The sequence below is a fragment of the Nicotiana tabacum genome, chromosome 7 (genome assembly GCF_000715075.1).
Source record: "Nicotiana tabacum cultivar K326 chromosome 7, ASM71507v2, whole genome shotgun sequence".
NCBI lineage: Eukaryota > Viridiplantae > Streptophyta > Magnoliopsida > Solanales > Solanaceae > Nicotiana > Nicotiana tabacum.
This window is the reverse complement of record NC_134086.1, coordinates 27,479,473-27,551,561: the sequence shown is the minus strand read 5'-3', so window position 1 is coordinate 27,551,561 and position 72,089 is coordinate 27,479,473. Positions and strand designations below refer to the sequence as shown.

The 72,089-nt window shown below is 35.2% G+C and overlaps 4 protein-coding genes across 4 annotated transcripts; 2 read left to right on the top strand and 2 right to left on the bottom strand.

Annotated features, from left to right (window-relative positions):
- Positions 1–18,931: 18,931 nt before the first annotated feature.
- On the bottom strand, positions 18,932–20,534 carry LOC107823076 (pathogenesis-related protein STH-2). Its single transcript, XM_016649673.2, has 2 exons — positions 20,116–20,534; positions 18,932–19,492 (listed from the first exon to the last, which is right to left on the bottom strand). The coding sequence occupies exons 1-2, from the start codon at positions 20,297–20,299 to the stop codon at positions 19,194–19,196; spliced, it is 483 nt and encodes a 160-aa protein (XP_016505159.1). The 5' UTR covers positions 20,300–20,534; the 3' UTR covers positions 18,932–19,193.
- A 7,900-nt stretch (positions 20,535–28,434) lies between these two features.
- On the top strand, positions 28,435–30,129 carry LOC107823075 (pathogenesis-related protein STH-2). The gene is made up of 2 exons (XM_016649672.2): positions 28,435–28,709; positions 29,549–30,129. Exons 1-2 carry the CDS (start codon positions 28,526–28,528, stop codon positions 29,845–29,847), a joined length of 483 nt encoding a protein of 160 aa, XP_016505158.2. The 5' UTR covers positions 28,435–28,525; the 3' UTR covers positions 29,848–30,129.
- Positions 30,130–36,985: 6,856 nt separating this feature from the next.
- Positions 36,986–40,774, bottom strand: LOC107823074 (uncharacterized). Its single transcript, XM_016649671.2, has 6 exons — positions 40,527–40,774; positions 40,301–40,377; positions 40,087–40,203; positions 38,582–38,662; positions 38,405–38,503; positions 36,986–37,652 (listed from the first exon to the last, which is right to left on the bottom strand). Coding segments are annotated over exons 2-6 (543 nt in total). The 5' UTR covers positions 40,302–40,377; positions 40,527–40,774; the 3' UTR covers positions 36,986–37,407.
- Positions 40,775–46,339: 5,565 nt separating this feature from the next.
- On the top strand, positions 46,340–46,735 carry LOC107823073 (uncharacterized). Its single transcript, XM_016649670.2, has one exon. The coding sequence runs from the start codon at positions 46,340–46,342 to the stop codon at positions 46,733–46,735; it is 396 nt and encodes a 131-aa protein (XP_016505156.2).
- Positions 46,736–72,089: the final 25,354 nt, after the last annotated feature.

Genomic DNA, 72,089 nt, shown 5'->3' with positions numbered 1-72,089 from the left:
TAACTCATTATCATAAACTGTTACATATGTTCTAATTACCAAGACAAAGACGAACTCATGTATCTACTCAGGTTTATAAATTATAAATTACCTCTCTCTGGTAACCTATATTGATCACATAACATGGCCTTTTTGCAAGAGACCCATTTTGTAGAACTTAGAATTAAAACATTTTAAAAAATAATTTCCTTAATAATATAATCTTGCCATATGGCTGTTATACTTTTCACAACTTAGGTGTGATTTTAGTGTTCTACCAGGATAGTGGAATTAGAATAATTTACTTAAATAGCCGTTCAGCCAATCACTTAAACTAAAAATAGTCGATGAATATATAATATATGTATAAATCATGTGTAATATGTGTATAACCATATATAATCGGTGATATGCATATCAGCTAAGAAAGTAAATAGTGGATCCGGCAGTGTAAAGATCCCGTGGATTTATCTTCTTTTGTGGCTTTAATTACTAGAAAGAGGAAATATATTTGGGGAATGTGTTTGTACAATAGTTTTGTTTCAGAAAAATAACATCAGTGTTCCAATTTCTTAATTGTTATTGTCCAGGTTTCAATGATCAACCCCCGGCACACTTAGGTTTTGAACTTCGGCCATCCTGGTCCGATGAACTCAACACTATATATATTATTCTACCTATATTTCTTTTAAAATGAAAATAATTTTGTTCCAGAAAAATAATGTTCCCCAATTTTATTGTGTCCTTTTGCTTTTACTGAACACAGAGAACAGCTAGATTCACTAGCTTTAGATGGATACCCCTTCTTACCGAGGCTCCTACTGCAAAAATGCATAAAAGATATCCCAAATTACCAATTTTTCTCTCTAATTGTATGGGTCACACGGAATCCTTTACTCCAAGGTTCTGCTTCCAAAAAATACCATACACTAACGATATAAAAAATATTTGCACAATCAAAATGCTTAACAGGTACTCCCTCCATTCCAATTTATGTGAACATGTTTGATTGAGCACGAAGATTAAAAAAAATAATTTTTTTTGGAATTTGTGATCCATAACAAGCCAAAAAGGGGCACAGAGTATTTGTGTGGTATAAAAGCTTCTTATTAAAGGTTGAATTGTAAGTTTAAGCTAAATTGTTACTAAATTTAGAAAGGGGTCAATCTTTTTGGAACGAACCAAAAAGGAAATAAATTCACATAAACTGGAACAGAGGGAGTAACTGTTGGTAAATCTATTTAAAAATATTAATTGGCAACTTAAAATAAATTAATAGTAAGTAGTAATCTATATATTAGGTCAAAATACATTAATGGTGTAAAAAATTATCACACTGTTAGTATATATAATTTAAATTCAAATAAAAATATTAAAAGGAAGGAAAAAAGGGTAAATCAAAAATACTTTTTCCACTCCGGTTCCTACCTCTTACATTTGGAGTTCGAGCTTTTGTGAATGGAGAAATTTCTGGAAGCGTCTATCCTTAGTGAGTTTACACGATACGAATCGAAATTAGTCGTCAAATCAGTGGTACCGGACTACCAGTTATCAGTTGGTTATACAAAAAAAAAAAAAATCCTTTTCCACTTAATCAAATTAATAATCAAGCGCAATTGCAATAATAGTGTAACCTCGACAGTCTTCGCCCTCATTTATTTTGCTCATCAACCGAAATTAATCAACATAAGTATAAGCGAGATTCGTGTATGATCACTCTTAAACATATGTCAAAGAAAAGTCAAAATCAGACGGTTAACTTTTTATCAGTTACACAATCCTCCTCTATAGCTATGGCCACCGAATTAAACAGAAGAGAAAATAAATATGAATGCAAAGAATTTCCTGTTAACAACTAGATTCATGAACAAAATCTCTCGATTAAAATGAGCAGAACCCTAATTTTGGTATCTGCACACTGAAATGAAACGTAGAGAGAGAATATGTGAAAGTGGGATTTTATTAAAATTAAAATCCTCTACAATACACTCTATATATATATATACACACACACTAGTATCTATGAGCGTTCATTACACGTTAATAATGGCATGCGATGATTTAAATATTTATTTATACGAAGGAATAAGAAAATTTAATTAATGACATAAATTTTATGTATAATAATATAACAATCGTCTAAATACCGAAAATTATTATTACATTAGTATAATACATGAATTTAAAATAAAAGGACATCATCAAAACTTACACAAATGATCAATTTTGTCTTGTTAGTTGGATAATTATGTATTATAGTTTAAAAGTATTTAATGTGATGGTATCTTAACGAACCCTTCTTCGTGGACAATATTTTTTTGTGTATGTTTCCTCCTAATGCCTTGGCTACTCTATCATAACCAGAACTCTTGTTGCCGATCTTAATATCTCTCTTGCAAGTGAAACATATATACAGTTGTTAGTGCAAGAAAATATATTGCGATAAATATAATCCAATATTTAGGATGTTTGTCCTTGTGCTTTATTTATTATATTTGCAAAAGGGATAATGGATAAAACCCACCCCATTCTAATGACCCATTTACCAACTACACACCTTTTCTTTTCGGGAGTCCTATTACCCCCTGAACTTATTTTTACCATAATTAATTTAACATTATATGCTCAATTAAACCCGACTGTGACTACACCTCTTCCAAGCACGTGATGCCTAATTTTAAAAGGCTCGTATGCTATTCAATCGCCACGTGTAATGCCAAATAAGCCATAAGAAAGGGTCCCAAACGTTAAAATCAGCTATTTTAATTGAACCCATTATCTTATTCCTCTTTCTAAACTAAAAGGCTATCTACCATTGTTGAAGAAATTTTGCTGTTGTTGCAGCTGAAATTGAGGTGAGTTGAAATCAATAAAGTATAAAATACTAATCTTTAGTCAATTCGATTTCATAATCTTTATGTTAGGGTTTGAAATTTCTTCCCCAGTTTTTATATTTTAGGAATTAGGGTTATGAAATGGCAAATACCAACTTGAATAGACTTTGTATGGACGATGAAGACCCAATGCTCAATGTTCAAGTGCGATGTAAACATGGAATTTTGCTACAAATGCAGACTTCTTGGTCGAAGCGTAATCCTGGCCGAAGATTTTGGTCTTGCCCCTACTATGGTGTATGTGTTCATTTCTAACCCGTCTATTGTGGTTGATTAGATTTGTATGTTGTCATTAAATTGATTCCAATTTATAAAATTTTCAGGCCAAGAGTTGCAAATTTTTTCAATGGAGGGACAATGAAGTTGATGAAAGATCGAAGTTTATTCTTCCAAGATTGTTCGACAAAATTAAAGAGATGGAAGAAGATTTGGCACATTATGAAAGCCTCAAGATGCAGTTGGTTGAGCTTGAAAGTCTGAAAAATGCCAAGTCTAATTTGGTTGTGACTGATGAAGAAAAAGATAAGGGGGCCTGGTGTTGGCTTAATAGGAAGTTCATTTTGCGCATTGTGTTTTGTCTTTGTTGTTATGTGTTGATCAAATGAAGCTGTAATAGCAGTCTTGCTGCAGTAGTAGTTGTTTTGTGAATTAGCAATTATCTAGAAGTGTTTGGTTATGGTTGTAACAACTCTCTTTTTTTGTCACTGTGGTATGTAACTTCATTTTAGTATATGTTATGTGGAAGTTAATTATGTATTAATTGCACTTGCCATGATCGATTCCTAAATTCTTTCAACTTCTATATATAAGTCACACTGAGGTTTTATGTAAATGGCAAGACACCACTGAATTTCATAGAAATATAGTTGCCACATTTCATAAATACCACCAAAATCAGTCAACAAAACATCAAATGTACTAAGGCAACATTTAAAAACTAATAAATTATTGTTCTAATAGGATAAAAACTCCAGATTGCAGTCAACAAAAACAACCAACTGTCTGGCTTAGGATATACATTGTCTAATTTGTAGTCAACCAAAAACAATCAAATCTATTGGGGATGTACAAAACTACTATTCTGGCTTAGATTGTTTGATCCACCGGTCCTTGTTTGAATTCTATGTTGCCCTCTAATCTCTTGAAGCCTTCTTGTTGTGATTGCTGGTTTACCTTTCCATTTCAGTCCACTACTTGGCTTGAAACCAATGTCACCAGTTACATCAGCTGATCTTGTTATCATTGTTGGTCCAGTGGGCTCTATTCTGGTACTTGGCGTGACTACTATTCTACTACTTGGCATGCCAGGCTACAGAGAAAGAATAAGTAAATAAGTTATCACAAATATACAAAATATATTGAATACCACAAAGAATATACACTTACATTCAAAGTTTTGAAGCCATTTTCAGCTTGAAACACACCCATTCCCATCACTCTTGGCCTTTTAAATTGTTTTGTATTTTCCACACCCTTTCCCATTCCTCTATTTAGTGTAGCAGTAGAGGCATTAGGTGCAGCAGGTGCACTAGGTGATGATAATGTATTAGGTGCAGAACATTCAAACCAACTAGCTAGTGAATGATAAACAACAAATGTATTAGGTTCTGAGTGAGTTGCATTCCAAGATCCTCCTTTTCCCCTACCTCTACTAATTATTGTTGTTATATTTCTAGATCCTCATCTTCCCCTACCTCTACTAGCTGCAGCAGATGTTGCATTAGGTGCAGCAGATGTTGCATTAGATCCTTCTCTTCCCCTGCCTCTTCCCCTTCCTGTACTAACTATTGCAATAGGTGCAGTTGATGTTATAGAACTTGAAAATTCAGCAGCAATAGAGACATTATGTGCAGTAGATGTTGATTTTCTAGGTCTTTCTCTCCCTCTTTTCGTAGCAAGTTCATCTTTTGCATTTCTTGGTTTCTAACAAATAATAAACAGTAAGATATAGTAGTTGAATTTAAAAGAAACAGGATACACTTAGTTATACTATATTACCTTTGGTTTGCCTCTATTTCTTCATGAACCTGATGCTTCTGCAGCAGTAGAAGTTATATTTGATGGTGCAGCAGCAGTTCCTGAACCTGATGGATCTGTAGCACTCTTATGACACCCCCTCTTGTTGTAACCAACACCCTTGCAGATGTTACATCTCATGACAAGTCCAGTTTTAGGCAACTTTTCATATTTTTTTGTTTCAGTTGCCTCTTTTCTCCTAACCTTCTTGGGCCTGTCAGGCATACTTTTCACCACTAGTGGTGCAACAGGAGGGTTAGTAGATGCAGGCCACATTTTCATATTATTGAGTGGTTGAAGGAAGTGAGAATATGTCATCAAATATGTCTCCTTCATGTAGCAGTTATCAACATAGTCAGCTGGTTCATACCCTTTATTGTACATTGCAGCTATGGCATGTGGACATGGTATCCCCTTCAACATCCAAGCCCTACAACTACAAGTATTATTTCCTAAGCAAACAGTATGTTGATTTGTTCCCTCCTTAATTTGATATCCTGTATCTCCATTAAAAAAAATTGTACACCTCACTGACTTTTCAATATTTTCCTCTAAGACCTTTAGTAATCCTCTGCTCACATGTTGGAATAATATCTTGAATTGCTGCTAGAAGTCCCTACAAAAGAGGAAATTATTTAGTAATCAAACATGAAAACACAAAAAAGAATATCAAACAGGCTGTAATGATATACCTTTTGCATGTCTGTAATAAAGGTGAAACCCCTGCCATCTCCTAATCCTAAATCATCTTTAAGCAAGGATACAAACCATGTCCGGGTATTTTTGTTCTCATATTCCACTACTGCCCAAGCAAGTGGAAGTATTTGGTTGTTGGCATCCTTAGCTACAACAACTAATAACTGCCTTCCACTAACTCCCTTCAAGAAACAACCATCTAAACCTATGCATTTCCTGCACCCCATGAATGCATTCTTCAATGCAGCAAAAGAGACATAGAAATTGTGAAATACTGCCTTACCAGATTCATTAGCTTTACCAAGTTTTACCACACAAGTACTCTCAGGGTTGGTTCTTAACAATTCATCCCTATAGTCAAGAATTCTTCCAAACTCAAGTATATGGTCCCCCATAATTTCTGTCAATACTTTGGCTCTTGCTCTCCTAGTTGTGGTCTTGTCAACATGTACTTTAAATTTCTTCCTTATTAACTCTTGTAACTTGAACACTCTTATGTTTGGTTGTTCAGCTATTTTATCTTTAAACACTTTAGCCAGGTATATAGATTTGCACATGTAATTTCTGGTGGCCCTATTACACTTATGAACTGGATTATAAGTCCTAAGCACAAAATTATTGCTTGAAGTATCAAGGTTTGCATACAACAGCCATGAACAACTATCCTTGCACCTCACCCTGACTCTTGTGGGCTCATTCACATACTTTTCTACCTAAACCCTCCTTTGAACAATATACTTGGTTACTGCATCTCTAAATTCTTCAACATCTGCAAAAATCATACCCAGCTACCACACAAATTTTTTAGCTGTAGGATCATAACCACCTTCTTGGTAGAAGATCTTCTTCTTGGTAGATTTACCCTAACTTCTTCCCCATCTTCAACCCAACATTCATCTTCATCTGTTTCAAAGCTACAAACATCAGAACTTGGGTAATATGGTTCATCACCTCCTATCCTACCTTCTATACTTTTTTTTACCTATTTTAGTTTCATCAAACCCCAAATCTGGTCCAGCTACACCACATGGAACATTTTCAGGGTCAGCAGGAGCTCTTTCCTTTCTTTTTCTTCTCTGGAAAGATTTTCTCTCAGCCCTAAACTCTATGAACTCTTCATGTATATCACTACCATAATCCTCTATGTCATCACCAAAAAAATCACTGTCTTCATCACTTGAACTATCTTCACTTGAGTTATCAGATTCCTCCTCAGTTGAGGATGAATCTGGATCTGGATCTGCTGGATCAGCTGCTGGATCAGTAGGTGTAGGTGAAGTAGCTGCTGCACCATTTAAAGTCTCCTCACCAACCTCAATGTTTTGACTAGCACTTGCTTCAATGGTCTCATCCCCTTTATTAAAGGCTGAACCAGATTCCTCTACACCGATGTGCTGGACATATACTTCCAAAATGGCTCCATTTTGCAAAAACTGTGTAATTCTTGAAAGCTCCCTGTCATTATTTATATTTTCTATAATGCCACAGTTAGGTGGCCTAACACTAAATGTGCAACTGCTGTTGTACCCCAATTCTTTAATATAGTCCACCAACTCAAAATAAGATAAAGTATCCACATCAACATTCACATGTTCTGTCATTACCCCACCCATATATTTTGGTTCCCCACTTTCAACCTCTAAGACCCCATCATGAAACAATCTCAAAGTCACAAATATAAACACACCCCATACATGAATACAAGTAAAAGGGAACAAATAAATTCAGACAAATCCCCAACAACAAAATTATTCTGCCAAAAATAGGGCAGCACTAAAAAAACTTACCACCAAGAACACATAAGTGTAAAAATACGAAAAAAATCAAAGTATAAGTATCATAATCAACATGCAAACCCCTCAGTTTCAAAATCAAAATCTCATAATTTTTTTACAAAACCCTAAACTACCAAAAATCAATTGAAGACGATAAAGAACTAACCTTTAGTCTTGGTTTGTGACGAATAAATAGATAATAGTTCTGCGCTGACCTTAATTGTAACACCACAGTATCAAATTAAACCCTAGATTATAATTCCCTACTGAAATTGAACAAAACAAACCATAAAAACAGAGATTACATACTTCTTTACATTATGTTAGAGCCGATTTTGCAATAGAATAAATAAAAAATTATGATTGGAGTGATTTTATGCAAGGAATCGAAGAGGGGGATTGATAATTTGGTTTGGACCGTCGAAAATGGGAGAGTATGAAAGGAAATAATGAAATAGGGTCGAGTTTAATTAATGAATGGGTTTAATTTAGTTTAGAATAAAAAGGATCTGATAAAATAAAAGGGAATTGGGTGGGGGTCATTAGCGCGTGTATACACCGATAGTCTTATAGATGGGGGTCGGGTTTAATTGAGCATATAATGTTAAATTAATTATGGTAAAAATAAGTTCAGGGGGGGTAATAGGATCCCCGAAAAGAAAAGGTGTGTAGTTAGTAAATGGGTCATAGGATGGGGTGGATTTTATGCATTATCCCTTTGCAAAACATAATAAACATACTAAAAATTATTTTCACACAAATTTAAAAGGATATCCTTAGTTTCGGAAGACGAAAGTTAAATTCAGGGATAAGAATATAGTTAGAAGCACATTAACCAATATCATAGTTTTTGCATGTATGACGTTATTGTCAAAACTTCTATATACTATCTGTTTGTTATTACATAAGCTATTCAGCGTATCTAAGTTTTTCAGTAGCATGACGGACATATTTTTCTTTAAAATTAACCTATATAGAATGGAAGATCAATTTTAACTTAGTCTATTATATAAACGGTGACACTAACATAAGTAAGAAATAATAAACTTGACAACAAACATGTATGGTAGAAGACCATTTGGTATTAAAGTATTTAAATATCCTTCTTGGTAGTAATTATTAGTGTCATTTTCTCCTGAGTCAAAAATAGAAAAATATTTTATTTTTACTATAAAATTTGGCAATCAATTTTTTGTTTAGTTGATCAATATATTCATTTTTGCTAGCTAAGATATCTTTTTAATTCTATAATAATAACTTAATAGACAAAATTTTATTAATTTTAAAATATTAAATATTAAAAATTAGCGTATAAGGCATTATAGTCCAAAAATAGGTTTTGCAGTTATGTACTCTTCCTATGAGTTCTTCGTTTAATAATATAGGGCTATTTTGGTATATTAATATTGTATTTATGTTTTCATAATAATATAGGCTCTCCTTTTTCTAAATGAATTTGGACAATATAATACATTCTCAAATTAAATTAGTAATAGGGCATTATAATACGTTTTCAAATTAAATTAGTAATAGAAATTTTTAAGAAGTATATTCTAAAAGTATAGGATTACATGACTAAAGATATTTACTTGTTCAATTTTATATGAATTAGACAGCCCGAAAGTAATTATACTAATAGAATTTCTAAAGCTAATCATGTAGGATTCCTAACATATAGTATTATGTCCTAAAACTAATAGGATTATAAGGCTAATATCTACTTATGTCCTTTTATTATGAGTTATTATGCTTAATATTTTAAGGTTATTTTTATAAACCGATATTGTATTTATGCTTTTATAATAATATAAATATAGATATAAATATAGATAGATATAGATATACAACAAAATAGACCTTATATACAAACTAATGAACATAATTCTAATTTACCAAAAAAAAAAAAGTAAATAAAAGAGCAAAAATGAGAAGGTGGAGACAAATATGGGTTAAATAAGTGAAAAGAGCAAGACATATATAAAAGGCCTTATGGCTCCCAACGGCAGATTGCTCGAACTTCAGCTGTTTTCTTGAAAGGGATTGTTTTTATTTTTATTTTTTAATAATAACTAAAAGAGTACATATATACAAAGTTAATCCCATTTAGAAATCGAGAAAAGCTAATACTTTTCCAAAATTGTGAAATACGAATATCCCACGGGAAGCACGACGTACACTTCTGCAGTAGCTGATGCTTATACTTTGTTTCAAATACATCTTAGGCTTGTGTTTATAAATTTTCAAAATCGAAAGTAATTATACTAATAAGATTCATAAAGGTAATCATGTATGATTCCTTACGTGTAGTATTATGTCCTAAAAATAATAGGATTATAAGGCTAATATCTAGAATTCCGATTATGTCCTCTCTCTCTCTCTCTCTCTCTCTCTCTCTCTCTCTCTCTCTCTCTCTCTCTCTCTCTCTCTCTCTCTCTATATATATATATATATATATATATATATATATATATATATATATATATATATATATATATATATATATATATATATATATATATATATATATATATATACTAGTTTTAGTGTACGTGCTTTGCACGTGAATTTTACATCTATTAATAAAAGTGCATAGAATATTGAACAAAAAAAATAAATTTTGAATGTAGACTTGAACTCATAATAAATAGTTTTTTTTCACCTAATAACAAGGATTGAACATTTAGGAAAATTTATTAATTTATGCATCAATGTTACAAGATACAGTAAGTAGTCCAGATAAGTTGGACAACATACCCTATTATTCTTCAAAGTTTGCCTATTGTTTCAGTGCAGTTTATTTACATATTTTTTATAATACCAAACAAAAGTTTATTTACAGATTTACATCTTCATATCAACTATAGATTCAGAAGAAAAATTTGAAATAAAAATAAGGATTGAGCATATTAGAATTTTTTTTTTCCTAACGGCGCGATGTTCCCAAATTATTTTATGAGTAGTTTATCTACAATTGCCGAAATTCAATGAATGGAATATACCTTTCAAAATATAGCATTGTAAATTATTTTCGTGCGCAAGGTAATTATATTAATTAGCAAAATTTATATTATAGTGAGATAGAAATTTTTTTGCACCCCACCTTAAAATTAATATTTCATGAAATATTTATGATGACGAATGGGAAATAGTCCAAACAGGAATAATTATTTTTCATGAGATAATGAAAATTGTTTGCCTAACCGGATGAAATAGTAAAAAATTTGGCTAGATGCAAGGACGTCAATTGCCAATCTCTATTCTTTAAATTTATTTTGAATAACCAGTTGATACTATCAAATAATATCATAAAATTATTGATCGGGTTAAGCACGTGATATAAATTCACAAGTAAGAACAATTAAACATTGTCCTAGGCCACAAGGCCCTCAAGTTTTATCTTTCACTCTGTCTCACGCGAGTTATTCTTATTCAATATCTTGTGAAGGACAACAGAAATAGAACAAAAATTATAATGATAGTTTCGATTCTTGATTTTGTTATTTTTCCAACGATGAGTTATCCGTTGAGTATACATAGGAAGATGGTTCATGAAATATAATTATACAAATTAAGTAAATGTAAAGCTTCAATGCACTCCTATCTTTATTAAGACTTCTAATTTAAAGAGTTAGGATCCATAACAAGTTCATATAGTTGTAAAAAAAAAAATTATATTGCTGGAATGTAATATTATACGTGAATAAACACACGTTTCTTTTGAATAAAAATATTAATGACTTCAAATTCTTAATTATTAGTTATATTATATAGTTTAAATAAGGAAAAATTTATATGAGATAAATTTTAATCAATTTTAAAGTCCTAACTATTTATCTCCTACATAACTCAAATAATAAAATTTAATAATGAAAATTTTAGTAGATTTCAAAGTTCTAAATGTTAGGAAACTAATTAAATTACAACTTTGTCCAATATGAAAATTATTTTTAAAGGATAAAAAAAGCGAACAACATTTTGCTAAAAGGTTTCGTACTTTTAATATAGTATTATAGAATAGATATAGATATAGATAATTTATATAATATAAATTTTAATTGATTTTGATTAAGTTTTAATTGATATCAAAATCCTAAATATAAGGACTTAGTTCAAATAAAGAGGATAAATTTAATAAATTAGTTCAAATAAAGAAAATAAATTTAATAAACAAATATTACTTGATCTCAAAATACTAAATATTAGGAAAAACAACATTATTTTTTTTACTTAATTTTCAAAAACTTTATGCTCAAGAACTCCTATTACGTGTCTTTTTGACAAGTAGTGGTAGTTAATGTCTTGCCTAAAAGAATTCTCTAATTTTGGCACTACTAATCATAAATATGTTACGTATTTTAAGTAGGAAAATAATTTATGTAAGGCAAAATCTTAATCGATTTTAAAGTCCTAAATATTAGGATATCATAAATGTTTAAAAAAAGAAAAAAATTTATAACTAAAATTTTAATTGATCTTAAGGTCCTAAATATTAGGAAAATAATTTAAATTACAATTTTGTCCATTATGAAATCTATTTTTAAAGGGTAAAAAAGGCGAACGACATTTCGCTAAGGCCTTCGTGCTTTTAATATATATATATATATATATATATATATATATATATATATATATATTTACAGATTTTGCCTGAAAAAAGACATAAAATTAGATATACAGTTGGCCCAAGCTTAACTACTATATTACACTACTATACTTCAAGGAGGTTTAGGCTCATGTCTTGTGCAAGTAGGCTTGGCCCAGCAGAAATTAAGTGTAGCTCCAACTATTACAAGACACAACTACAGTTCCTGGTAGCCCTAGCCATTCCAAGCTTGGGAAGGAAAGCTTGTAGCTGCACAACAAGTAAAGACTTAGTGAATACATCAGCAGGTTAGTCAGCAGTAGAAATGGAATAAAGAGAAATCAGCCCAAAAGCCAAACATCTCGGACAAAGTGACAAGCAACCTCTACGTGTTTGGTACGCTCATGAAAAATGGGATTTTGAGAAATATGAACTGCTGCCTAAATGTCACAATGGAGAGCAATAGGATAAAGATAGTCGACACCAAGCTCACTCAGTAGTCTACCCAACCAAACAACCTCAGCTACCAACAGTCGCAAAGCTCTATATTCAGCCTCAACTGAAGACAAAGCAATGGTGGGTTGTTTCTTTGATTTTCAAGAAACAGGGCACCCTCCTAGGAACAGTAGAAAACCAGAAACTGGCCTTCTTGAATCAGAACAACTGGCCCAATCAGAATCAAAATACCCATGTACAGAAAAATCAGATGTATTGTTCAAAAGAAGGCCTATACAGGAAGTACCAGCTAGATATCTCAAAACATGATAAGCTGCCTCCAAGTGAGGCACTCTAAGAGCATACATGAATTGACTTAAATGTTGGATAGTGAAAGAGATATCAGGCCTAGTATGCTGCAAGAAATTCAATTTACCCACCAACTTTCTATAAATTGAGGGGTCAGAGAGCAAATCACCAGACTCAACAGAAATTTTCACATGAGGATCCAAGGGAGAGACAACAGGAGTAACCACAGAGCATTTGTACTCAGACAGTAGATCTAAAGTGAATTTGTGTTGATTAACTAAAAAACTATCAGGATGATTGACAATTTCTAACCCAAGAAGATAATGAATATCACCAAGATCTTTTATCTTAAACTTATCATCCAAGAACTATTTCAAGGCATTAATTTCACATATATCATCACCAGCCACAAAAATATCATCCACATACACTGCCACAACAGTAACATGAGACTCAACCAGTTTTTTGAACAAAGAGTAGTCATTTAAACTAGGTTGAAAACCCCTAGACTAAAGTACAGAAGATAGTTTGGAATACCACTGCCTGAAGGCCTGTCTAAGAGAATAGAGGGATTTATTGATACAAGCTAAAGAAAAGATAGAGGTGTGAGCATCAGAGGTCACTACCAGACCTTGAGGGATCTTCATAAAAACTTCTTCATCCAAATCCCCATGTAGGAAGGCATTATTAACATCAAGTTGATAGACCACCCAATTTTTCTTAATAGTAACAGATAACAGGCATTTAATGGTAGTTAACTTAAAAACAGGGAAAAATATTTCAGTGAAATCCACACCCCCTTGTTGATTATCACCCTTAATGACTAGTCTAACTTTGTATTGTTCAATAGTTCAATCAGACTATTTATAAACCTTATAAACCCATTTACAAGGGATAACTTTCTTCCCAATAGGCAAAGGAACAATGTCCCAGGTGTGATTAGCTTCTAGTGCCTAAAATTCTTTCATCATTGCCTCCTGCCAAGCAGGATGAAAGGCAACCTGAAGATAAATTGTGGTTCTTGCAAACAACACTCAGAAGACACAGAAAGCACCTTGGGAGTGGACACAGTGGGATAGATATAATCACTAAGGTAAGGGGTGGATTAGAAGTTCTAGGAGATTTTCTTGGTGCAGGAGCAGTAAGAGGAGGGGTAGGAACAGAAGGATGTTAACAACCAGATTCATGAACAAAATCTCTCGATTAAAATTGACCAGAACCCTAATTTTGGTATATGCATACTGAAATGAAATGTAGAGAGAGAATACATGAAAGTGGGGTTTTATTAAAATGAAAATCACAACAAAATGTATATCTAACTCTATATATATATATATATATATATTTACAGATTTTACTTGGGTCACAGACATAAAATTAGATTTACAGTTGGCCCAAGCTTAACTACTCTATTACACTATTATACTTCAAGGAGGTTTGAGCTCATGTCTTGTGCAAGTAGGCTTGGCCCAGCAGAAATTAAGTGTAGCTCCAACATTTCCAAAGGGGTATATTAATGGAAATTTTATCTCCTATAACAAAAGTTGATACCTTATTTATTATAAATAAATACCCTTTTAAAAAATTATCTCCTATAGCTATCTTTTATTTTTTATAACAAAATATTTATTTATGGCCACTTCCCACCTTTAAGCCATTTAATACGTTGTGTATTATTTTTCTCTCTCCTTCTCTATTCCTTTCTCTTTCCTCTTTCTTCTCTTTTTCCCCGATTTTTTCCTCCCCTGCTTTTAGAAATCCTAGCAGGGGCTGTGTTTCGCCAACGACATATCCGGCCGGCGACCACTTCCCCCCTTCCTTGTTGTGTCACCCCTAACCCCCTCCCCTGGACGGTGATTTCTTTCACACAGTTGTATTACACATTCTAAATTTTTCTTAGATTTTGCGTTGATTGTTATGTTTGCCTTGTGAGATCTAAAGAAGTTTTGCCTCTAGTTTCCGTTTGATCCTTTAAATTGGTGCTTCTTCAACAACTGTCTTCATTTAACCGGCGGCGACGCCCCATATGGCGGCGACCCGGATATCGGTGGATTGGGGACGGAGTTTGGGGCTGAGGAACTTGAAGAGTATGTTACCTTCTTTTTCATTGTATTTCAATGTATCTCGATGTATTCCCTGTATTTCATTGTATTCTTTGTCTTTTTTTTCATTGTATTTCAATGTATCTCGTTGTATTCCATGTATTTCATTATATTCACTGTCTCGCTGTATTCCCTGAATGTATTCGTATGTTTATTTAATTAATATAATTTATGTATTCAGATATATATGTATTCAAATGTATCTATAATATGTATTCATATGTTTAGATGATCTGCTATACTTCATATATTCAATGTATTTAACTGTATTCAATGTAATTATATAATTTTAATATATAAATCTATTTGTAAAGATACCACTAAAAAATATTTTAGTAAAGATACCAATAAAAAAGAAAGGATGGATTGAATCTCTGAAGATTGCTCTATTTTTGGGATGTTTTTCGGTTGAGAATCTTTTCTATAACTGAAAATACAAATTTTATGTGTTATAATTGAGTTTGTTGAGTTATATTAGGAGTCTATCGCGTTAATTGATTCACTTACCGTTTTTAAATAATTGAAGACCTTTTTTTCCGCAAATTCCGTTATTGTATTCTCGAATACAGCTCGCGAATACAACCGAATACATTCTCTGTTTAGCTGGACTTCTCTGTTTTTCGCCGAGTTTTGCTACTGTATTCATGAATACAGTAGCAAAAATACATCGAATATAGACTATAACAACTGAAAACATAGCTATACAAAGTAATTTAGTAAATGGTAGCTATAACAAGCTAATAATCACTAAAACATAGTGGTTTCTGAAAATTTATCTATATTAATTTATGGGAGGATTTAGGTGGGAATTTGCTAAGGTTTAGATAACGAGGAGTCTGCTTGTATAATTATTTTTCTGGTTACTGTTGAGTCTTAACTGTGGAAAAAGAAACTCAAAAACACATTAATTTCTTATTATTCTATTAATAACTATGTGACAAAGAAACTCATAAATATAGTACTACGCTATAAATGTAAATTTAGATCTTTTTCGCAAAAAAAAAAAGAAAAAAACTTAATTCCAGTGTAATTTTAGCATAACAAGATATTTACATAAAAAAGAAGCGCTTATAATTTGGTAACATGAATAATGAACTAAGACAAAAATATCAAATGTAAACAGAAACATCAATTAATGCAAATGAGCTTGGAATTCTCAACTTTTTCAAAGTTCTATTCAACTCAGTTTCCTTTTCTTTATCAAATTCCTATTCAATTATGAGGTCTGCATCTGAGGAGGGATTGTGGTAATATAAAACAACAGCCTCCACTCCATATTCAAAGAGTAATTTAGATGGGGAAACCTAGGAATTGGTTTTAACCTAGTATTTATAAATAAATAAAATAGAACCAAATCCTAGACCAACTTTGATTAGGAATTTGATAAAGTAAAGGGTTGGTTAATCCTGCCCTAATTAGGAAACGCACAAAATAAAATATTTAAAAAAAAATAAATAAATCGGAATACCTTTTCCCTTTAGAAGAAGGATTAATTATCACAAATTAGTTGAAAAAAATAAAGTAAATTAAAAAAAGGAATTTTATTTCAGTAAATTAAGATAGGGGTGTATATAGGTCGGGTTGGTTCGGATTTTACAATTACTAAACCAAACCAATTGTGTCGGGTTATTAAATCTAAAGACCAAACCAAACCAATAAAACTCGGTTTTTTCGGTTTTCCGGTTTTTCCGGTTTTTTCCCGGTAAAATCTTTGTAGAACAAAACATATAACTTGTGCTCAAAATATTTCCTTAATCCTAGTAAGATACAACTATATAAAGAATTTTCCAAAAAAATAATACAAAATATGAGATGTGTCATGACATTATCCTAAAATATTCAACAATAAAGACAATAACATTATATAATATAAATATTGCTAATTAAAAAGCCATAATAAAAATATACATAATCTAAAAGTACTAAGTCATGCTAAAATAAGTAGACCAATAAGGGAGTATTAATTACATGACTAAACGCTAAAGAAAAAATAAAAATAGGTTATGCATTTTTATCTAAATTATTGCAAAACAAAAAATAGATATTCAATACATTCCCCTTCGTAGTATTGAATTAAATGTCTTTTGTTAGCATTAGTACTGATTTGATTTTGGTTTGGGCTTTTGTTAGCTATCATTTAATTTACTAATATTAATGGCTATAAAACTTATTGAAACATTCAAAAATTCTATGTCCAACCTTGAAATTATACTTTAAAAGATAAAATTGTAAAATTTTTGAAGAAATATTTATAAATTACATCACAATAAGTATATTTATATATTAAATATATTTAAAATTTCTATAAATATAATGTCGGGTTGGTTTGATTTCGATTTGACTTTTTTTAGTTAAAACCAAACCAAATAATTATGGTCGGGTTTTTTTTCCAACACCAAACCAAATCAAACTAAACCATAATCGAATTTTTTTCTCGATTTGCTCGGATTATCGGATTAGTGCAGTATGTCGGTTTACTTTGTACACCCCTAATCATGACGATATGTACCCAATCAACTAGCATTGCTAGAGACCTCAGAAACATTGGATCAATTCAGGTAAGAGATCGAGTAAGCTATTAGATATGTCAAATCATTGCTGTGGCTATAAAAGTATGATATTAAGGTAAAAATAAAGTGTTTCCAAATATGAAAAGTTGATATTATTTTTTAACAAAGTAAAAATAAAAACAAACTTTGACATATAAAATGGAACAAGGGTACTACGTAATTTTTTTTAATTATATCAGGCTAGAAATTGTCATGAGAATTGCAGTCCTAAAATTTTATAAAAATTATGTCGGAAAACTGACAACAAAAGCACACATAGGTGCGCACTCATATATATATATATATAAGCCAAATACATATACAGCCGATTCAACTTGCTACCATTTTTCATTTTGGCATTTTATCTCTGTCTTGTTCCATTTTGGCCCTTCAATTCTATTTTATATGTTCTATTTTGGCCCTCCAACTCTAATTCTTATGTTCCACTTTAACACAAAAGCTGAAACCAGTGCAAAAAATATAGCGCGTGTGTGTACACAAATATGAGGTGTAATAAATATCCAATTAAATGTTGCCACATGATTTTTTTATCCATGTCAAATGGGTCAATACTAAAATACCCGAACCTGGCCGTATTTTTTCATCCACTGTTGCCCCATTCATTCTCTAAGTTCCAAACCTATCATCTGTCGATTTCAAACCTGGCCCGTTTAGATGAAATAAACCCACAAAAAATATGATTGAGTTTAGGTATTTTATTATTGACCCGTTTGATATGGATAAAAAAATAAGGTGACAACATTTAATTGGATATTTATTACACTCAGATTTGTGTATAGCGCTATATTTTTTGCACTGATTTTAGCTTTTGTGTTAAAGTGGAACATAAGAAATAGAGTTGGAGAGCCAAAATGGAACATATAAAATAGAGTTGAAGGGCCAAAATGGAACAATGCAGAGATAGAGTGCCAAAATGAAAAATGTTGCCAAGTTGAATGGGTTGGGCCGTTGGTTTAGGGCCATAGATAATTGTATATCATAACTTGTTATATAACCTTGGGAGAAATTCAAAAATAGCCAGATTTATAACTGGTCGTTCAAAAATAGTCCAGTTTCAAAAGTAATCGAAATTTAGCCACTTTTCATGTAAAGATAAATTTGAACGAAAACACTGTTCAAAACCAGTAAAATACGCCGGTATATTATGCTGGAGTTCCAACATAAGTATACTTGAACTCCAGCATATTATACTGGAGTTCTAGGATAAGTATGCTGAAACTCCAACATAATATGATGGAGTTCCATTATAAGTATACTAGAACTCCAGCATATTATGCTGGAGTTCTAACAAGTATACCGGTCCAGCATAATATACTGGAGTTTGGAGCACCGGTGCTCCAGTCTCCAGTATATTATACTGGAGACAACAAAGTATACAGGTCCAGCATAATATGCTGGAGTTCATATACAGGTGCACCGAACTCCAGTATATTATGTTGGACCGGTCTCTGTTGCAGCAAAATAGTGGCTATTTTTTATTGACTTGGTAAACACTGGCTATTTTTGAATGACCAATCCGAAAACTGGCTATACCGTGCTATTTTTACACATATATATAGTACAAGAGTAGTGGTTTGCTACAAGCATTTGATAATTGATAAGTAGATTTTTTGGGATATTCTTTATTGAAAGGAACACACACTCAACAAAACATTTTAATGAAAATTCAAGCCCTTAGGAACTCTTAGAAGAGTTTGATACAACTCCATTATCACTTAGAGTGACTGATCATCTAAAACTTAAACTTTAAATTGCACACATTTATAGTTATTTAATTTTATTATATCTCAACACGTCGTCATCTCTCACGTGCGGACCTGATTCTATTTTATGGTTTAAACATAGACCGAAGGATTGGCGAGGAGGTAATCTTCAACAGTCTTGAAAAGTTCCATAGCTTGATTTTTGCCTTCATTGTGTTCTTCTTCTTTAAATACATAGTCACCCTTTGTGTGGTACTCAGTTGAAGTTTTGCAAATACATCCTCCATTTCCAGATGCTTCGAATTTGATCTCATAAGTAACGAACTCCAGTTTGTCGCCTAAAACATCTCCTTCGATCAGTGAATATTTGGTCACCAAGTTCTTGTCGTCAATAACATGGATCTTGTGCTTCAAGTACTTGTTAGGAGAACCTGCCATTTTCAAAATAAGGCAATTATTGACCCCTTGATAATTTAAAAATCACACATTTAAATTAAATTTCCCCTATATCGTGGATGCACTTTTCTGAATAGAAATCTCTTTAGCGCTCATCTCTCCACTTTTATTTATTTAATTAAGTATCTCCTTCGGAGGGAGCCTTGGAGTAACGATAAAATTATCTCCGTACGATCTGTAGTCATGGGTTCGAGTCATGAAATCAGCCACCAATGTTTGTATTAGGGTATTCTATATCATACCTTTGATATATGACCCTTTCCTAAACGCTGCGTAAATGCAAAATGCATTTTGCACCAGGTTGCCCCTTAAGTATTTCCTCTATATTGGATAATTTAAAAGTTCACATTCAGATTGTGCCTTCAATTATCATTATTCCGGCAGTGTATAAAAGTTAAAACAGTGGCAGATATAGTACTCGGACATCAAGTTCAACTGAACCTAGTACCTTCAGTGTAGAAGGTAAATTTATATATACATAAAAATCCACTAAAATTGAAATAAATAGTAGATTTGAACCTATAATTTTAAGGTTGAACCTATAGAATAATTAGACAAATATAAGATCATATATTTCGCTAGTGATCATAAAAATTACCTTCAACAAAGTTCATCTTCTTGATGCTTCCAGCACCACCATCACCCTCAATAATCTCAATGTTCTTAACTACTTTTGGCATCAATTTTGGGACAAGGTTTTCAGAATCAAGAACAATAGCTTTGAATAACCTAGTTGGGGCAACTGATGTTGTGACCTCATGAGTATAGGTAGTGACACCCATAATATTTGTGCCTTAGAGATATTTAATTAACCAAAAAAAAAAGAAGAGATAAAGATATGAATGTGGAGAAACTTATATAAGTTTGCTTGAGAATTTTTTGAGGTGTATGATAATGAAAACTTAGATGGTATTTATAGGAGAAAAGGAGTGATTGTTCAGTGTTTTAATCAACAATCCCTTCATCTCAATTTCAACATTCAAAGTACTCCATTTTAGACATTTGTATCCATTTTTCTAGATGTTGTACATTCTCTTTATGATAAATGGTCTAACAATGAGGTTTGCTGACACGTGGGTCTATGTACGTTATTTGTTTCAAACCTACCAAGTTGTCGTTTTACATTTTAACTTAACTAGTATTAGTACCCACGCGATGCACGGACACAGTCCATGTCGGATTGTGATTTGGATTATTTGAATTATGTATAAATAACTTTAAAGTATAAACCTTCCAGATAAAATTTATAGATAATCATTAGATATTAATTAAGAAGTAAGACATGAAATCATTTTGCAAATCTCTTTGTTGATAACTTGTTTTTTTTTTATATATATATTTATATAATCCAATCGGTTAATTTTAGTACTTGAATTTCATTTTGTTATCAATATTTTAAAAAAATCTAAATATGTCATGTGGTGATTTGTCTCGTTTGAACATATTAGATCATATTATTTTAATAAAATTCTTAGTATCATTTTATTTTTTTATCTCAAGCTCCAATAAGTCTTATTCTTTTAAAATTTACACATTTTTTTGTTCTTTGCTTATAATTATTATATTATTTATTATTTAATATTATTATACTTTCATATGACTTTTTTCGGGTTACTAATTGACATACTATCTTACTTATTATCCTTTTATAATTATAGATAAATATTATTTTTTTATTCTTGAAATTTAATATATTTTACGCTTTTATCCTCTTATTCCAAAATATTTTACTATTTAAATTTATCAGTATTATTTTTGAATATTATTCAATTATTTACTTTGTTTTATTTTAAAATAATTTAAAGTATAAATATCCTCACACTATCTCTACTTTTTTCTTTATACAGTCTATTCCCTACTAAAAAAATTTTAATTAATATATTAATATTTTACCTGTAATCAAAATAATATCATATTTTACTTTAATTCATAACTTTGATTAGTCTAAAATATTAATATACAAGTTCTTTGATTATTACATTCCAAATCTATTGAGTTTTTCTTATATTTATTTTTTGTATTACATGCAATAAATTTTCTTTCCTTTTAGTTTCAAGATACAAAATTTGATTTTTTGTTTTCGTTAAAAAATTACTTATATTAGATATTTATTTTATATTTTTTAAAATTTAAATCTATATCTAGCAAGACTATAATTTTTGGTGGTCCTATCCATAGTTTGAGCATTCTCATCATAATGTTAAGAACTTTCTAACATTAAGTAAAATAGTCTTTTCCTTTCATTTCTAATATTAAATTTTTAATTTTTTTTATTTTTGCTATTATGTTATCAGATATATGGTATTATTACAGTTTCATATGGCTTTTAATTAAGTTGCCACTTTATTTAATATAATTATCCATTACTCTCCTTTAATATAATATAGATAAATCTAGAATTTTTTTAATCTTAAAATAAGTATCTATTTTATTTTAAAAACATTGCTTGAATTCTTGAGTTATTTAAATTTATCAATAGTATTTTTAAGTATTTTATTTCACTTTATTTTATTTTATAAACTAATTCTTAGCATAAATATTCTCACACTATTTCTAATTTATTCTTAATATTTTCTTTATATATTTTAAGAAGAATTTTTTTATCTTCTAAAAAGTTATATCCTTCTAATTTTTAATTGGACTGCATTTTTAAAAATTATCTTATGCATTCAATAATTGCACTCAATTTAGATATTAATATAAAAATTAATTTCTTATTTGTTGGAACACATTATATTTAATGATAATATTTCACTATCATTTTATTTCTTTATGTACTATTTTTAAAAATAATAAAATTATGAAATGAAAGAAAACATATCAAGTGGTTAGTGAATAATTATATTTGGAAAGCTATCAAAATTTATTTACTATAAGAATGTGTGTCAATTTCAATTGATTTCTACCATAAATTAAATTTGAGCAAATCTAAGTTGTTTTAATCCTTATTAAATTAAAAAATCTATTTAGATTATGTCTTTAAAATGCTAAGTGACATTTTCTCAATACGCCACTTGGCTTAATATCATGCATCACTACTCTCCTTTTAATATAATATAATATAGATAGAAGATATAGATATTTAATTTTTTTCTTATCTTATAAGTAATTGTATACTTTATGTAAGATCTTATTTTACCGCCTGATTTTTTTTTTAATTTTTGAAGTCAATAAATCTTTAATACCTTAAGTAAATTTTAATTTTATTTCATATTTTAACTTGCTCCAAAGTATAAATAGTCATAGGTTATCTCAATTTATGTCTTTCTATATTTTTTATATTTTCTATTATAGTTTTTAATTAATTTTTCACCTCCATATTTCTAACTGATTTAGAAGAAAATCTATGAGTGAATCAATATATATATATATATACACACACACACACACACACTCCAAAGTATAAATAGTCATAGGTTATCTCAATTTACGTCTTTCTATATTTTTTATTTTTTTCTATTATAGTTTTTTAATTAATTTTTTACCTCCATATTTCTATCTAATTTAGAAGAAAATCTATGAGTGGCTCAATATATAGATATAAATACAGATACAGATATAGATACAAATATAGATATAAATACAAATATAGATATAGATATAGATACACACACACACACACACACACACACACACACACACACACACACATATATATATATATATATATATATATATATATATATATATATATATATATATATATATATATATATATATATATATATATATATAAATACAAATACACACACACACATATATATAGTGTGAGAGAGAGAGAGAGAGAGAGATTAGATTTGTCTAAGATATATTTAGATTATGTATAAGATTTATTAAACTACTTCCCTTAATTATGTTTCCATTTATAATTTCTAATAATTAATGTTGTCCTAAAATTACCAAGTAGCTTTATTTTAGCTTGTCACATGGCTTAACCACAATGCATACTACTCTCCTTTTAATATAATATAGACTAGTCTTAGGGCACGCGCTTTGCGCGTGTATCCTATATTCATAAATATACGATTTTGGAAAAAAATCTCTCTCTATCTTTCTTATATATATACTACATAATATGTCTGGATTGTAAAATAAAAAAATAAAAAAAAAGTAATATGTCATCACATAAGTCATCGAATGCCTTATTATTCTTATTTTCTCGTTTGTTCCGCCAATATTGAGTTAATATTTTACAAGAAATAATATATAAAAAAATATAGGGAGTGATTTGCACTTAACCAACCTGATATAATCAATTTTTCTCTATCTCTAATATTTTCTTTTCGCCGGTATCTTTCTTATGAAAATTAAAATATATGTACCATATGAGTTTTATCAACTTGAAAAATATTATTTCGTATATGAATAGTTTTAAAAAGAAGTGAATTGAATTTATTTTGCTATTAGTTCTAAGAACTTAATTATTTGTTTTTTAAAAAATTAATTTATTTTTATTCAAATTCTTAGTATGAACTCATCCAAAATTTTATATTTAACTGTAATTATAATTTTATTCAATAAAAAATTATTTTCAAAGGGTAAAATATCGATATAACATTTTACTTTGGACAGTTATATTTTCAAAATTATTAGTGCAATTGACTCTTATTGACCACGTCTCGTTATTTCTCGTTTAAAATCTGAAATATTTTTTACTATAAGTTCAAGATTATTAATGTAATAAAATTATCATGTAACTTTAGAGTTATGTTAGTAAATTCTCTTTTTGGACAAATCTTCTTATTCCTTATTTCTTTTCATGAGTTTGGGAAGAATGCAATTTTAAAGACCTTGAGGTTTAACCTTTACATCATTAACTTTTCATCATCAGATATTATAAAGGAGGAAGAGAAAATTGAGTGGTTGGTATAAATGGGTTAACTTGGTAAGTAGTATATTAGAAATATTATAAAGTTCAAAATGTTGGGCTAGGGATTTACATATATTTTGAGTTGATACATATTAGTAGTTTTTACTTAGTTCAAATAAAGAAAGAGTTAATGATCAAAATATTTTAAAATTTCAAACTCCTAAAAAGTACTCACGTTTAAAAAATCACAAAAAAATAATATTAGCTGATCTAAGAAGTCTTGTATAATGCAAAGAGTTTAACATCTAATATAACTTTTAATATGGTTAATATTACGTGTTTTAAATAATTAACTTAAAAGTTCAACTTTTAATATAGTTTACTTTGCAAAATTATTGCTAAGAAAAGTATTTTTGTAAGTATAATTTTACTCAATAACTTTAATTTCCTAAATATTAGGAGTTCCTACATTACTCAAATAAGGAAAGATTTAATAGCCTTAATTTTAGTTGATTTTAAAGAACTCAATTTTAGGAAAATAATTAAATGACTATTTTGTCTAGTATGAACTATATTTTAAGAGGGTAAAAAAAGCGAATGACATTTCGCTAAGGGCCTTCGTGTTTTTAATATAGTACTAGTCTTATGATACGCGCGTTGCGCGTGTAACCTATCTAAATAAGTAAAAACTTTTAAAATATTATATTTGAATTATAAAATAGAGTGTAAATTCCTGAAAAATATTTATGTATTTAATCGTAATTATATTTTTATTCACTAAGAATTTTTTTTCAAATAGTAAAATAGTCTAATAGGTGAAAAATCATTCATGCGGGACATGTTCCCAAAACAAGGGCAAATGAAAATTCTTTGTAAATATTAAAGAAATAAGAATCTCTATATACCATTAACAAAATCTACGAAAATTATAATTTGATCCAATCTAGCTAGCTCAATAAAGAAAGAAATCTTGTCGCATTGAATTCTCATATACCTTATTGTGATTTCGGATGAGTTATAAGGGAATATTTTATGGAACATGTTGTTATTTTGTGATCTAATACTAAATAAAGAATACAAAAATATTTTTATTTATAATTCTTTAAAGAGTTATTTGAATAAAACATAAAAGTACAAATACTTTATCATATTACGTTTTCCAGCATTATTGTCCAAGTGCGAGTAAATCGGAAATTGAGAAGAAACTAAAGTCGGGTACATATTACGACTGTACAAACACATAGTTAAAATATAACAGCAAAGAAAACATGATTGAAATATTTTAACAATAGTAATATCGATTATTTTTTTCGCTCCGATTGCATTAAGGTCCAATGAAATTTGAATTAGCAACGAAAAATTTCACATTGAGGGATAAAACGCTCCCAAAAGCTACTCTATATCCATCAATGCTTCCACAAAAAACACATAGCTAAAATATCCAAACATTAATATAGCAACCTATAGCTCCCAACTTCCTCGGGCAAACTACAATCACCAAATAAGATAATCAATTAAAAGTTGATAACCAACTAAGCTTTCTTGTATAAAGATTACCTGCCTTTTCGTCTCAATTCATGGATATTAATATGTCAATTAAGTGAATTCAAACGGAATCTTATCTATCATCATTAATTTTCCTTAACCTTTTGAAAGTATTGTTGTATATAAAATCAAAAATTAAAACAAACAATAATAAATAATAAACAAACAAATAACTGGAGAATATCGAAGAACAAGACAGAAAACCGGATACACATTCAAGTATTATACCAGATTAAAGTTATAAGACGTAGTGTTTGATAAAAACGAAAAATAAAAAATAAAAAGAAGTGCAAAAAATTACTTACATTGGTGGTTCTTCTACTTTAGAGTACATGAAAGCCATGAGGAAATTCTGTCCGACTATTCATTTATATATATACACATAGATTAGTAATTTTGTGGTTCAAGTAAGGAATAATTTATATAAGGTAAATCCTAATTGATTTTAAACTCCCAATTATTAGGAGTAGTTCAAATAAGGAAAAATTTAATATATAGTATTGTAGTTGATTTAAAACTTCTAAATATTCGGAAAAAACTAAAATTACAATTTTGTCCAATGTGAAATATAAATTTAAGGTTAAAAAAGGCGAACGATATTTCGCTAAAGACCTTCGTGCTTTTAATATAGTATAGATAGATTAGTTAGCTCATCGATTAAGGTATGTTTAGTGCGATTAATTTCCTTTATCTAGCTTAATGATTGTTGCGTAATGTACCATAGGATATCATTGGCGCATTATACCCAAAAATAATGGAATTAATTATCTCTTATTTATTAAGACTTGTTTGGACAATATTGTTTATGCGGTCTTTCAACCGCTCACACATCTATTCCTTTTGCGCTCTCACTTTATCTCTAATATACAAAAGCAACCTAAGAAAAGAAAAGAAAATATAGTATGATTATTGGTTGATTACTGATGTGTGTAAATATTAGAGTTGTGCTTGGTTAGGTTAAAATAGACAACTCATAGAGCGTCATTTATGATAATTATTGATAAGATAGAAAGGTAACATTTTTCTATTATACAACACTAATTTATAATCTCTAGTTAAAATGTATAATCTTTATATATCTAGTGCAGCAATTCTTTTTTTTTTTAAATGTCGTAAATTTTATTTACTAATAATATATGTTACCAGTAGGGAAAGTGAGTCATGAGTGCATACAAAATTCCTGCTTACACATTACCAATTTGCTTTACTTAATTAGTCAAGATCTCGTAAGACAATGTTTGGCTTAGTCAAGATGTCGACACATTAAAATATTTCACAGAAAATACGACGTTTGGCTTGCACTCATAGTCAATACATTGTCTTATGAAATCTTGACTAAGTAAAGCCAAACTATATACGGCCCCATAAGGGGTCTATAACTTGTACATAATCAAAAACAGCATAAATGAAATGCGGAAAGTCTTTGAAACCATATCCTTATCCTCCCACCCACCCACCCAATTACCAAAGGACAACCAGCTAAAAAAGAAGAAAAAATTAAAATTAAAATTGAAAAAGTATTTACTGGCACTCGTGTTTAATTACACTAACAAGATAATTTAACTTTAAGAATTACAATTAAAAAAAAAACATATTTAATCGGCGGTGGCAGTGGCCAGTGGCAAAGTCAGGACTTTTACGAAATATGTACAAAATTATTTTTATATATATACACATTATAATTTTCTATATAGCGCACACTATGTGGCTGTGTTACTGACGGTGACGGATATTTTCATTAAGGGAAGTCAAAGTAATCATATGATAGACTTTAACTGTAATTTTATGCACTCTGTGTGCGATATAACTTGCATAAAGCGCTCCTGTTTAACAAAACCTTTATCATAATATTATCACATGCTTGATCAGTGCCAAAAAGAAAAAGAAAAAGAAAAAGAAAAAGAAATATCGTCCTCATTTTTATAATTAATAAGGAATATGAGAAAATCCATCTAAATAGCCGTACCGATGAATAGATCACTAAATTCAAGCTTCTGATACTATAATTTTATCTCTTTTTCCGATTGTATATTTAGATGAGGTGAAATTCTAGATAATTTTGATTCTAGCAGCGCTATGCAAATCCAAGTTGGTAGGTTAGAAAAGGAGGAGTTCGCAAATAAAGTTCCCACTGATTAGATTAAACATTATGTGTCACCACAAAATATTGTGGCGCGTTGAATGGAATATCTCCATTCTTAACAGAGGGTTCAGGACAATCTCGTTGTAGCAAGGAGTGTTTTCCTCTTATGGGCTCACAAGTCACAACAATAAAAATTTAAATTAATCGGATCCGTATTAGATGATAAAATAAAAAGATGCTTTAATGTGTCAGCAAAAGCCTCACTGTTAGGCCATTTGTCGTGTAGTTGATCTCCTACTAACACATTAATTTTGAAGAGGACTTAGGAAGATAACATCTAGAAAAATGGATACAAATGTCAAGAATGGACCGCTTTGAATGTTGAAATCAAGATAAAGCTAATGTTGCTGATTGACTAACAGTCCTAACACTCGATCACTCTTCTTTTTTTCTCTCCTATAAATACCATCTAAAACTTCATTATATTCCACACATCAAAAACCATTCTATTCACTTCATCCAAATCCATCTTAATTATCCTCTCTTTTTTGCGTCTCTTTAACATTAATTATGGGTGTGACTACCTATACTCATGAGGCATCAACCACAGTTGCCCCAACTAGGTTATTTAAAGCTTTGGTTCTTGACGCAGACAACCTTATTCCAAAGTTGATGCCACAAGTTGTTAACAACATTGAGACTGTTGAAGGTGATGGTGGTGTTGGAAGCATCAAGAAGATGAACTTTGTCGAAGGTGAGTTTTACACACACACACACACACACACACACACATAACATCATCGCTATATAATAGTCATTCACTATAAAAGTCAAGTTTTCTATGGAACCAATTTCAATGCTATATTATAATGTACATTTTCTATAACAACACTTCGATATAACAGCCAAAAAAATCCGAAACAGATAAGGCTATTATAGAAAGATTTGACTGTATATAGGGCTGCCCAATGCAAAAAGTATCATTTGTTTATAAAGGGTCCAGGAAATTACCGCAAGGAGTGTGAGTGTTGGTGCATTTTTACGTCTAACATGATTCTGGAATTAAAATACAATTGTAAATTATAATAGTTTCCTTATTACAATAATTAATTAGATAAATTGTTAACTAAATAAAGGAAGTTAAATTGTTAAATATTAAAAAGAAGAAAGAAGAAGAAAGCGGACGTGAGCTAAAAAGATTTTTTTCTACAAAAGTGTGCATTATTATCTATATTTTTGAGTGGCAAAAGATAGGAAATTCACCCTAGTTTGACTTAGCTTGTTTGGCCAACTTCTTTTGGTGAAATTCTTTCTCTCTTTCAGAAAATTCTCTTGGTTGAAACTTGAAACTTTGACGAAGGAAAAAATATTTATACGATCAAATTACCAAAATATAAATTAAGTTTAATTAAATTGCACCAATAATATAAAATTTGCGTATGCTATCGGTCTGTATAACTTAAATCCTCTTTAAAAGACTCGAAAAATATCAAAGAACTATATAATTAAACCTTTTTTTTTTTTTTTTTTTTTGCAAAACTTGTTCTTAGACATGTCAAGAAAATAAGTCTCATTTATTTTGTAAAATGACAGGTGGTCCAATAAAGTATTTGAAGCACAAGCTTCATGTGATTGACGACAAGAATTTGGTAACCAAATATTCACTAATCGAAGGAGATGTTCTAGGAGACAAATTGGAATCCATTACCTATGATGTCAAATTCGAAACCTCTGCAAATGGAGGTTGTATTTGCAAGACATCAACTGAGTACCACACAAAAGGTGATTATGTTTTTAAGGAAGAAGAACATAATGAAGGCAAAGATAAAGCCCTGGAACTTTTCAAGGCTGTTGAAGATTACCTTATTGCCAATCCTACCGTCAATGCCTAAATGGTGTTTGAGTCAGTTTGCGTCCAGCTTGGCTAATTCTACGAGATATCTGCTTATGATTATGGAGTTTTATCAAACTATGTTGAGAGTTTCAAAGTATTTTTCTTTTGGTTTCCATCATATATAGTGTTTTGAGTGTGTGTTCTTTCCAAATATGTCATGGAAAGAACTTTAAATAAAGAATATCGCAAGCATTGTACTGTACTTTTCAAATGCTTGTACTGAAATTAAAATATCTTGTTGAATATATATATATGATGCTCAAGGCATGATTTCCGAAAATTTTGAAGAAGTGCAATTCTCAGTGAAACTGAGATAGAACAAAAATAATATATGTATTGTTTAGTTTTGTTTTGGATATCAACAATGTGAGCAAGCTCACAAAGATAAAGTCAAATTAAAAGGAAAGAAACAGTTATAAAAACATAGCTAGAGAAAGTCACCACCACGTTTAGGGATGGCAAACGGGCAGGTCAGATATGAGTCGGGTCGAAAACGAATAAATTATTCTATCTGACCCATATTTAATACGTATAAAAACGGGTTAATCGACATTATCTATGACTCCTAGAATATGACGAGAATTCGTACTCTCCCAAACTTGAGAAACCTCCAATTTGAGGCTTTACAAATCTAAAAATTAATTCATTAGTTATTCATGGTTATCCATCTTCTAAATGGATAATATTATATGGATGGATAACTATTTTGCCACCACTAACCACGTCATTATTTGATAATTTTAGGGGATTCACTAAATTTTCAACATGCATTTGCAAAAGGATTACCTTTGACATGACGGTAAAAAAAATCAAAAGATGTTCAAACACAATTTTAATTTTTAAATATTTTTTTCAATTTAACTTTAAAACTACTTTTTTCGAATCTCATGTTTTTTTTTAATGTTAAAACGCCTACTTAATATGTGTAAAAAGCACGATCGATCAATTGTCAATTTTAATTATGTACTAGTAGGAGTTATTTTTCTTTTGGTTGGCCCCATGATATCATTCCTTCTTCTATCGTTATAGGATAAGTTACATTTGTTGACTTATTTTATTGACATATCAACGAACCTTACTTACTTTGACGTTATCAAAGTTCAACATTATTTTGAAATAGGTCTCAATTTTGAAGACAAATACTGGACGTCCTAAAAACAAGAGTTTAGTAAAGATTGAAAAGTTTTTTTTTTTTTTTTTTTTTTTAAGATTGAACAGATTAGAGAGCAATTTTAGATCATTTTATCAGTTGCTAAAGGACGTTGGGGTCATTTGGTTGATGGGATAAGGAATTATAATCTCAAGATATATTGCTGGATTAGCTTATTCTATATTTGGTAGCTGGTATAATTTGTTATTCTGAGATTAATAATTTTGAGGTTGTTTATATTACAATTATGGTATTATTTTAACACTACAACTATATGGGATAAAATAATAAAATAACACATTTCATCTCCAAAGTTTTTAAGAATGATAAAGTTAAAATTAAAATAAAAGTTTATGCCAACTTATCTAATTTAAATCAAACGCATGTTTATATTATATTCCACATACCCAATTTTTAGTCAGTGAACATCTACCATAGAACTACTTTCTCCGTCCCAATTTATCTGACGGTGTTTGACTGGCAAAGAGTTTAATAAAGAAAGAAAAAAAATTGAAATTTATGGTAAAAAGTAAATCAAGAATATTCATGTGCTATAAATTATCCCATTAAAGTAAAAAATGGATATTTTCAAGTTTAATTATTGCTAAATACATAAAGATATTATTCTTTTTAGGATTGGCAAAAAAAAGATATCACATAAATTGAAACGAAAGACATAATATATTAGTTATTATTTGATCTCTATATTATAATTTCATCTAATTATTTTTTGAGATAACTTGTTTTTTAGTCAAAATAAGCCTTAGTAAGTAGTTTTTGTCAGTGTCAGACGTGGCATAAACTTTCAGCAAAGTAGGTAGCCTAATTTTTCGTTTATTTCTTCTTTATTTGACCGGGCAAGTTTGAACACTGAACACTAAACACTGAACACCTCAATTTGCTCTTTACTCTCCCTACCCTATCAATAAAGTGTGCGGTATAGTGCTAAGTATTCGTTCATCCTTAATTAGAGGTTTTGAGTTTGAACCCTAAGTATGAAGTCGCATTTGTTAGGGAGTATTGTAAGACTTCTTAGCACGAATTCGAATTTGGTTGGGCCTCAATACAAATACCAGACACCGGATGAGAAATAAAAAAAAATAAAAAAATTCCCTACCCTTTACCTTCTTCAAATTTCATTGAGAGAGAACACCAAAATAATAATAATAATAGATTAATCAATATTCTAACCTATCATATTGCCATGGTACAAACGTATACTCGCTTGTAGTAAGTAGTTTTCTCAATACTTAGGTTGCATTTTTGATAATTTCAAAATTACCGTTGACTTATAAGACAGTAATCATGATCTTGAAGAATGCTTTTACTTGCATAAGAACGACACTAGAGGAAGTAAATATGAAATGCGGACACGAATTCAATATTTATGTTCTTAGAATGAAGATATTATATATATGGATTTAAAATTTAATATTTGTTGAAATTTTAGTAGTTTTCACCCATATATTTGTATTTTGTAGACAGAATGTTGAGTTTGTTGCAACTGCATGAACATTTTTATTTTCTAACGTTAGAAAATTATTCAAGTCTTGGAAAATTAAGAGTTGTTTTGTGATGATGCCATGTGAGGGATTTCCTTTTTGATCTTTCAATAAAACGTCAGTTGTTATTAGTAATTACTTATTTTTTCATGTTGTAAATTTTAAAAACTTCCATAAACAACTTAACTCTATCAACAGTCTTGGCCTTTTTTCCAAAGGGTACGGTGTAGTAATAAATAAGCTTTATATGTGTTCCTAACTTCGAATGTAGATCTGTGTAGGTAAGCCTCATTGTTAGACCATTTAGCATAAATTTCTCCAACGGCATGTCTAAGATATTAATTTAAAGAGAATGTAGAAAATCCAGTAAAATGGAGCACTTTCAATGTTGAAATTGAGATAATGGGATTGCTGATTAAACACTAAACTATCATTCGTTTTCTCCTATAAATACCATCTAACATTCATTATCATACAGCTCAAAACATTCTCAAGCAACTTATATAAGTTTTTCCACATTCATATCCTTATCCTTTTTTTGGTTAATTAAATATGTAGCAAAGGTTCGTATATTCTTAGTGGCTGACACCCTGTAGTAAGGGGTGTCATCCGACATTGCTTCACATAAAGTTTCTTTATATATGTGTGCAAATAATATTTTCTGAAAACAAAACGTAGTCTACTCATATAGAAGCACCCTAAAGCAAGCAGAAGACAGTCGACATCCCTGCTAGCCGACCAATGCTAATTTGGTCATTTCAGTTCAATTGAACTCATAGATTGAATCTTATGTTCTTTTAAGCTTTGAGCGAAAAATATGCATCCTTTAATGCATCTTGTCTTTGTAATTTGAAATATAAGATGATTGTTAGAACTTAGAACATGCGTAACAATTCATGATAGTGAGTTATAAACAACTAACATGTAACAGCTCAGCCCACGAGTTATATTGTTCACTTTGGGCATAGGCCCCCAGCCCCCCACGACTTTAATGCGTAACTAGAATCTAAGACATGTTTTACTCTAAAACGCATCATTCGGGCTTGAGTTTTTGTTTTTTTTGTTACAGTGCAGTATTTTGTTTTGTTTGTGTGTGTGTTCTTTCTAATTTTGTCAATTGTCATGGCCGGGAGGAGCTTTTAACAATGTATCTGTCACGTCCTTAGTCTTAAACTAAGCGTACGTGCGGCACTTGGCAACTCGCTCACGATCTTGCACAGCTTGCTCACGTTCTTGCTATGCCAAGTAAGCCTTACTACACTCAAGATCGCTAAGAGAATGTTAGAACACAAGAGAATTGCCAAAGGAAGCTTTTGTATTAGAGAGAACTTGATAGTTTAGCTTGATGAATTACAAATGAATGGCCCCCTTTATATACTAGTCTCCTAGGGGCTAGTGTGTAAATATTAATTATTACACAAGTCCTTGATATTTACAAGATAAAGGCTTTTTCTAGAATTCTCTACAAGTCTAGAAGATTCCAAGGACTTTCCTAGCAAATCCATAAGGATCTAGGTACTTCCTAAGGAAATGTCCATACCTCTCTAGAATCTTCTCACAAATGCTAGCCTTCTTCTTATGTAAGCTTCCACATGTCATTAATATATGCCAAAATGGCGCCTATATGGCATGATGACATGGCGAGTCATGACACTCTCCCCTACCCAATTTTGTCCGCCCTCGACACAAAGCATCGACACGTACGCGCGCACATCACCTTGGCATCATCGGAAATCTTTGTCCATTAGCCATGATGCCCTATGAAGCGGTTCTCTTTCCCATTTCACAAGTTACTGGCTAGTAGCTACCTTTCTTCTCACGCATTTGTACTTTGGATGGCTAGCAATGATGGCCTCCATCCTCCGCCCATCGGATGCCCCTCCTTGCTCTTGGCCTGAATCTTCCCATGACTCAACCAAGTCTAGCAGCTTCTCAAGCATCGAGTCCATGCTTCCACTCCCTATTTGGCTGCCCTCCGTGGTCCAGCCTTACTGGCAAACTTGAACCCTCTGTTTGGTGCATCGTATGAGTCCGATAGCATGCCATCACTTTGTAACTCGCCATCCTCTTCAACTATGTCCATCCAACTTTTCTTGCTGCCACCATGCTCCATTTGCATGGTGCCAAGATAGGCTTTGGAATCCCTTACTTTCGGCTTAGATTTCAAGTCCATCCCTCCAATGCAGGCGGTTCCCCCTGTGTCATCCTTATGTGCTTGAGCAAAGTTCCCTATCATTGCTGCAAGCTTCCCCAACTTTGAACATTCACTTGGCCGATGTGATCCTTCACAGAAGTAGCACCCTCCTTTAGGCATGTACTCTCTACCATTTTCCCGGCCCATTGTCGTTTCTCTTGGACCCCTGTCCGTTATAGGATGGCCCCTTGCCATTACCCTTGTATACCTCGGCTATGCATTTTCCGTTGTCCTCATAATGATTTCCCCCATCCCTCTCAGCGTTGCCTTCTTTGGACTTGGCAGGATCCATCTTGAAGTCAACAAGTTACTAGGCTACTCCGATGGCCCCGTTCACGTTGGCTATTTGATGTCTTCTTAACTTATGCTTTGTCCAGTTTTGCAACCCATCCATGAAGTAGAAGAGGAAATCTTCCTTGGACAATGACGAGATTTGCAGCATTAAGGTAGTGAACTCGTGTACATACTCCCGAATTGTGGCCTCTGTCGGAGCTCACTTAGCTTCCGCCAGTCTGCCACCTCGCGTGCAGCCCCTGCATGCACCACCATACTGCTTTCGCTTAGGGACCTTCACATTGATCGTTTCTGCAGGTACCAAGCCTTTGGTAATTCCGGCCATGGTTCCCTACAAAACTTCTTTTGGCAATTCTCTTGTGTTCTTTCTTCCATTCTCTTAGTCATAACCTTTGCTCTGATACCATGTTGTCACGTCCTTAGTCTTAAACTAAGCGCACGTGCGGCACTTGGCAACTCACTCACGATCTTGCACAGCTTGCTCACGTTCTTGTTATGCCAAGTCGGCCTTACTACATTCAAGATCGCTAAGAGAATGTTAGAACACATGAGAATTGCCAAAGGAAGCTTTTGTATTAGAGAGAACTTGATAGTTTAGCTTGATGAATCACAAATGAATGGCCCCCTTTATATAATAGTCTCCTAGGGGCTAGTGTGTAAATATTAATTATTACACAAGTCCTTGATATTTACAAGATAAGGATATTTTCTAGAATTCTCTACAAGCCTAGAAGATTCCAAGGACTTTCCTAGCAAATCCATAAGGATCTAGGTTCTTCCTAAGGAAATGTCCATATCTCTCTAGAATCTTCTCACAAATGCTAGACTTCTTCTTATGTAAGCTTCCACATGGCATTAATATATGCCAAATGACGCCTATGTGGCATGATGACATGGCGGGTCATCACATTTTGCTCACATAATTGGAGCTTCTAATAATGTAGCTTTCCAAGTTTTAGTATTCTTGACTTGACAGTCCCTACTCAATGATGCTTTGTTATACAACTATGCCTCAATCCCGAGCTAGTTGGGATCCGCTATATGAATTCCCAATATCATAAATACTATGTTTGGATCTATGCAAATTCATCATGAAATGATAAGTTTTATAATGATTGTTAACCTACAGCTCTTTCTTTATCCGGGCTTGGGATCGACAATGTAAGCAAGCTCCCGTAGCGGAGTTTCAATGATGTGTTGTTATATGGGAAGCAAAATGAATTACTGTTTGCAGGAAATGAACATTAAGGACTCGTTCTATACGAGGGATATGAGATTAATCCCGGGATTAAATATGAGATGAGTTTATCCCAGGTTTGGTTAGGATAAAATCCCGAAATAACTAATTCTGGGACCAGTTATCCCAGGATTGTAGTGTTATTTTTATCTCTATGAGAGGGTGGGATAACAATCCCGTGCTAACTAATCCCGGAATAATTAATCCTAGGATGACTTGTTTCCATCCAAACGACTCCTAAGTTCTCAGGTGCAACAACTCAGTAAGGGGTCGTTTGGTATGAGGTATAAGAAGGTATAAGAAGGTATAAGGTTGATATAAAAATTTAATACCACCTTAGTACTGTTTGGTTAGCAAACCAGGTATAAGTTATTCCGGTGTTAATTTTAACACCGGGATAACTTATACCTTATAGAAGGTGGGGTAATTAGCACCGGTATAATTTATACCTTCTTCTTAGAAATTATGCAATTGTCATTCTTAATACAACATACCAAACAGAGAATAAACAACAATCACAGCATAACTTATCCCAATATAACTTATACCAGCATAACTTATATCGGTATAAATTGTATTCCAACCAATCGACCCCTAAGTGGTTGTGTCGTGACTTAAACATAATTCAATTATGGTTGTGTTCATGGTGCAAAAGGCATTATGATATGGGAAAAAGTCTAAATTGGCATTGAATATTTGGTCTGAAAAAGGTACAACAAACATAACATTAAGCACAAGACTCAAAAAAGGGAAAGTCTTCAAAACAAGTTTAAGTTCCAATTAATGAGGATTAACCAATAATATCAACGGATAAAGGAGCCATAAAGTTTGGCTATTCACTGATGCTAAAGGTAAAAACAGATAAAACATAACTTTTCACAGGGAAACCATTACTTACTGGTCAATGACACTTTCAAATTGAAATTAAGCACTTGCAGCTAGACAGTGGTGTAACACGTCAACTGTCTGAAGATGCAGAATTTTCTGCAAAGAGGATGAGTCTTGTCGTAAAAGAAATCACCTCATTAAGGTTGCTCTTTGAAGAGTTTCTAGTTCAGTTATAACTTGGTCAAGCGCGACCAATTGCAGTCAGAACCTTTCACAATTAGTATGCAGGCTAGAACAATCCTATTTGAAAGTTATTACTCGGACAATACGGACTGTTAAGAATCTTTATCTCCTTAATGAAGATGTGTCTTTTGACTTTGATCAACTTTTACTAGCCTTCCTCTTGCCCGAGGATCAAGTTTTACATCAGCTGTTTCTTTTGCGCCCTTATTCCCAATTGTAGGGTTTTCAGCTTGAATTGATTTTGGAAAAGTTTTGCACCTGGTGTGATGTCTGTTTTGACATGAATTGCGACTTTTCAAGCCTGAAATTAGTTCTGCTTTCGTCTTGCCCCTATTTCTTATCATCTGATCATTATCTGCAAACAAAATTCCAATACTTTCAGCAAAATAGTGCAGAATCAAGAATAACTTTTGGAAATGTATCAGCAAAATTCCTATTTCTCATCTAAGCAAATTTGTTAGATGAGTTGGTAAGTCCATTTCTGATGCGAGAATAATTCAGATCTGTCGTGCTCAATCAAATACAGCAAATTTCCCTTGATGTCTCACTGAAAACCAGTACTTATATTTGATTATGTGCATGAAGTGTATTTATTTGAATAGCCGAAGTATATATCCGATGCACTGGCAAACTACGCGAGGGTATCATTAGTCATGTTAGTGTAGAATCACCCCTTATTACTCTGCTTTATCCATTTAGGTAATATGGAGAGACAACATATTACCTAAAAGGTGTGGTATCATTATCAGCAGAACTCGTGCGAAGTAGCTCACAAACCGCATTGAAGATGAACCTACTCTACATACCTATTACGGGTTTCCTTTTCTTATACACAGCCACACTTACTGGCCCGAAAATAACAATTTTAAATTTAAAGTATCAGCAAAAAGCTGTTCAGATCCATAAGGACGGGGAATGTAAGATTTACATGATAATGTCAACAAAAAGCACGTAAATCATTGTTCATCAAGTGCATTTTCAGGTTTCTTCCATCACTTTGTTCATGAACAAATACGGTTGTGCTACACCATTCAGTATCTAGAAGTTCAAGTTTGTGTTACCCCCATGAAGAGTTAACTCTACAATACAAAGTTCATTATGGATTACCCGGGCTTGATAAGACTGCACGTGGTCGTGGGACTGAACTGGCCCTTGCATTTGTTTTGCTTCCACCAGAAATGTTTTGGTTATTGTCCTTTGTTCTCCCTGACCAATCAGCAGAGTGAATGCCAATCCGCTTTTAAAGTAGGCGGTAACAAGAAGTTGTAAAACGAAGTATGTAACCTGTTGATGATGAAATCCCATGTCTATCTGGGCTTAAAATACATGCTCGGGGTATCCTCACAACTGATGTTGGCGAATCATCTTTATACACCATCAGAAAAGAGCAAAGGAGAAAAAGCAAGGAAAAGGTCAGACACTACTAAAGCTGAGAACAAATAAAATGATGGATATGGAAAGGCAATGATGTATTGATGGAATCAGTTGACTACTACAATAGTATGTCCGAAGTTGTTGCTGGATGTTAATATGCAAACTACCATTTTTTGCTTAAATCCAACCATCTATACTGTGTGTGTCATGGTTTTGAAAATGGTGTACTGTGAAATTAACCAACAAATCAAAGCCTTCAATGAGCATTATGCAAGACAACAAAACGTGAGAAGTAGCAAGAACCACAGGGATTTGGAGACTTAAAACAAAACATATTCTCATAGTCACAAGATAGAAGATGGATATGCATCCGCTAAAGCTGACCTGGTTGATCAACCATAGAAAGCTGTGGTATTAGTGGTAATCAAGCGACACATCAGAAAGCTTTTGAATAGGGTCATCAAACACAGTACAGTACTGGAAGGAAGTCTAATCATGCGACATCAGGATTCAGCTCAAAATAGACAAGGTCAAGGACCAGCATACACAAAATGGAAATGCTCTAAGCCTCTACTTCTAGGATTATTTACAAGTACAAATCTGTAAGATGTTAAGTAGAATATGATGCCGTGCATTATTCTTTTGCTTGCATCAGGATATTACAATTAAATCCATACTTACAATGTGCCATGCTTAAGGAAAGCAGGAGTATACGCAAAAGAAAACTAAGTTAACTACAATTAGTTTGATGAATAGTATAGAACCATTGTTACATCATTTTAAGAAACAAATAGCAAGTCCAACCAATGCCACCATGTCAGATATCCATTTACAAGGAAAATTTAAATCGAAAAATAGATCCTCTACATCCATATCAACTCAACAATCAAAACCTATTAAACTCAACTACACCTAAATATAATAGATGAGCCTCCACATCCATTTCGCTCCATTTGAGCTCATTTCATCCAATATCGACAAACAATTAGTCTTCTACGGCAAATTAATTAGGATCTGCTTAACACTTGAGGTATTCTAACCTTAGTTATCACAACACTGACATACAAGTCTAAATAGCAAAAAATTATAATATCCAGAAGATTTGATTTTGGGCTAAAGCTATAGGAAGGTATGATCTTGATCCAGAATCCTCATAAAACAGAACTTTTTAAGTTCCCCTAATCTTGCATGATAAAGAGCAATCCAAAAATAGTTAATCACAACAACAACAACAACCCAGTGTAATCCCATAAGTGGGGTTTGGGGAGAGTAGTGTGGTTTTTCCGATAGACCTCAGCTCTCTCACACACACACAAAAGTTAAAATAGAAATTGATTGCAAGACCAAGTTATATTAGCAAAAAACAAAGATAATATAAGAATGAAAGATGGGATTCAACAGACAAAAGTATATACCTGAAGAAGATAAGTCACTTAAGGAAAGGGATTCAAAAGCCTTCAATGATGGCAAAGACTCATATGCATACTCATCATCTTCTTCTTTCTGTTGCCTCACCTTAACCCTTGGGTACACTTACAAATTTCAAAAAAAAAAAATTGAATGGAAAAATCAGAATCCAATATGCATAGAAGATTAAAGAAAATAAAACAAACCAAAATTGGAACTCACTTTGACTTTTAACTTGCAGAAGCTTAAGAATTTAACAAGTAAAATGAATACCAAGAATCAACCAGCTATCTCTGATTCTGAAAAACCATCTCAGCAAATAATATCAAAAAAGCAAAATCAGGATCATATTCAGAAAAGATCAAAAAATCATAAGAAAATACACAAAAAATCCACTTGACTTTTGACTTGATAAAGTTTCAAAACTTGACAAGTAACTAAACTTTACCTGCTGCTTGGCTTCAGATGTCTCTAAATTTGATAAAAACAATGAACTAGTGGGATTTTTCGGGTTTAAAGGTGAAATCTTTGATAATGAAAGTGACAAAAGACATGAAAAGCATGTGGCGAATATTCAATGGGGGATTCTTGGAAATGGAAACAAGTGAGTAATATAAAAGGTGAAAATCACGTTCTTTTTTGGTAAGTTGATTAAGATTTTATGTGGGGTTTATACTTGTATTATGCTTTGTTGAGGTCAAAGGGGCAAATTAGAGAATGGGTCCTATTTGAAAGAACTTTCGGCAGAATCAGATGCGTTTCAGAAGCATGTACGGTAGGTAATGGCAGAAAGATGGTCAACTAATTTCAGTTTCCATTCTGTCTCTGTCTCTCTCTCTCTCTCTTTTTTTTATTTTTATATATTCTTTATGCAATGTAATTGTAACGTGCCAAGTAGGAATGGCAATGGACCGAGCAGGACATTAAATATTAATACTAATTGGTCAGGACATTAAATATTAATACTAATTGGTCAGGACATTAAATATTAATACTAATTGATCTCTTAATAGAGTGATTCAATCACTAATAAATTTCTTAGGTATGATGGCCACGACAGAGGGCAGGCTTATAAGGGTGGGTCTATTAGGACTAACATGCTTCTAGGATTGCAAGGGGTGTACATGTCACCTTCGACGAATTCCATATCGTAAAGAGAATGAAAAGTGAGGATAAACCCGTACAGGTCTAGGATAGTATTTTTAAATCTAGTTTAGATTTTTTACGTATCATAATGTCCTATATATGCATAGGCGGATTCAAATTTTAATTTGATTGATTTATTCGTTAGGTTCTTATCACTAGGGGTGTTCATGATTTAGTTTTGATCGATTTTTCCCTAAAAAAAACAAACCAAGTAAGTCGAATCAAACCAAACAAATTAGGTCGATTTCTTATCGATTCGGTTTTTGTCGGTTTTCCGATTTTTTCGATTATTTATCGGTTTTTCTTAAATATGAGACATACACTACCAAACACATATTGTGGCGACTATATTTTCAACGTAACACTATCAAACCAATTGCTCTTTGAGAAATCTATCATTTACCAAGATATATTGATGATAATTGAATCAAATAGTAATGGCTACTTTAAGTACTCAATTAAAAATCAATTATTTTTAACATGAAATAAATTCTTTTAAGCAAAAGAAAACTACCAATCAAACTAGAATGTAAAGGCAAAGAATTAGATTATTATAATAGCAAAGGACTAGACTAAAAATACAAACGACTAATATGTACCATAAACTTTTAGAAACTTTATATATATATATATATATATATATATATATATATATATATATATATATATATATATATATATATATATATATATATATATATATATATATATTTTTCGGTTATTTTTTTATTAAAACCAAAACCAAACCAAATTTGATCGGTTTTTAAAATTCAAAACCAAAACCAAACCAAACCTAAAATATATCGTTTTTTTTTGTCGGTTTGGTTCGATTTTTCGAATTTTTTAAATATCCCTACTTATCACTAGATTCATCAAACTTTTAAGTTTATTGGTTTTAATGTAGTAAGTAATAGTTTTTGAAATATGTTCTTTGTTGAAAGCGTGGAGTTTAAAGTACGTCGGTTATGTGTCTCATCCGCCATTATTAATAGAGATGACAATGTAATGAGATTCAATAAAATAAGATGAGCAAAAAGAATTATTTATTATTATTATTATTATTATTATTATTATTATTATTATTATTATTATTATTATCATTATTATTATTGTGTTGTTGTTGTTATTTTTGAATTACTCGATTCAAGATAAGATCCATTCTTAAAAGAAAGAACACGGAGATGACTTTTCAGACTCCAAGCATCACTATTATCAATATCTTCAACACATTGCATACACAGTACGATCAAAAAATAAATTTTGTCAAATCAAAAGTTTTCTTCTTCAAAAATGTCACTCATGCTATCGAGGCCTCCTTAACTACTATTTTTATTGTCCCTTCTTCTTTCATTTTTGGTAAATACCTAGGTTTCATCTATCAACACATTTCCTCAAAAGGAGAGATTACCAATTCATACTTGATAAAATGAATAATAAGCTTTCGGGCCGGAAAGCTAATCTTCTAAACCTCGCGGGCATAACTACCCTTGTACAATCAGTCCTAGCAACTATTCCAAATTATTCCATGCAAACCAACCTCCTCCCTGCTTCTACTAGAAACCATATAAATTGCATTCAAAGTAACATTCTTTGGGGATCCACCCCAGAAAAAAGAGGATCCACGTTGTGAGTTGGGATGTGGTCACCATGCCTAAGCCCCTAGGTGGCTTGAGACTCTACAAAACCATGCCAAAAACTTAGACATGCTAGCAGGTTTACTCTAGTGCTTCCAAAGCAGCACTGTCACATTGTGAGTGTAACACTCTGTAAATTTGGACTAGGTGTGGACATGTTAAATGAGTATTAATGTTATATTTTAGACATATAAAGTCCTATCACAATGAGTATAGGTGGAACTAGTCGAATGGAATCAAGACGGGGAGTGGTGTGCATAAGATTCGATAAAATCAACTAAGTTTTATGGAAGGTCTATCTTTCAGACTGATTTCATGAAATTTTGTTAGGAATTGGTGAAAACGCAAAACATAAAAGTTGTTAGCCTTTGAAATATATTTCAAACAATATATTGTGGAGCCCGAACGGATGTTTGTGCAAAAAGTTATGTATATTTTACTGGACAATATGCAATATACACGCCCAGGTGCGACTGGATGGTCACGTGCGTGGCCGTACACTTATGGAAGTGCTACTACCCTTCTGCGCATTCAGGTGCGCGTTTGGGCCTTAAATGCGAGGGAGCACACCCGGGAGGGTCATTTTACAAGCTCTACCTCATTCCCCACACCCCCAAAACACAAAAACTAGCTCTAGAAAGAGAAGCTCTCAAGAACCTAACTCCTCAGAGATCCCTTCACCATCCAAGGTAAGTTCTAACGGTGATTCTAAGTTAATTTCAATCCTCCAAAACTTTATTAACATAGGTAAACCCTTCAAATCATTAAATATTCGATTGGGACATCATAGTTGAGAGAAGAAATCCTAGAACTCGAATTCAAGAGCATTGAACGTCAAAAGGTAATACCTTCATACTCTAATTGATTATAGCATTGAATTAATGATCATAGACTCCAAGTTCATGAGATATGAGTTGATAGGTTTAATAGAAAAGCATGAACGGTTATAAGCTTGGATTGTTGGTTGTTGATTATGGATTAAGGATATCGTTTATCTTATGGGTGATAAAGAATGGTATTGATTATAGCATATTAAGGTTTTAGAATTTATCTAGAAGCAAAAGAATGTGTTGTTGGGTGTAGAAATACCATTAACGAGGGCTATGAAGCTTTATACCCTTCAAGTGTTTGATAAAATGCCTATATGACCAAAACATGAGTATTATTGCTAATTTGGAATCCCTTTTGACTTGTATTGATATAGATTAAATTTGAAAGGGTTGGCGAATGTTGTATTACGCTCAAGAGCAGGAAGTTAAGGTATGTGAGACTAACTCCCTATGTTTGGTAATGTTAATGATTCTCCATATACTACGTTTCTTTTACGACATTTCTAATTGCCTCAGAAATATAGTTAAGCCTAGATCCTTGAATAGTTACAGAAATTCTATTCTCTAGCTTTGTAACTCATTCATGACTTTCATTGTGAACGTTGTGAGCTCAGTGTGTAATCAATAAAGACTTGGGTTTGATGCCAATGAGTCTCAGTCTAGATTACTCAACATGTCATAAACAACTGAAGTTTCAGTTTTCATAATCAGTTCAAGAATACATGTCTCAGTCTAGTCCTATTTAGTATTCCAGTATCATGTAACTCAATATGATTCAGTATTTCAGCATGACATATTGCAGTATGATTCTCAGTTCCTGAATTTAAATCCCTAAATGTTGAATACCTGTATTTGGGCCTGAGGCTGTAGTTTATATGCTTTATGCATATTTTGGCCTGAGGTATGCATTTTGGGCCTAAGGCCATAGTTATGTATACGTATACATGGGCATGAGGTTGTATCTTGTGCACATATATATTGGGCCCGAGGCCGTAGTTTATTCAGATAAACTGGTTGTTCATCATTTAGAAGAGGAGTATTTATATCCTTACTTCCTTTGTTTTGTTCAGTTATCAGTTATCATTTAGTTATTAGTTATCAGTTATCATTTTAGTTTTCATTTCAATAGTTATTATTTCAGTTATCAATTATTAATTCTCAATTATCAGCTCAGTATCAGTTTCAGTATTTATAGTTCTTTCTTTCAGTTACTTTACATACAAGTGCAATTCAAATGTACTGACGTCCCTTTTGCTCGGAGCCTACATCTCACAATACAGGTCATGATTACAGGTTGACGATTTAAAGCGCTAGGATTCTCGTACCAACTATTTAGTGATCCCCAGTTCTTTCGGGGAATTATCATTACCTTACAGTCTTCAGTATTTCCAGACAGTCAGTATTTTCAATACTTCATTAGAGGCTTAATAAACCAGAGTAACAGTTAGACAAAATCGCAGGCTTTTCATGTTAAGAATTATTTGCTACAAATATGTTTCAGAATTATATTAGTGTTTTCGCACTTGATTTATATCATTCAAACTTTTAGTATATTAACATGTGTTAGTTTATCTTCCACATTCAGTATGTTATGATCTCACATGTTGATTCAACCAGCCAGTTAGTTCACTCGGTCATATGTAGTCAGGCATCATGTGTCATTTTACGTCCAGGCCCAAGTTCGGGGCGTGACAAAGCTTTGTATCAGAGCACTAAAGCTTAGAGCAAAGTAGGTAGCCTAAAAGCTTAGAATTTCCTTTTATATGTGTGTGCTATCCATTCATATAAATGGTTAACTACCAAGACATTCAGGATTGTCTCATTTCTTTCTACTCTAGGTCGTGCCATAAAGCTTAGAGAACTAGGTAACCTTCTCATCCTATCGAATTCAAGGCATATCAAATGCCCAGCGACGAGCAACAAAAACCCAAGGTCCTAGAGAGGTTGATTACCCATTGGGTTATAATTATGGAGCATAGGTTGGTAATAGATAAGACTTAAAAGGATGCAATGGATAGTAGTACAGATTAGAGTATAATCTTATTAGAAAGTATAAAAGCAGTTATCATGTTTTATGGTTATCAGTTTACCTCAAGTACCAGTTGTACAGTCTTTTAGTTAGCAGGTTTATGGTTATTCAATACATCAGTATTCAGTTATTTAGTTATCAGATCTCCAATTTTCAGTATATCCAAATTCAAGTGACTTGTGACAGTGATGCATTTGGGTGCTGGAAGAAAATGTAAGTAATAGTAATTACACCAAAATCTTAGCATGTTTTAGGTCCGGATTAATACCCAAGACTCGCCAGGTGGTGCAAGAAGTGATTTATCAGATGATGGTATACTCTAAAGGACAAGTTTGTGTATAGTAGTGTATCCATATATGTTTCAAACTTTGTCATTCTAGGAGGGTGAGGGTAAGAACGGGGTAGGTATCTTGGTTGATAAGGACCTCCGTGAACTAGTGGTGGAGGTTAGGAGGGTGAATGATAGGCTGACAACTACTAAGCTAGTTGTTGGAGGTTTTACTTTGAACATAATCAGTGCGTATGCACCCCAAACAGGCTTGGATGAGGAAGTCAAGAGGCGTTTCAGGGAGGATTTGGATGAGATGTTGTATGGTATCCCACATACCGAGAAAATTTTCATATGAGGAGATTTCAATGGACATATTGGACGACGTCTAGGCGGTATGATGATGTGCATGGTGTCTTTGGTTTTGGAGATAGAAATGGAGGAGGAACGTCTCTGCTAGACTTTGCTAGAGCATTTGATTTGGTGATAGGAAACTCGAGTTTCTCGAAGAAGAGGGAGCAGTTGGTCACCTTCCGGAGTTCAATGGCCGAGGCTCAACTTGATTATTTACTCTACAAGAAGTCCGATAAAGGTCTTTGCATGGATTTCAAGGTCATCCCGAGTGAGAACCTCTTGACCCTTCATAAGCTCCTAGTCATGGACCTTGAGATCACGAGGAAGAGGAGGAAGAGAGCGATGTATAGCCAACATAGGATCAAGTGGGGAGCCTTGACGGAAGCTAAAGCGTAGGAGTTATAGTTTAAGTTGGTGACTATAGGGGCTTGGAGGAGTAGTGGGGACACAAGTGCTATGTGGACCATGACTATGCAGTGCATTAGGGAAGTCGTGAGAGAGGTATTAGGGGTCTCAAAAGGTTACTCTAGTGATCACAAGGGAGACTGCTGGTGGAATGGAGAGGTGTAAGGAAAAGTGACCAAGAAATCAGCGTATCTAAAGCTAGTGGAAAGTGTAGACAAGGAGGAGAAGAAGGCGAATAGGGAGCACTATAAGTTGGCTAAGAAAGAGGCAAAGCTAGTAGTTATGGCAGCTAAGACTACAACTTTTAGTCATTTGTATGAGGAACTCGAGGGACGAGGTGGGGATAAGAGGTTGTTCAGGTTAGCCAAGGCACAATAAAGGAAGGCGCGTGACTTGGACCAAGTAAAGTGATCAAGGACGAAGAAGGTAGAGTTTTGTTATATGAGGATCTTATCCGTCGGAGTTGGCAGGCCTACTTCCATAGTCTCTTGAACGAGGAGGGGGATAGGAGCATTGTACTGGGTGATTTTGAACTCTTCAGGAGTTGTTGTGACTTTGGGTATTGTAGGTGGATTAAAGTTGATGAAGTTGGGGGGCTATGCATAAGATGAGCAGGGGCAAAGAGACCTGGCCGGATGAAATCCCGATAGAGTTTTGGAAGAGTGCGGGCAAGGCAAGCTTAGAGTGGCTTACTAGGTTATTTAATGCTATTTTTAAAATGAAGAAGATGCTCGAAGAGTGAAGGTGGAGCACGATGGTTACTATACACAAGAACAAGGGTGATATCCAAAATTGCAATAACTATTGGGGTATCAAGCTTCTTAGCCATACTATGAAAGTTTGGGAGAGAGTGGTAGAGCTAAGGGTGAGGAGGAGTATGCCTATTTTCGAGATCCAATTTGGGTTTATGCCGAGGCGTTCGATTACATAAGCCTTCCACCTTGTTAGGATATTGATGGAGCAGTATAGGGAGAGAAAGAAGGACTTGCATATGGTTTCATCGACTTGGAAAAGTCATACAATAAAGTTCTGAGGAAGGTTTTATGGAGATGTTTGGAGGATAGAGGTGTAGCTGTTGCCTGCGTTAGGTTGATTAAGGACATGTATGATGGAGTAAGGACCCGAGTGAGGATGGTGGGTGGGGACTCAAACCATTTTTCAGTTATGATGGGGTTGCATCAGGGGTCAGCACTCACCTCTTTTTTGTTTGCTCTAGTGATGGACGTACTGACGCACCACATACAAGGGGAGGTACCATGATGCATGCTATTTGCAGATGATATTATATGGATTGACGAAACACAAGATAGTGTGAATACACAATTAGAAGTATGTAGGCAGACCTTGGAATCTAAAGGTTTCAAGTTGAGCATGACCAAGACAGAATACTTGGAGTGTAAGTCCGATGGCGAGACTCGAGGAGGGGAAGGGGAGGTGAGGCCGGACTCGCAGGTCATCCCTAGGAGAGGGAGTTTTAAGTACCTTTGTCTATTATTTAGGGGAATGGGGAGATTGATGAAGATGTCACACATCGTATTGGGGCGGGACGGATGAAATGGAGACTCGCTTCTGGTGTTTTGTGTGATAAGAAGGTGCCACCGAAACTTAAGGGTAAGTTCTATAAAGTGGTGGTCAGACCAACAATGTTGTATGAGGGTGAGTGTTATCCAGCCGAGATCGCTCATGTCCAAAAGATGAAGGTAGCAGAGATAAGGATGTTGAGATGAATGTACGAGCACACCAGGTTAGATAGGATCATAAATAAGGTTATTCGCGACAAAGTGCATGTGGCCCCTATTGAGGAGAAAATGCGGGAAGCGAAGGTTAGATGGTTTCATCATGTGAGGAGGAGGAGCACAGATGCCCCGGTGATGAGGTATGAGAGGTTGACATTGGAGGGCCTACAGAGAGGTAGAGGTGGGCCAAAGAAGAGGTAGGGAGAGATGATTAGACAAGACATGGCACATCTTCAGCTGATCGAGGACATGACCCTTTATAGGAAGATGGTCGAGGATTAGGGTAGTAGAGTAGGTAGTCTAGAGTGTTCATAACAGTAGTATTGGCACGTAGTCTCGCTTTCTGTTGGTAGTAGGTTTTTATGCCTAACCGCTATTTTTTCATTATTTATCACCTTATTGTCTTGTTGTTTTTATTCTACTTTTATATGGCTTTTTGGTATTGTCCCTTCTTGTCTATATTTTCATTAATTTGGTGCTTATGCTTTCCTGAGCCTAGGGTCTATTGGAAACAACCTCTTTATCCTCACAAGGTAGGGTTAAGGTCTGCGTACACACTACCATCCGTAGACCCTATGGTGTGAGATAATACTGGGTATGTTGTTGTTGTTGTCTTGGAAATGGATCCACAAGTTGGATGATGATAGTTCAAATGTCAAATCCCACAGCCTAACAAGATAAGAATTTAACCATAGCAGGCATAGAATTGATCACTATAGTTTTAGACATATGAGTGCCTAAGGGTACCTAGGAGTCAGAAATGGTTGTTATAACCAGTGATATGTTTTCCATACAACTCATGCATATGGCTAAGAAGATATGATTTACGAAATGAGAACAAAGAGCATCCGATATTGAATTTTAGGAAATGATTTTAAGTTGTTCAAATTTATCCAAATCAGAACTAGAAAGTTTATGCAAGTTGTCAGTTCCCTCTTAGGTTATGTGTCTAAATGTTTACCCCGGATGTTTATAGTATGCTATGATTTTGAAGTGTATAGAAATTTTGGGGTTTTTCCGATTTCATTTAAGACATATAAGCTTTCTCTAAGTGTAATCCATGTACATAGTTCAAAAAAAGATAGTACGCGACCGTAGAATAGGGTCGAATGGTGAGGGAAGTTAGAAATAACCTTATGGTTCACTTTAGCTATTCAAAGCAGAACAAGAAAACATGATGCTAGCAGGTGGTTAGTAAAAGATTAGTAAGTAAGTTTTGAGTAAATATAGTAAATTAACAATTTCAGCAGAGCTAGTAGATGTACGATTTGATTTACTTAGCTAGGTTAACATTAGACAGTGGGTAACAATTTGAAATACCGAATGCGTGTTAGAACCCAAAGAGTTTAAGTTGCACACGAAGTACAATGACAATGGAGAAAAAAATCAGCTAAGCAATAAGAGAGCAAGCTATAGAATAATAGCCTTTAAGAGTTATGGAAAAGAGGTTTACTCAAGATTGACAGTGTGATCAGAGTTAAATCATTAAGATTATTGTGAATACATTAGCTTTCTATTCATGTAAGTAGTCTAGGTTTCCCTAGTAAGAAAGCTTGCTCAGAAGTAAGTCGGAAGGTGAGTCTACATTGAGTTAAAGTGCAAAGAATTAGAGAAGATAAGAGAAGTTGTTTGGATCCTAACAAAAGAGAAGGATCTGCAAGTACAAGACCTTAACCTTTGGTCTAAGGGAGATATGTAAAAATCGTCAGTAAGTCCAGTTGGAGATTTGAAACCTGCATAGTTAGCATGGGATATAAAAACTATAAAATCATGCCCATTTATGTATTACGAAGGTAGTTCCATTGCACAATACTTTAATCTTTGGAGTATTGGTCAAAAACTTAGCTCAGAACAAGGCTATAACTGTTTTCAGGAAGTACCTTAAAAAGATAATTAAGCATGGGAAGTATAGATCATGATTGAGGTAGACAAGAGAAATATGGTGAAAGAAGCTCACCACTTAGCCAAGCAAGGAGCTCGACTTTCGGACTCCGAAGATGGTAGAGTTGTTGTCCAGAACATGACTTGTTCCTCCTTAGTAGCCGAAGTAAAAGAGGAAATCGTCTGATGATCCCTACTTGTTGCAGCTGAAAGAGGGGATGCACAAGCATAAGACGATGGCTTTTGAACAAGGGGAGATGATGATACTTTGAAGTACTAAGACGGGCTATGCGTTCCAGACATAGATGGACTTAAAGAAGGAGGATCATGTTAGAAGCCTAGAATTTCAGGTATTCTATTTACTCAGGTTCCGCGAATATGTATCAAGGTCTTAAGGAGATTTATTGGTGGAACAACATGAAAAATAACGTCGCAGACTTTGTTGCCAAGTGTCCGAATTATCAATAAGTGGAAGTCGAGCATCAGAAAGCCTAATGTTTTACCATAAAATACACATATTCTTGAGTGGAGATGGTAAATATGGACTTTATAACATGATTATCTCGCTCATTTTGAAAGCATGATTTGATTGCGTAATTGTAAATCAACTTACTAAGTCAGCACAGTTCTTGCCAGTAAAGACCACAGATTTCGCAGAAGATTATGCCAAGTTGTACATTCAGGAAATAGTCTGATTGTATGATACTCCATTGTCCGTCATTTCGGACCGTGGTTCTCAGTTTTAAATGAACTGTTAGAAGTTCTTTTAGAAAGGATTAGGCACAAGTTTTCATCCTCAGAAAGATGGCCAAGTAGAGCGTATTATTCAAACACTTGAGGATATGTCTTTGATGTTAAAGGTAATTGGGATGATCACATACCTCTTATTGAGTTTGCTAATAATAACACCTACCATTCTAGTATCAAGATGGCACCGTACGAAACTCTGTATAGGCAAAGGTGTAGATCGCCAATTGGTTGGCTCAAAGTTGGTGAAGCAGAGTTGTTGGGACCAAATTTGGTCCATAAGACTATGGATAAAGTCAAGTTGATTGAAGAGAATTTGAAGACAACTCAGAGCTTCCAAAAGTCCTATTCGGACGTGCGGCATAGAGACCTAGAATTTCAAGTTGATGATTGGGTGTTACTGAACGTTTCGCCTATGAAAGGTGTTATAAGATTTGGGAAGAAAGGAAAGCTTAGTCCCAGATACATCGGGCCGTATAGGATCCTACGAAGGGTCGGACAATTAGCTTATGAGTTAGAGTTGCCACCAGAATTTGCGGATGTACATTATTTCATGTATCATGTTATAACATTTAAGTTTCCAGTACTTAGATACTCATGTTAGTTCAATACTCAGATACTCATGTCAGTCCAATACTTAGATATTCATGCCAGCTTAGTACTCAGATATTGATGTCAGTTCAGTACTCAAATATTCGTGCTAGTTCAATATTCATATATCCATATTAGTTCAGTATTCACGTATCCATGGTAGACCAGTATTCACGTATATGTTTTATGTTATGCGTATTATGATGCCCTGTGAGACTTGTGATATGCTATGATAGGTGGAGGGTGTTTCGGAGAAATGTTGATGGTAACTAACCTTTTCATTCAGATCTTATATTATAATCTCCACATCCTTCAGTATTCAGTCAATGCAGTAGTCATTCAATTCAGTATATCATCAGTTCAATAATCATGCATTCATTCAGCTTAGTATGCAAGTGTTCATGAAAGTTCATGTTTCCACCAGACCCGTTTAAGGTCCAGAGTTAGCCGAAGTTACAGCCAGACAATCATTCAAGGATGAATGATCCAAAGGGGGAGATAATGTCACACTTCGTAAATTTGAACTAGGTGTGGACGTGTTAAATGAGTATTAATGTTATATTTAAGACATATAAAGTCCTATAGGGATTAGTATAGGTGGAAATAGCCGTTTGTAATCAAGACGAAAAGTGAGGTGCATAAGATTTGATAAAATCGACTAAGTTTATGGAAGGTCTGTCTATCATATTGATTTTATGAAATTCTGTTAGAAATTGGAGAAAACTCAAAACATAAAAGTTGTAGCCCTTTGAAACAACTTTCCAACGATATATTGTGAAGCTCGAACGGATCTTTGTGAAAAATGTTATATGCATTTTACTAGTCCCGTGTGACTGCCCTACTGCGTGTTCAGGTGCGCAGGAGCGCACCCGGGGAGTCATTTTAAAAACCCTACCTGGTCCCTCACACCCCTAAAACACAAAAACTTGCTCTAGAAAGGGAAGCTCTCAAGAATCTAACTCTTCAAAGGTCCCTCCACCATCCAAGGTAAATTCTAAAGGTGATTCTAAGTTAATTTCAATTCTCCGAAACTTTATTAACATAGTAAAGACTTTAAATCATTATAAATTTGATTGGGATATCATTGTTGAGAGAAGAAACCCTAGAACTCGAATTCAAGAGGATTGAACATCAAAAAGTAATACCTTCATCCTCTAATTGATTATAGCATTGGATTAATGATTATAGACTCTAAGTTCATGAGATATGAGTTGATAGGTTTAATAGAAAAGCATGAACGGTTATATGCATGGATTGTTGGTTTTTGACTATTGATTAAGGATATTGTTTATCTTATGGGTGATAAAGAATGGTATTGATTATAGCAATTTGAGGATTTAGAATTTATCATGTGCAAGAGAATGTGTTGTTGGGTGTAGAAACACCATTAATAGGGTTTATGAAGCTTTATATCCACCAAGTGTTTGATTAAATGCCTATGTGACCAAAACAGGAGTATTATTCCTAATTTGAAATCCCTTTGACTTGTATTTATATAGATTAAAGTTGAAAGGGTTGGCAAATATTGTATTACGCTCAAGAGCAGGAAGTTAAGGTATGTGAGGTGATAACGAGGGATTATGATGCATTTTACACTCCTTCTCGCTTAAGTTTTGATTAGAAATGTGTACAAAATAGTCTCAAAGACTCACAAGTTGTACTTGATTGCAGGTTTGAAACAAGGTGACAATGTGTCAAAAACCAGCTCAAAAAGGAGTGAAACTTGAACAAGTACCAAGATCAAGACCAACACGGCCGCACACCATTTTGTGCGGTCCGCAAAGATGAAGAGCATAGAGTATGCTTCTCAGTTGTGAGCACGTGATTTTTGCCCTATATGAATTACTCCCATAAGTTCAAAACAAAATAATTTCTTTCAGTGTTTGCAATTTTGGGGATTTTCGTAGCATTTTCTATTAATTGTTTGCACTTTGTGTGTGCATTTTAATTAGTGAAAAATACAAAAAAAAATATGTTGCATTTGCATTTAGGGTTAATTTTACATTTTAGGATCAATTAGAAAATTAATTGTTGCATAAAATGGAAAAATCACAAGAAATTTAGATTAATTTGCACTTTTAATTTTAGCTTTGATTTTGAGTAGTTTTTTTTGTTTTTTGTTAATTTGTTTTTAATTAATTGTGTTAATTATCATTCTAGGTTTAATCAGTTTTTTTAGTTCTAGGAATTAATTTTGATTTTAATTAATTTTCGAAAAAAAAGAAGAAGAGAAAAAGGAAAAGGAATTTTGAATTAAGTTTGTATTTTTGGGCAAGCTTTCAAATTAAACCCCCAGGCCCAAATTTTCCAGTGCAAAACCCGGCTGACCCAGTCCATAACCCATCCCCTGACCGGTCCAACCCGATCTGGTCACCCCTTTATCCGAAATGACGTCGTTTTGTTATCATTTGATCTCGACCGTCGAGGTTAGTTGATCTGACGGTCCAGAACTAACCTTATTTTAATATATAACGGTCCTAAGAGACTATTCCCCCCTACCCCTCACTCGTCTCTCTCAATACCCCATCCCAGAGACCAACTAGAAACCCTAGAAGCCCCCGGTGGATTCCCACCGCCATTGGTGGCGGCGCCACCTCAAATCGACATTAGACTTACACCAAATGTTCCCCTCCACCACCCTATCCCAGATATCCGTTCAATTTCCTTCAAATATACCCAGAACCTCTCGAATCTCAGTTTATAGGTGGAAACCCTAGCGTCGCCACAGTTTCTCCGGTGGCGGCGGCGCCTCTGTTCAACCCCAAGTTGACACCCTAGGACCGTCTTCCCTCCCTCATTCCAAATCCTCACTCTGTGTCCTTCAAATAACCCAGGAACTGTTCGAATCTTAAATCCAAATAAACCCCTGATTCCCAAGAGGTCCCCGATTCGTTTCTGCTTGAAGATTTGGGTCCTTTTCGAGGTTATTCGTGTGTTCTTATTAAGAACACACGATTAACATCGTAGCAGGCCAGAAAATCCGAAGAGTTTGAAGGTTCAAACCCCATTCCTCAAATCGCTCGAGTCCTAGTAGGTAATCTCGTTCTGTCTTCTTTGTTCAAATTAGTTTTCTTTATGTTTTTCCCTCTACCCGTTTCTCCGTTTCTTCTTTTCTCCAGGATTCTTATTTATTTTTTTATTTTTATTTCTTGTTTCCATTCAGTCATGCATGTTTAGTTTTGGAAATTGTTTTAGTCATTTTGGTTAGTGTCTGTTTAGAAAGACATTTAGTTAACTGGTTAATTTTGAAAATGTTCTTTGGGCCTACGATTTGTTTGAGCTTGCATATTTTATTCTGCTCATTAGTTCTACCTGTAGTTCTTGTGTTGGAGCTTTTGAATTAAAATTGGGGCCAAGGGGAATGGATTGGCCCAGTTTTGAATTGGAACCTTGGGTCAAATTGACCCCAACTCATTTGAGTTCAAGGTAAAAATAGAGCAATTAAGGGTTAGTTTGGGTAAAAGACATAGGGAATCTCTGAGTTAACTGCTAAGAAGTTGCCTAGAAATTGCTGAATGTACTAACTTGATCCACAAGTCAGTAATTCGGGGGCCCTTTAAGCAAAAGGAAAAGCTGAAAAGGACTAAAATGAAATAAACTAAACCCCAAAGCTGCCCTAGTTACTTGCCTATAAAGGCATAGTTACTTGCAGCTCAATTCAGATTTTTAAGAGCTAAGAATCCTAAAAAATCCTCAACGGCTTAAAACTCTAGGAAAAACACTATTCCATTGAATTTTAGCTTGATAATCTGAAATCCTTCTCCTCTTGAATCAATTTCCTGAAGGTTTGGACTTCAAAATGGCTTGATATTTGGTCATTAAGGCTAGGTTTTGGTGTTTGCTTGTTTGAAAGTGTGCTTGATACTGGAATCTGGTCTGCTGACTTGTATTTTCAGGGTTTGAGCTGTTTTTGGTGCATTGTTTCATTGGATTTGAGTTCGACTCTGCTGTTTGTTACTGTTGCTGGACCTTTGATTACCTTGCTGTTGTTTTCTTCACATTTTCAGGTATGTAAAGACATTTGAATCCTGAGTAAATGTAGATATGAAGTTTTATGGAATCAAGTTGAAATGGTTGTTTTGTTCCTTCGAGCAGAGGCTATTGGTCTTCCTGCGATTCCTGCACATTTTTCTCGTTAATTATCATAAGTAGTTAGTTATATAGCTTATAGTATATTTCATTTTTCGCCTTTGAGTTTGCACCTATGTGTTGTAAGTGATGTTGGACTATTGGACTGTTATAGTGATGGTTTTGAATAGGTTTGAATGTAGTGAGTTGTCTCCTCTTTATTTGATATGAATAGTTACTGTTTTGGGGTATTAATCTCATGCTTAATTTGGGTTTGAAATGCTAGGGGGTAATCAGGGTATTACTGAAGCGGTATCAAATAACAAGTGGGTGATTTTAGTCAGAGTAGATGTAGAAGTTTAAAATATTCAGTCAATTGGTATATGTGCAATTAAGTTCATATAGAGTTTGTATGATGAAGTTGTGGGGTGGTGACTATTTCATTTCTTTTCTTCTTCAATTCAAACTTTGCTGAAATGTTGACATATGTGTGTTTCATCCATTTGTTTTAGTTCAAGTCAGTGCTAAGCTTAGTCATTATTCTCATAATCGGAACCTCTCACTTCAAATGTGATGTTGCATTAGCTTTTGATATTCAATTAGGGTGTGTGTATTCTTTTGTTAATACTAAATTGGTGGCTCGAAACGGGATAAACATATACGTTGATTTTCTTTAATGAACATGTAAGTCTGTTGTAAATTAATGGATCTGGGGAGTTAATCAATGAAAAAGGGATGAAGGTTTCATTATAGCATAATATTGTGGTTTGATGGGGATTACCATTTGTCTTAGCTTTGTGTGTGTTTTCTGGATCTGAGAGCTTGGGCTCTTCATTATTTGTTATGGGTTTGAGCTCCTGGTTTTCCATTTCTCGTTGGAACTGGGGCTCGTCCAGGCCCAAACTCGAAGGTTCAAATGCGGTTTTGCCTTATGTAGTTAATTGGATTCGATCTCTACCATTCTAGTCGTTGTTTCTTTTGAACGCCTGTCCTGGGGATTTGAAGTAGGAACCTTACTCTTTGCTGAATCTGCTTGTCTCGATTTGGGCTCATTTCTGGGCCCAAACCTGACAGCTTCTTTGAATATGATTTGGGCCGCAATTTTGACTCATGTAATGCCCAATTCAAGCGCTAGCTAGGGAGCTCGTTTGCGGCTTTTGATTGTTAAATAAATGACCCTTGGGAACCTTTAACCATATTTAGTGTTAGTCCTTTAAATGAATTTGGGGCGTGCCATATTAGGGACAATAATAGTTTATGGCCCTCGAAGTTTAGTTTGAGCTTTCCTTAATATTGGATTTGAGGTGTGCCGCGCCAAATAAAAGCTCAAATGTGTGGCCCTTGTCTAATCATTACTTTTAAATTACTTAGAATTCAAGGCGTGCCATTTAGCCGATTTTCATGGCCCTCGCAAAGTTAACAAACACGTAGTTGCTTTAAGCGCGTGATTTTAATAATATTGCCTTCTCAAACTCGGATGTGCATTTCATGTGACCCAAATCAAAGATCATAAAACGTTGAATAAAATATGTTTAGTATTGCGGGTGCATTTCATGTGGCGCGATCCAAAGACATGTTTTAAACGCTGTTCAATCTTCTTTAAAATTAAATAAAAGCGGTTTTAAAGTTAAAATTTGCACATAGGTTCAAAATGTTCTAAAATTAGATAATTAAGCCGATTATAATAGTTGAGCGACCGTGCTAGAACCACGGAACTCGGGAATGCCTAATACCTTCTCCCGGGTTAACAAAATTCCTTACTCGGATTTCTGGTGCGCGGACTGTGAAACAGAGTCAATCTTTTCCTTGAATCGGGATTTGAACCGGTGACTTGGGATGACATAAATATCCCAAGTGGCGACTCTGAATCTTTTAACAATAAATCCCATTTAGATTGTCCTTTAATTGGAAAAACTCTCTTACACCCTTGCGGGTGTGGTAAAAAAGGAAGTGTGACAGCCTGGCGACTCTGCTGGGGACTCGAACCCAGAATCTCTGGTTCATGGTTCAAGAATTTGAGCTTAGAATAATTGTTATAGTTGGCTTTATCCATTATCTGATTTTGTTACATGATTTGGGCCTAATGTGCTAATTGATTGCTTTTACCGCTTTGATATTCTGTGAACTGTATATAAACTGTTGCGAAAATCCCTCTTCTCTCTGAGTCTTCTAAATCATGAAGAAGTGTGCACTTTGTGTGACTTCTTTTCTGTTAGAGTCATATTCCAAATTTAGAACGAGGTTCAGAAAAGTTGCAAAACCGGTGAAGCTTCTGTATTCCCGGTACGCTGCCCCCCTCGCTCGAGTTGTCCGCTCGAGTAAGCCCGGTTTAAAACAAATAACCCAGGATTTAAACCTAGTATAACAATACCTCATGCCGGATCCCTAGTAGGAACGTTTATTTGCATCATGTGCATTTTGACTTTGAAGACTCAACACAGGGGTTGGGTCTGTCTAGGACAGGTGCACCCGAAATAAAAAGACCATCCTGATGCATTTTACTTGCTACTTGTGCATTTATTTGCTTTGGACTTTCATGCTGACCGGCTTATGAATATTGGGAAAAGTCGAAAAAAAGGAAATAGCAGTATAGAGGGTTAAGAGGATTGATCACCTGTTTTGAGAGAAACCAAATGTCCAAATAGTGTTGAAACTCTGCCGAATTTTTGAGAAAAATGAAATAAAAAAAAAGAAAGAGTTTTGTTTTCAAAAATGGTTTGTTTTACTCGCCCGAACTACGCCAGTTTGTTCTCAGGGGGTGTGAGATACGTAGGCAACCCCCACCGGGTCCAACTTCCTTTTGTAAAAATAGCCCGAAAGAACAAATTTTACTTTCATTTGAAAATAATTAGGATGGTTCCATTCTTGTCAGAAATAGCCGAATGTCCCTAAAAGGGCGCCGGAAGGCTGTTTTTGCAAGAACAGACACTTTTGGTCACTTTTAAAGGTTTTGACTGGTTAGCCGACACAGCCTTAAAATCTTCGTTTCCGAAGTGCTGAAAGGCTGTGTTGGCAAGGCCGGATGTTTTGTGAAAATTTTGAAAAATGGTCATTTCTCTTAAGTCAAAATGAGTCATGGTTTTCTTTTAATTAAAATTACCTTAATAAATGTGCAGGATGAGCACAAATCAAAATGAACCTTTCTCAGTCCGTGGGAAGAGATCCCTTTGGAGCTACATACGTGGTGACATGATTTGGGGGGCGATAGCAGAAAAGTTGTGACAAAAGCATTGGGCGGTCTTATTGGGCTTTTGAAGGTCAAGCCCAGAAAAGACGTGATTGAGGCCTTGATACTGTTTTGGAACCCAGCACATAATGTGTTCCACTTTGCGGATTTCGAGTTAACTCCTACGCTAGAAGAGATAGCAGGCTATGCCGGTTTCGAAGGAAATCTCAGAAGTCAATACCCGGTAGCACCAAGAACAATGACCCCTCACAAATTTTTGGACTTGTTAAGCATTGATCGGGACATCCGAGACGGAAATCTGGCCAAAGGATTTTGTACCTTCTACTTTCTGTATCGACGTTATGGGAATCCCCGTGGCTTCGAAATGCTAGATACCGGTCTTACTCACACTGGAAATCAAGACAAGTGGGAAGCTCGGAGAGGATTAGCTTTTATATTAGTGTTCCTGGGTATTTTGGTTTGCCCGAGAAAAGACGGGAACATAGAGATGGGGCTAGTAGGGATAGCCGATCTTGGCAGATCCGAGACGGGAACGCTGATCTTGGCAGAAATTTACCGAGCTCTCACTCTCTGTCGAGAAGGAGCGAAGTTCTTTGAAGGGTGCAATATGCTGTTACAAATATGGATGGAGGAACACCTTTGCCGCCATCCCGGATACTTGAATTGCAGTATGACTGGCCTTGAGTACATTGAAAAACATGAAAAGCGAGTAGAGGGTTATGAGTTTCTAGATGGTACGGAAGCATGGCATGCTCATTTGAGATCTTTGACCGCAAATAAGATTGAATGGACATTTGGGTGGCTCTCGGTCAATGAAGTAATCTATATGTCGGCTGAGGTATGTTTTTTGTTGTTGATGGGTCTTCGGAGTATCCAGCCTTATGCTCCACACAGAGTCCTACATTAGTTAGGCCGATACCAGACCATCCCACACAATGAAGACTTGAGTCGGCAAGTCATTGAGTTGGAGCCAAAATCTGCCTTCTCAGAAGAGAAAGTTCGCCGGATTTGGCATCAGTGCAGATTCTTAGGGCCTAATACTCAAGTACGAGACCTATCCAGAGGCGAGGTGGATCCTAGTTATACTGCTTGGTATGGTAAAAGATCCCGATTTCAACATGAAACTGACAGGCCCGCAAAGAGACCCCATGTACAACAATTCACCGACGGAGCACAAGTGTAATGGGACTGGTTGACCAAAGAAAACGAGTACAGGGCTACCATAAGCAAATTGGAAAAGCAAGTCAGAGAACTTCAATTCGAGAATAGCTTGTAAGTTGCGGCGGATGAAGGAGAAAAGAAAAAGCTAGCCAAAGAAAATGAGGCACTTCGAGCTCAAATTCAAAAAATGAAAGTAGCGGCAGAAAATCCAGACCGAAGCGACAGAGATGAAAAACTCATAGCTAACCTGAGGCAGAAAGTAAATGACTATAGTTTTGATTTGAACAAAGCAGAAAGTGAACTAGCCAAGGCTCGAAAGCAATTGGCTAAAAACGCAGATGAACGAGTATGCCTTGTTAAGCAGTTGAGAGAAAGGTACGGCGATGAGGTCGCAGGGTTAAAGAAAAGGGTCATCGCCACGGAAAACAAAATGATCAAACAGGCAAAAGACTTCAAAGTTGAAAGGGAACATTGTTATACAGCATTGGCGCAATTAGAAATAGATTTGCAACAACTTCAGGAGCAAAATCATGCGGCTGAGCAAACTTTGGAAGCCAGGGCCCAGCAGATTGGGCGTTTGTTACAAGAAAAAGGCATCATAAGAGAGAGAATTAGAAACATCGCTGACTACATCATTATGAAGTGCCAGATATGTGAGGATATGACTCGCACAACCTTCTTTGCAGTAGTAATGACATTTGTTAAACAGATAATGAACGACTTGGATAGACTTCAAATTAAGCTTGCATATAGGCCTGCGGCAAGACCGAATGATGTCCCGCGGGTACCAGGAGCATTGATGTATTCATGATTTTTCCGTTTGAGTCTGCATTTCCCTTTTGTTAGCGTCTGGCAGTCATGTTGAGTTTGTATTTTCTTTCGGCTAGAGTCCGTCAAATTGTTTTCGAGTCTGTATTTTCTTCTGTTGGAGTATGACGTCTATTTTCGGAGTCTGTATTTCATCTTTGCATCGAAATCTGTTAGTCTTTTGGAATTTGTTAGTTTTGAGTTTTGTAATGGAAGCATTTGTTTTTTTTATTATGAAAACTGAAAATCCCCAAAAATGTCTTATTTCACACTTATCTCCAAGAACTATGCTTGGTCTGATTCATGCGGGGTCATGATACGTAGGCAATCTCCATAGTATTCGATCGTAACCAAATAAAAAGAGAGAGAGAGAAAATAAGAGGAAAAACAAGAGAGTAAAGAAAAGAAAAGAGCGGAAAAACAAAAAAGAAAAGAGAAAAAATAAGAAATAAAGAGAGAGTAAAAGCAAAGAGAGAACAGAGGCAAGAGTGAAAGGAAGGAAACGAAAAAGAAAGAAAAAGGGGGAAATTTGCAATTAAAAGTAAGAAAAGGCCAGGATGACGCATGCAACCGATCAAATATATAATAGAGACGGTTAATTGTTTCGGTGCATTCATGGCCAATGTGCGGTTACCAATCTGTTAAAGCCTAATCGCTATCAAGGTTGTGATTTGATGCATTGAGTTCAGGCAGGTGGTTAGTTGATTGGCATTTTGGCAACTCACTCATACAACACCCAATCGAAAGACATGCTGAATATGGCCAACCAAGAACCAGAAACAAGTATTGTCGACCCATCGAAAGAAGTGGAAGAATTGGACATTAATGCAATGAGGGAAGAAATGTATAAGCTAAAGCAACAGATGGCTGAAATGTACCAAGCCTGGGCGAAGGGGCATCCACCACCGGTTTATCCCGCCAACCCTACTTATATCCCACCATCAGCCCAACCTCCGGAGCCTCCCACTGTGAACTCATCTCCAGCCTTTCCCCTCTACCAACAATGCCATGGCGCCACTTCCCATACCTCTCAAGCTCCACCACCCAAACAAGTCTCATACCCTCCCCCACCAATTACACCTGTTTTTGTGGCACCTCCACCTGCTATATTACATCGATCTTCCAATGAACCTCTGTTCCAGACTCACGACAACTAGTACTATCCCCCCGAACCCACATTCAAAGTTCCAGAACCATATCGTTACACCTCTCATCTTGATCTCCCGGCAAAGACCGAGAAACCACATAAAAATCCTGAGTATGAAGAGATGATCAAAAAGGTCAAAAGCTTAGAACAGTCGTTCCGAAATATGAGGGGGTTGGGAGGTTAAGTAAGTGTGGCCTATAAGGATTTATGTCTGTTCCCAGATATTGAGTTGCCAGCGGGGTTCAAAATGCCCAAGTTTGATCCGTACGATGGGCATGGTGACCCAGTAGCACATTTAAGAGGATTTGTAGCAAAATGAGAGGAGCAGGTGGAAGAGATGAATTGCTGATGGCATATTTCAGCCAAAGTTTAAGTGGATGGGCCTTAGAATGGTATACCAGACAAGATCACAACAGGTGGTACACATAGGACGATTTGGCCCAAGCCTTTGCCTGCCATTTTCAGTACAACCTCGAAATTATCCCCGATCGTCTATCATTGACAAAGCTTGAGAAGAAGCCCGGTGAGAGCTTCAGGGAATATGGATTCCGTTGGAGAGAGCAAGCAACGAGGGTTGACCCTCCGATGAAAGAAAGTGAGATGGTTGACTATTTCTTGTAGGCTTTGGAACCCACTTATTTCGGTCACTTGGTGTCAGAAGTAGATAAGTCCTTTAATGAAGTCGTAAAAATGGGAGGCATGGTTGAGGAAGGACTCAAGTCCAACAAGATCATGAGATATTCAGCAATCAAGGCGACCACCCAGGCCATTCAAAATGGTACTGGAGGGGGACTCGGGAAGAAGAAGAAGGAGGATGTTGCGACAATTAAGTCGGGAGCTTGGGTTGGATCCAGGAACCTTCCCCGTTACTACAACCAACCATGACTCTATCCCCAAACTTACCCGCACACTCCATATAACCCACCATAACACTATTACCCACCGTCAGATCCCCATTTTTCTGTCCATCACACACAAACCTATACCCAACCTCCCGCTCACTCGCAATGGCGTGCGCCAGCTCTACAAAACCCATACCAAGATCCACAAAATAACTATCCACCCCCAAAAGCCTACAGAAATCCTCCTGGAACGGGTTTTCGACCCAACCAAGCCTTTAAGAATAAGAGGTTGCAAAAGCAAAAGACTTTCACTCCATTGGGAGAATCATATGCTAGTCTATTCCATAGACTGAGAAGTTGGGTATGTTGAATCCGATCGAGGCTAAATTTCCGAATCCCCCTCCCAAAAATTTTGACCTCTCGGTGAGTTTTGAGTATTGTTCAGGGGCCCCAGGACATGACATAGAGAAATGCTGGAAATTGAAAACAGCCTTTCAAGAACTCATTAACACCAATCGGATTGAGGTCCAAGCACCGGAGGTGCCCAATATTAATCAGAATCCCTTGCCAGCCCATCATGAAACAAATATGATTGAGATAGTGCATAAGAGAGGGGAGACTAAGAAGCCTTCGCAAACCGTCATAATGATTCGTGCTAGTGAAGCCAGGCCATTTGAAAAGTCAACAAGTGAGAAGTCTGTGATCAAGTTGAACAGGGCAAATAATGAACCATCTGTGGAGGTCAAGAAGGGGTCCTCAAGTGACGTTGCAGGAAAACATGAAAGAGCAAAAGTGGTTGTGCCAGGAGTAACGAACAAGACTGTGGTAATTGTGAAGGGCGCCCCCACAGATCCTGTCATTATCAAACCGGTAACTCAATTACCGATAGTAAACAGTAAGGCAGTCCCATGGAATTATGAATGAGTGACCGTGACTTACAAAGGGAAAGAGGTTAAAGAAGAAGTGTGTGAGACTCATGGTTTGACTCGATCGGGAAGATGCTTTGCCCCCGAAGAGTTGAGAAAAGCTAAGACCTCAAAAGATAATCTAGTGTTGGTGAAGAAAACGGTGACCGAGGAAGAAGCAGAAGAGTTTCTAAGAAAGATGAAAGTGCAAGACTATTCCATTGTAGAGCATTTAAGGAAGACACCAGCTCAGATCTCGCTCTTGTCATTATTGATCCATTCAGACGAACACCGTCAGGCTTTGATGAAAATCTTTAACGAAGCCCACGTTCCTAACAAAATCTCAGTAAACCACTTGGAAAAGATAGCTAGCAAGATATTTGAGGTAAACAAAGTCACTTTTTTTGATGATGAGTTGCCCGTGGAGGGTACCGAGCACAATAGAGCCCTCTATATGACAGTGAAATGCGAAGATTCTGTGGTTACTCGGGTACTAGTTGACAATGGGTCTAGCGCGAACATTTGTCCTCTCTCCACATTGAACAAGCTGAAAGTGGAGGATGAAAGAATTCACAAGAACAGTATTTGCGTTCGGGGATTCGACGGTGGAGGGAAAGAGTCAGTCAGGGACATAGTGCTTACGCTCACAATAGGGCCAGTTGAATTTACTATGGAATTCCAGATGCTCTATGTGGCTGTTTCCTATAATCTGCTATTGGGACGACCTTGGATTCATGCTGCCAAAGCAGTCTCGTCTACTCTGCATCAAATTGTCAAGGTTGAATGGGATCAACAGGAAATTGTCGTACACGGCGAGGATAATTTATGTGTGCCCAATGATGCCATTGTTCCGCTCATAGAGGTTGAAGACGACAAGGGGCCATAGTTTTATTAGGTTTTTGACACAGTATCGGTAGAGGAAATTCCGGAAGGGAAGTGCGTTCCAACTCCAAAGGTAGCTACTGTATTAGTCATGGTAGCCGTTAAAATGCTGAAAAATGGTTTTGTACCGGGCAAGGGTTTGGGTACATCTCTACAAGGTGTTGTGCAGCCAGTTTCTCTTCCAAAGAATCTGGATACTTTTGGTCTGGGGTTCAAGCCTACAGTTGCAGATGTGAGACAAGCCCGCAAAATGAAACAGAAAGCATGGGCATTGCCAAAGCCAATCCCGCGTCTGTCCAGATCATTCGTCAGGCCGGGTATCAGAAAGCAACTATTGTCAAAAGGTTCCTGGATCACTGATTGGTGCCTATGGAGACTTGGAGAAGGGGTTCGAAAGGTTATTCGCCGAGGTTAACATGGTTGAGGCTGGGTAAGGGTCCAGCAAGGCAGATGTGCAATTCGTGGGACCATGTGCAAAAGTCAACAACTGGGAAGCTACTCCTCTTCCTACCCGGAGGGAGTCTTGGTAGTGGGTTTTGATTTTCTTTTAGTTGTCTGGATTATTCCAGGGTCTGTAATTCAGATATTATGTTCCGTCCAGTTGGATGTGTTAAAACCCTGTTATCTTTAAATTCAATAAAATGCAATTGTTCCTTTCCCTTCATTTCTTCTAATTTTATTTTTTTTTTCTTCTTTTGTACAATTCTTTTTATGCTGATATCAATGACATGACATGCATGAGGAATCTTCGGCCCAGTTTTAAAAGCCAATCTAACTCTGAAATAATAATACAAGAAATTGAGTGTGATGACAAGTTGGAATTTGATGATGATGAGGCCTATGAAGAAATTAGTAAGGAACTAAGTCATTTTGAGGAAAAGCCCAAACCTAATTTGAACGATACAAAAGCAGTTAATCTAGGGGACCAAGATAATGTCCGTGAAACTAAAATAAGTGTCCATCTGGAACCTCAACTCAGGGAGGAGATAATTAAAGCACTGTTCGAATAAAAAGATGTTTTTGCATGGTCCTATGATGACATGCCGGGTTTAAGCACTGATTTAGTGGTTCACAAGTTTTCCACTGACCCGGCATTCCCTCCTGTCAAACAGAAGCTAAGAAAGTTCAAAACAGATATGAGTGTAAAGATCAAAGAAGAGGTCACCAAGCAGTTCGATGCCAAAGTCATTCGGGTCACCCGGTATCCTACCTGGTTAGCCAATGTTGTGCCTGTGTCGAAGAAGGATGGCAAGACCAGGGTGTGTGTTGACTATAGGTATCTCAACAAGGCGAGTCCAAAAGACAATTTCCCATTGCCGAACATCCATATCCTGATTGATAATTGTGCCAAACATGAGATTGGTTCTTTTGTGGATTGTTACGCGGGTTATCACTAGATCTTAATGGACGAGGAAGATGCAGAAAAGACGGCATTCATCACGCCGTGGGGAATGTACTGCTATCGGGTCATGCCATTTGGCCTGAAGAATGTTGGGGCAACCTACATGAGGGCAATGACAACAATATTCCATGATATGATACACCAGGAAATCGAGGTGTACGTGGATGATGTGATCGTGAAATCTAGAAAGCAGTCTGACCATGTCAGGGATCTGAGGAAGTTCCTCCAAAGGCTTCGCAGGTACAATCTCAAGATTAATCCTACAAAATGTGCATTCGGTGTTCCGTCTGGAAAGTTGTTGGGGTTCGTAGTCAGCAGCCGGGGAATTGAACTGGACCCATCGAAAATCAAAGCTATCCAGGAATTGCCACCTCCGAAAAATAAGACCGAGGTGATGAGTTTGTTGGGAAGATTGAATTACATCAGCCGGTTTATTTCTCAGCTCATGACAACCTATGAGCCAATTTTCAGAATGTTAAAGAAAGATTCTGCGGTCAAGTGGACAAACGAATGTCAAGAGGCATTTGACAAGATAAAGGGGTATTTGTCAAATCCACCCGTGTTGGTCCCGCCAAAACTAGGGCAACCTTTGATTCTATATTTGACGGTTTTGGACAATTCATTCGGCTGTGTATTGGGTCAGCATGATATCACTGGCAGGAAGGAGCAGGCCATCTATTACCTCAGCAAGATGGTACAGAAGCTGAAACATTATTTGTCATCTTATACTACCTACCTCATATCCCGCTTGGATCCATTGAAGTATATCTTTCAGAAGCCTATGCCCACAGGGAGGCTTGCAAAGTGGCAGATCCTGCTCACGGAGTTTGACATTGTCTACGTGACTCGAACTGCAATGAAAGCACAGGCCTTGGCGGACCATTTGGCCGAGAACCCGGTTGATGAAGATTATGAACCTTTGAAAACATATTTCCCCGATGAAGAGGTGATGTACATTGATGAGTTGGATCAAGTTGATAAGCCGGGATGGAAACTTTTCTTTGATGGGGCTGCAAACATGAAGGGCGTGGGGATAGGAGCGGTGCTTATTTCTGAAACAGGGCAGCACTACCCTGTTACAACTCAGCTTCGTTTTTACTGTACCAAAAAGATGGTTGAGTACGAGGCAGGCATTCTGGGTTTGAGGTTAGCTGTGGATATAGGTGTCCAGGAAGTCTTGGTCTTGGGTGACTCGGACCTTCTGGTGCACCAGATTTAGGGAGAATGGGAAACACAGAATTTGAAACTCATACCGTACAGATAATGTTTGCATGATCTTTGTCAACGGTTTCAGTCGATAGAATTCAGGCATATCCCAAGGATCCATAATGAAGTCGCCGATGCTTTGGCTACTCTGGCGTCAATGTTACATCATCCAGATAAGGCTTATGTGGACCCTTTGCAGATTCAGGTCTGTGATCAGCATGCTTACTGTAATATGGTAGAAGAAGAACTTGATAGGGAGCCATGGTTCCATGATATCAAAGAATACATTAGGATGGGGGTATATCCGGTATAGGCCACTGGTGATCAGAAAAGAATAATTCGACGATTGGTGAGTGGATTTTTCTTCAGTGGAGGGGTGTTATACAAAAGAACTCCAGATCTTGGATTGCTAAGATGCATATATGCCAGACATGCCACGGTTATCATGACTGAGGTACACTCTGGAGTTTGTGGACCGCATATGAGTGGGTACGTTCTAGCAAAGAAGATTCTCCGAGCAGGTTATTACTGGCTCACTATGGAGCGAGATTGCATCAGTTTTGTGCGCAAGTGTCATCAGTGCCAGGTGCACAGAGATTTGATTCATTCCCCACCATCTAAATTACATACAATGTCGGCACCATAGCCCTTTGTTGCTTGGGGCATTGATGTCGTTGGGCCAATCGAGCCAGCAGCATAAAATGGACACAGGTTTATTCTGGTAGCCATTGATTATTTCACCAAGTGGGTTGAAGCGAAAACTTTCAAATTTGTGACCAAGAAAGCAGTTGTCGATTTTGTGCATTCAAATATCATCTGCCGGTTTGGGATTTCGAAGATAATCATCACGGACAATGGTGCTAATCTCAACAGTCATCTGATGGCGGAGACCTGTCAGCAGTTTAAGATTATACATCGCAATTCCACCCCATATCGCCCTAAAGCAAATGGAGCAGTCGAGGCAGCTAATAAGAACATAAAGAAGATACTTCGGAAAATGGTGGAAAGGTCCAGACAATGGCATGAGAAGTTACCTTTTGCATTGTTGGGTTATCGCACTACTGTTCACACTTCAGTAGGGGCCACTCCTTATTTGTTGGTGTATGGCACGGAGGCAGTAATACCCGCAGAAATTGAAATCACATCCCTTCGGATTGTCACTGAGGCAGAAATTGATGGCGTTGAATGGGTTAAAACCCGCTTGGAGCAATTAAGTCTGATTGATGAAAAGAGATTGGCAGCAGTATGTCACGGCCAATTGTACCAATAGAGAATGACAAGAGCATATAACAAGAAGGTGCGTCCACGGAAGTTTGAAGTGGGTCAGTTAGTATTGAGACGTATCTTGCCTCATCAGGCTGAAGCAAAAGGAAAGTTCGCCCCAAACTGGTAGGGGCCATTTGTTGTAACTAGAGTGTTGTCCAATGGCGCGTTATATTTGACAGATGTAGAAGGGAAATGTGTAAAAATGGATATCAATTCCGATGCAGTCAAGAGATACTATGTATGATTTCTTTGTTTGATTGTACTTGTTTGTATTTGGCATATCTTGAAGATTGAAATGACGAAGGCGTTTTGTTCTGCTATCTAAACATCTTACCCCTCGTCACCCCTTTTGAACCTTATTTATTTTCTTTCTTACCCCTCTTTCGGAATCAGTAGTGAATATCAGAAACACAAGCGTGAAAGATAAGAAAAGGAAGAAAAGAAAAGAGAAAGAAAGGAAAGAGAAAGAAAAGAATGAAAAAAAAGAAGAAAAAGAAAGAGGAAAAGAGAAAAGAAGAAGAAAAACAATAAAAGAAAAAGAGAGAAAAGCAAAACAAAGAAAAAAGAGAAGAAAGAGAAAAGGGAAAATCATAACAACAAAGTAATTTCTATGACATAAACTACGTTCGACCTGATTCCTTTTAAGGGTACGTAGGCAGCCTCACGGTTCGGTCTCATCAAACAAAATCCAAAAGCCCCCAAGCAAGAAACTGGGGCAGAAGTTGTGGTTGTTGTGAGAAACCTGATTCCGAAAGTTGTAATTCTAACCCATTTGAATTGTTTTGAGCCTTTTATAACTTTTCTTTCCAACCCTGTCCAAAAGCCCACATTACGGTCCAAAGAAAGACCTTTTGATCAGTCTTTGAGAAATGCCAAGTCGAGCATATAAAGGTAATTCATGTCAGGGGAAACACTCTGGTTCAAGCATGAAAAATAAAAATGAGAGATTCTTATTGGTGAAAACCTTCATAGGCACCGTAAGGCGACGGGAGTTGAGAGAAATAAAATGAGAGAGTCTTATTGGTGAAAACCTTCACAGGCACCGTAAGGTGACGAGAGTTGAGAGAACTTAAAATGAGAGAATCTTATTGGTGAAAACCCCCACGGGTACTTTGAGGCGAAAGCGAGTTGAAAAGTCAATAAGTGAGAAAGGTCTGTTGGTGGAAAACTGTTTCAAGGCACCGCAGGATGAACAAGGTCAAGGTTTGGGTAAAGTAATCAGGTTATGGAAATTCTGAGGCGACAAAGTACGACAACTGAAAGTTGATTGGTTGGACAGATTGAGCCGATTAATCCGAAATGCATGTCATGATCATTGGTACCAACCGTTCCACTCGGATAAGTTTCTTTTTCTTTTTCCCTTTGTAGCAGTCATCTGGTTTTGGATTCTTCTTATCTTTAACCCGCAAAGTCATTGCATTTCATTTTCTTTTGGGTTTATTTGTCTAAGATGTTTTAATGTCAGTCTTGTCCCAAGTAAGTGGAAAAGAGTTTCAAAGCTCACTACCAACTCCCAAAATTGCAAATCACAACGTGGTCAGAGCATACTAAAGACAACATGATGTAAGGTGGGGTACAAGGAATCACCGGAAGTTTCATCGGTGGAATGGTTTGGTAATGTCATGGAAGATGCAAAGGTTCAGATAGAGGGGTCAGAGGTATGAAAAAACAGCATGGGTATAGAACACTCGGTTCGTCAAAGGTCATGGGATTTGAAAGTCAGTCAGAAAGTCAAAGTGGTTCAGGTCCAGTTCGGGAAAGCCATTCAGAACAAAACAATGCAGTGGAAGATCTTCAGCAAGAATGCCATCAACTAACCACCACTTTAAACTGACAAAATTTTCTTTGATTGAGACAGGGTCAAAAAATTCATTTGTTTCGGAGAAACTTTCCGTAGGGGAAAGAGCAAGCATCAAAACAGGATTGACCGTAAACTTTCAGGACCTTCCTGAAAAATGGGACCTAGTTTAAAGTTCTGGAATAGCATAATCTAGCATAAATGTATCCCAAAGGAATATAAGCAGGTTTAGAAGTTTGCATGTTCGAGATAAGATTCAATTAAGAGTTTTCAGGACCCTCCTGAATAATGGGACTTAGTTTAAGATTTCAATTAGTTAACAACATTTAGCGTAAGTTCTGCCGTAAAAGTTGTCACTCTTAAGATAAGACTTGATTTTGATTTTTCAGGACCCCCCGGATAATGGGATGTAGTTGTAAGACCTTCTTAGATAACAGGATTTAGCAGGAGTCACACCTTTAGAAGATATAATTTAGATTTTTAAAACCATCATTTAACTAGGAGTTTTCAGGATCTTCCTGGATAATGGGACCTAGCTTTCAATTCTTAGTAATACTTGGTAATATGATTTAGTTTTACACTTACATTGGTGCCCAGCCACCAAATTGGGGCAGAAAAATTTTCTTAGTTTTGTCTATTTTGAAGTCAGGAGCCCGCCTGGAGAGCAGGGAATCCATTTCAAGTTCAGCGCTCAGGAGCCCGCCTAGAGAGCAGGGAATACATTTCGAGTTGAAGTCAGGAGCCCGCCTGGAGAGCAGGGAGAACATTTCAAGTTGAAGTCAGGAGCCCACCCGGAGAGCAGGGAATACATTTCGAGTTGAAGTCAGGAGCCCGCCTGGAGAGCAGGGAATACATTTCAAGTTGAAGTCAAGAGCCCGCCTGGAGAGCAGGGAATACATCACGTTTTGAAGTCAGGAGCCCGCCTGGAGAGCAGGGAATACTTTCAAGCGCAACAGTCAGGAGACCGCCTGGAGAACAAGGGAGTACCATTTAAGTTTTAGCTTTCAAATTCTTTGTTTTGTCTATGTTGAAGTCAGGAGCCCACCTGGAGAGCAGGGAATACATTTCAAGTTGAAGTCAGGAGCTCGCCTGGAGAGCAGGGAATACTTTCAAGCATAACAGTCAGGAGCCCGCCTGGAGAACAAGGGAGTACAATTTAAGTTTTAGCTTTCAAACTCTTTGTTTTGTTTATTTTGAAGTCAGGAGCCCGCCTGGAGAGCAGGGAGTACTTTCAAGTTGAAGTCAGGAGCCCGCCTGGAAAGCAGAGAATACTTTCAAGTTTAGCAGTCAGGATCTCGCCTGGAGAACAAGGGAGTACAATTCAAGTTTTGGTTTTTCAAAATTCTTATTGATATTCGGTAATGTGATTCGTTTTACACTTACACATGGGCCCACATACCCAAACTGGGGCAGAAAATTTTCTTTGTTTTTGTCTATTTTGCTGAAGTCAGGAGCCCACCTGGATAGCATGGGAATACACTCACGTTTTGAAGTTAGGAGCCCGCCTGGATAGCATGAGAATACATTCACGTTTTGAAGTCAGGAGCCCGCCTGGATAGCATGGGAATACATTCAAGTTCAGCGACCAGGAGCCTGCCTAGAGAGCATGGGACTACATATCAAGTTCAACAGTCAGGAACCCACCCGAAGAAGGGGAAAACATCTCAGCTTACAATTCAAAGTGGTAACAAACGGATGCCACCGAGAGAATAGAGGACA

Bases quoted from the DNA above. Each gene is read 5' to 3' on its own strand.
- LOC107823076 (XM_016649673.2), bottom strand. From the start codon at position 20,299: ATGGGTGTCACTACCTATACTCATGAGGTCACAACATCAGTTGCCCCA. The intron at 19,493-20,115 runs GTAATTTTTATG...TGAAAATGGCAG, and splicing joins GAAGATGAACTTTGTTGAAG to GTTCTCCTAACAAGTACTTG.
- LOC107823075 (XM_016649672.2), top strand. From the start codon at position 28,526: ATGGGTGTGACTACCTATACTCATGAGGCATCAACCACAGTTGCCCCA. The intron at 28,710-29,548 runs GTGAGTTTTACA...GTAAAATGACAG, and splicing joins GAAGATGAACTTTGTCGAAG to GTGGTCCAATAAAGTATTTG.
- LOC107823074 (XM_016649671.2), bottom strand. The intron at 38,504-38,581 runs GTTACATACTTC...CTGATTGGTCAG, and splicing joins TGGGATTTCATCATCAACAG to GGAGAACAAAGGACAATAAC. The intron at 37,653-38,404 runs GTAATCCATAAT...TTTTGTTTGCAG, and splicing joins TGCAGTCTTATCAAGCCCGG to ATAATGATCAGATGATAAGA.
- LOC107823073 (XM_016649670.2), top strand. From the start codon at position 46,340: ATGAGGAGATTTCAATGGACATATTGGACGACGTCTAGGCGGTATGAT.